Below are 72089 nucleotides of genomic sequence, written 5' to 3' on the forward strand. Positions count from 1 at the left end.
TAATCCTAATGAACCTAAAGTTAGAAACTTTTGTCCTTCAAAACCTCATAAATCGAATGATATTAGATGGGATGCTATTCAATCAGTTAAAGGTAAAGATGGTGATTTAAGTTTATCACATTTTAGGTTATTGAAAAAACTTGGATTTGGGGATATTGGGAGTGTTTATTTAGCTGAGTTAAGGAATATGGGGTGTTTGTTTGCTGTTAAAGTAATGGATAAAGGTATGCTTGTTGGTAGAAAAAAATTAGTTAGAGCTCAAACTGAAAGGGAGATTTTAGGGATGTTGGATCACCCTTTTCTTCCTACACTTTATTCGCATTTCGATACCGATAAGCTTTCGTGTTTGTTAATGGAGTTTTGTAGCGGTGGTGATCTTCATATTCTTCGACAACGACAGCCTGGCAAACATTTCAATGAACAAGCTGCAAGGTTAATTTTTACTACTCTTACTTTGTTATCATCAATTTGATTAATTACTTAACCATAACATTATAATTATAATTATATAATTTAATTGACATTTGAGCTATGAAAATTGCCTTTTTGCTTGTGAATGTTTCATTAGATTTGAGAAAATGATTTTATGTTACCTTCTGTTAACAAGAAAAATGTGCATTAAGTTTACAATTTTTATTTTTTTTTAACAATTTCCCTTCCAAAAAATATGTATGTTAGCTGAGGAAAATAACATTCTTTTAATTAATGTTTCCAGTTTGGTAGATGAAACTACTTGTTTAGCTATACTGTTTTATTGATAAAAAAGTTTATTCTTGTTATATTAGTGTGCATTTGGAGCTTAATTGTGTTGTTTATTTTGATTTGCAGATTTTATGCATCTGAAGTGCTTCTTGCTTTAGAGTATCTACACATGATGGGTGTTGTATACCGAGACTTAAAACCCGAAAATGTTTTAGTTAGAGAAGATGGTCATATTATGTTGTCTGATTTCGATTTGTCATTACGTTGTTGTGTTAGTCCAAGATTAGTCAAGTCAACAAACGAGCCATCTTGCACCGGTACTTCATATTGTATCCAACAATCATGCATCGAACCGTCTTGTAGGCTACCTGCGTGTGTCGAGCCAACTTGTTTTCAACCTTCTTGTTTCAAACCCCGTTTCTTCAATTCATCGAAAACGTCAAAACCCAAAACAGAAAAAAGTAAAACCACTGTAAGCATAGATTCGCGTCCTGTGCTAATAGTAGAACCAACTGCCGCTAGGTCCATGTCGTTTGTTGGGACCCACGAGTATTTAGCACCCGAAATCATTAGAGGTGATGGTCATGGTAGTGCGGTTGATTGGTGGACGTTTGGTATATTTTTGTACGAATTATTACATGGGAAAACGCCTTTTAAAGGCAATGGTAATCGCGAAACGTTGTTTAATGTTGTCGGTCAATCTTTAAAGTTTCCCGAGGGGTCAAACATTAGTTTCGCTGCAAAGGATTTAATTCGGGGTCTACTTGTTAAGGATCCGCAAAAAAGATTAGGGTACAAAAGAGGTGCAACAGAGATTAAACAACATCCGTTTTTCGAAAGCATAAATTGGGCTCTTATTCGGGGTATTCAACCACCCGAGATTCCAAAACCTGTTGATCTTTCGTTCTTGAATCAAACGGTTAAGTCAACATTGCCTCAAAACGACAAGAAAGTTTCTGATTCGGATAGATCATCGGGTCCTTATTTAGATTTTGAATTCTTTTAGTTAGTTTTCATGATAAAAAATGGTGCTTTAATTCATCCTTTACAGATTATGCTCACTTCCTTAATGAAAATTTTTCTTTGTTATTATTGTGCTACTTTATGGTTTTCTTTTTTTCATACTTTTTGTCTTTTTAGCTAACAAAAAGAGTAAAAGCATAATAGGCCCACATGGAAATGGGTTTTGCACTTTTAAAAAATTGTCAACAAGCAAAACATAACTATTTGGTTTGCTTTTTCTTTTATCTTGTGTACTCAAAACTCTCCTTTTCATATGCTTTTTTCCAGCTAGAATCTTGAGGGGCCAATTTTCTTTTAATTGAGAAGATGTAGAAAGTAACTTTGGATTTGACTCATCATGTTAAAATTATACCCCAACATTTGGGTCATGTCTATTTCTTGTTGAATTCTATTGTGTTGGATTGGAGTTCAAATCTTTATTTATTTTTTTATTTTTTTTTATGTTTTTTCCTTGGGGCTAGGGATTTCTGAAATACTTTTTTTATGTGTGCCTTTGATGGTACTTTAAGATGCTTAAATTTGCATTCCTTTTGTGTTTGAAATGTCTCTTTCAATTATTTTTAATCATTAGGTATTCATAATGATTATAAATTTGGTTTTGAGATTAAACTACACTATTCAGAGTATACTTTAAACTGATATAGAGGTACATAAAAGAATGGTTACATCAGTAATATTCTTTTTCATTACTAGTATTTTCTAGTCACATCTTCAAGTATGTATTGTAGGTATATGAATCTCTTTTGTTTTTGACTAGGATACATAGATTAATGCCTTTATAGAGCGAGTCGAATACTTTGATTAATAAAAAAAAATCTTCACATTTCATTCATTATATATATTTTAATATTATTTACAATGGAGGGAAAGGAATATTAATAATACGTGATGTAAATTGTTGGGCCTCAACATGTGTAGGCCTCCTCATAGAAAGTCGTTATGTTGGGCCTCAAAACGACAAAAGGTGTAAACTCTGTGATCTCTCTAACTAGACCTCAATACATATTGGATGCAAATCGTACACACATATATCGATATTAACATTTTCATACACAGATTGATCATACACACACAATATACACGATACATCAAACTATACAATTGCATAGAGAAATCAAGGGAAATTGATGAAAATACACTTTTTTTAAGGCTTCAAACAAAATACACTTTTTTAAAAAAAAATGCCTTTTTACACCATTCGGTAGACGGGATTTCTGTCTACCACCTTTATCTGTCGTCTACTACCATTTTTACAAAGTAGTAGACAGTAACAACAAGGTAGTAGACAGTGAGAACAAAGCAGTAGACAACCAATTTCAAAGTAGCTGACCGTCTACTGCCTTGTTGTTACTGTCTACTACCTTGTTGTAGGTGTCGACTGATATGTATTATTGGTGTCGACACTTACAACAAGGTAGTAGACAATAACAACAAGGCAGTAGACGGTCAGCTACCTTGTAATTGGCTGTCTACTGCTTTGTTCTCACTGTCTACTACCTTGTTGTTACTGTCTACTACTATGAAAAAATAGTAGTAGACGACAGATAAAGGTGGTAGACAGAAATTCCGTCTACCGAATGGTGTAAAAAGACAATTTTTTTAAAAAAATGTATTTTGTTTGAAGTCTTAAAAAAAATGTATTTTGAACAATTTCCCAGAAATCAATAGAGGGGAAGTGGGGGCGTAGGTAAAAATTAAAGTCATGTGAGGCTTTGATATGGTCCAGATGAACAATGGCTCATGGCACCACAATATGGAGCACCACCATTTATTTATTTATATGGGTCATTTAGAATACAAGTTTCATTAATAAGATCAAGTTTATTATTTTAGCATACTGGAATGAAATCAACAATTGGCCATTCCGAATTCTGTCTCTAGAATATTTTAGCCTATTAATTAATTTATGATCAGTTAAATATTAGCCAACTAGAATATCATATCATGTGGAGCCCACTCAACTGCAACCTATCAATTCAATTTACAAATTCTTTGCAAACTTATACACATAAAATATACCATATATGCTTATACAAAATAGCGCAACAATCATCATATGGTCATAGTTTTTGCATCCGTATTTTGAATATCAATAACAAGTTTTTAGCAGGTCTAGACTATCACAAAATAACTTGGAGAATTTGCAAAAAAGACATCATTTTAGAAGATGTATGACTTGTAATTGTAAAACTTTAATTCAATAATAAAAATCGGAGTGAGGATTAATCACTTAACTTGACTAGGTTCAAACCCCCTAAAACATATTGTGTTATTAAGTTACAGTATTTGTTTCGAGAGGGCACCTTTTTAACGACTCGCCTAGAACATTAGATTATGTTGGACCGGTCCTGATTAAAGTTAGGGGGACATGTTAAAAGATATAACGATAATGTTGAACATATTCCAACAAAAAGGCACAAGTGTCAACAACTTACAATAAATATTTGGAACTTAGTATTAACATGGTTTATGTTTAAAAATTAATAAGCTAAAAAAACAAATCATAATAAATTAATAATAGTTCGTGAAAAAAGTTTATATAAAATACAATGATGTTAACTTCTTAAGTGTTCATGTTAAATTATAAAACAAACTTTATAATATCACTTTAAAAAACTCTAATACAACATAATCAAATGATTATCCTGTAATAAGTATTAACCACTCATCATGTTGTTTCTTGAAGCTTAACTACTTTTTTAAATAAACAACTTAAATGGGACAATCCCATGTTGAATAGCAAACTCACACAAATGGGACAATCCCATGTTGAATAGCAAACTCGCACACGTTAGACAAATCTTTCAACGACTATATTATAAATTTATAATGTACATTCTTGGTCTTGAACCCACATCCTCTTGATTGGATTAGTTGCCTCGATACCGCTAGGCCAATTGTTGGTGCATAATCCCGAGTTCTATTATGTAATAAGTTCTATTAGTTTTGTATTTCGTATTTCAGTCATGTATGAACATCGTCATTAATACTTTGTATTTGAATTGCTTAGTATAATGTCGTGAAATGGTTAAGAGCAGTTGGTTGGCTGCTCAGACCATCGACCGATGGTAGGGACCATCGATCGAGGGACTCTCACCATCGGCCGTAGGTCTCAGACCACCGGCCGATGGTCACTGAAGATATATATATATACGGGTTTTGTGGTTCATTGTAAGGTTACACACCACAAACCCTTTAGCCGTCGTATCACTCTGTGTTTATCGTCCCAGACCAATCCCCAACCGAATACAAGGCTCTAGGCATCGATTATATCAACTATTTGTTGGTTAGATTGATCCCGATAGTTAATTAAGTATTCGACTCGCCCTAGTTATCGTTTCCGCCGTTAATCTAGGTTAATATGTTTGATCTAAGGTCCATAGTTAAGTGGTATCAGAGCGTAGAGTTGCTGATCCAAACGTTTTTGAGTCGATTTTATAGTTTTCTTGTTTTAGGGTTTTGGTCAAAACGGGTTTTCAATCAAAAGTTGAAATTTTTACGTTTAAATCTTGTGTTTTCGAGTCTATTTTTGTTCAAGGGTGTTTTTCTGAGGTTTCTATCGGTTTTGTTTAAGTCTAGAACGTCAAATTTGATCAAGATTGAAGTTTTTGTCGAAAAACCCTAGTTTTTTTGCCCAGAATTCGTAAGAACTATCCTCGGCCGATCGTCCTCGACCATCGACCGTTCGTCACGACCCTTGACCGTACGTCAGACACAATCGACCGATCGTCTATCAGTGAACCGGAGGACAGTCTTTCATAACTTAGAACCGTTTGTCTTAACCATCGGCCGTTCGTCTTTTGTCCACCGACCGATCGTCTGTTATCATCGGCCGACTGACTCTTCCATCGACCGAAGGTCCTTACGCTAAGATTGAGCTACTGAGTTTTCACCATCAGCCGTCAGTCTTAGACCTCCGATCGATTGTCACCGTCCTCCGACCTATCGTCTCGTCCTTCGGCCGATCCACTTTTGAGACAGAATCTTTTAATTGCACTTAAGTAATCTTAATCAATCTTAATCAGTCAAAATGTCTGACACTAATGAACAAATGACAAATGAATACAGCGCGTTAGTAATTGTACCTGGACTACAAAAACTGTTACTTAATGAAAGTGAATCTGGATCAGCGAATAAAGTACCTAGACTTGACAACCTTAAGAATTTCTTGGACTGGAAAGTTAGGTTTGTTATTTAAACGGAGTTGACTCTAGACTTTAGGAATGTATTGAGAATCCGTATGTATGGCCATGCGGAACAGATGGTGAACCCAAAGAAACTTCACAGTTTAGTCCCACAGAGCGTGAAGAGTACAATCTTGAGTGTAGATGTTATGCTCAGCTAACCCAAGCGTTGTCTAAGGAGATTTTTCAGCAATTTAAGAACCGAAACAAAACATCGTATACTATCTGGTTGGCTCTTCAATCAGCAACAGAGGGTACATCTACTTATCGTGCGACTAAGGGTAAGGTTTTGAAGGATGAATGGAGGATGTTTGCAGCTCTTCCCTCAGAATCTCTAGGACAGACTTTGGAAAGATATCGATTATTGGTTACAGAGATGGCAGATTATGGGATCGAGGTGCCTAATGAAAAGGCAGTAAGGGTGTTAAAAGATGGTCTTCCAGAAAAGTGGGATCATGAGATTGAAAAGATTCAGAACAGGTACAGCTCATCAGGTCGTCCGTTGACACTAACAGCTTTTACGTCGAAGTTGATGGAGAAGGACATTCAAGATGAAGCAAAGAGAAAGAGACTTGGTTCTGTAGCAGCTGCTGCATCATCTTTAGCTTCGTCTTCTGGTACTCATGCTCCACTACAGACAGCATACATATCAGCCAATGCTTCACAAATGTCTGCACCATCGTCTCAGTCGGGCTACTTTAATGCTAAATTACAAGCTCAAAATTCTACAATTAAGATGATTGAGGATTCTCCGATTCAACAGACTCAGACTCAAACTCCTGTGTTTCACACTGAGAATATCAAGAAGAGATCTCGAGAATCTATTCAGGAAGATATGGCATTAGAAGCTATTGTTGTTAACTCATACAACGATATGATTGGTGGACAGGTGCTTAATAGTCATCTTGAAAATGAAGACTATGATCAGATTGATGAGGACGAGCTTGAGAGAATGGATATACTTTACTGTATGGGTAGCATTGTGAGACGTGCTAGAAAGTACTTGAAGAAAGCAGGACAAAGATCGTTGAGTTTGAATCGAGATTCGAAATTTGGTTTTGATATGTCAAAGGTTAGGTGCTACAATTGTGATGAATATGGTCATTTTAAGAAGACTTGCATGAGACCACCCAAGCCTGGTTTTCATGATCCTTTTCACCAGACAACCATCTCAGTTACACCACAACATGTAATTGTAGAGAAAGAATCTTCGGGTTCTGTTCAATCCAAGGCTTTGACTACAACGTATGCGGATGAAGTATGTGACTGGTCCATCTCGGTAGATACGCAAAAGGCTAATGTTGTGTTTGTAGGTAAAAGCGAAGCAGAAATTGAAGAGGAAAGAATTGTTCGGAAAAATGCAGGTTGTACGGGTAAAGATAATCCGAATTGCACATGTTATGTGTGCAAATGTGATGCTAGGTTGAAGAGAGTAGAAGAGCTGATGAAACTTTGCTTCAGGAAGAGGATTAAGGATAGGTTGTATGATAAGTTTCGCAAAGCTCAGGACTTATCAGATTTTGAGTTTACTACTGACTCGTCTGATGAAGAAGAAGGGATGAGTTATCATGTTGGTACTTGGTTCAGAGAGGAGCTGGAACATTTGCTCAACTGTGATCTTAAGAGTGATGATGAGAAGATTGTTACTGTTCAGAGTCCAGTTTGTGGAGATCAAGGTGAGAGTAGAGGAGGTTATGAGGCTGATTACTCGGATAGTACGAGCTCAGAGTCAGAGTCAGAATCAGATGCAGATTCTCATGTTGGAAGAAATGACTATGCATTCATGGCTAACACGCCTGGAAATGATAAGGTATGTATTGACTCAGTTTCTAATTGTTCTAAATGCATTGGTTATGAACAGGAAATTGAGAGGCTTGAATGTGTTATCACAAAGCTTAATGAGATATCTGTTACATGTGAGACTTGTCCTAAGCTTAGAGTTGACCTTAAGAATTTAAGTTTGGAGAATCAAACTAATAAAAAAAAACTATGATGATGCGCTTTTCTACCTTAATAAACAGAAAGACTATGTTGATGTGATTAAGTCTTTAGAAAATCAGGTGGGTCACTTAAAATCAACGGTTATAGATGATGGAAAAGTGATTACTATGTATTTGTGACAGATAGAGACTCTTAAGGCTGAAAGGGATTCATTTAAGTTGAAATACGAGTCTGAAAAAGCTAGGATCGACAATTGGCAGAGGATGTCTTATGTGAAACAGACTTTGAATCCTCCTAAACAGCAGGGTTTAGGTTACAACCAGGTTGCCCTGCCACTTTTAGGTGAGTATATTAACAAACCAGTTGAGAAAAGTAAGGGTCCTGTTGTAGAACTAGAATATGGTAAGCCTAAAGAAGCACCTGTTGAGAGTACTGTTAAGATAGTTGAGTCGAAGAAGCCTTTAGATGTTGTCTATGAAACAGAGTCAGATACTGATATCGACACTGAGAAAGACAGCAAACCATTTGAGCTTGTCACTAAACCAGTTACCATTCTGAAAAATCCTGTTAATGCTAGTAAGATGACTGAGAGTCAAAAGGCTCAGTCTAAGAAAAATGTGACTCTCAAACAGAATAAGAAGAAGAACACCCAGGGAGTGTCACCTAAGTTTGTCAGTAAGGGCAGGATAGATGAATCAGGTCCTAAGGTAGAACAATCACCAACAGAGGCAAGTTCCAAATCTGGGAGTGTGTCCAAGTATGTTCCGCCTGGTCGTCGACAGACTGTTAAGCAACAAGTCTCGTCATCCCCTACGACTAGACAACATACTGAACCACCTAGGAGACAGTTTTCACCAATTAGACGCAAAGTGTTTAATTCTCATGATTTTGATAATGTTAACTGCTTCAATTGTGGGAGGTTGGGATACAGGGCTATGAATTGCAGACCCATTCGACAGACACCAAGAAGGAAGGTTGATCTTAGTCCAAATCGGTTCTTTAATAGGAGATCACCTTCACCGATGTTTAATTCTTTTTCAGTGCAAACAAATGATAAAAAGGTTTTTCAAACTAATGATTATTATAGAAAACTATTACCGAATAACACAGTTTGGAAACCTAAATCAGAAGTTAAGAGTGTTCAACATCCTGAAGGTCCTTCTGGATCTAAAGGACAATGGGTGGAGTTGCCAATTGTTGGTGTTGATGGGAAACCCACTGCCATTAGGGCATGGGTGGCCCTTTCTAACTAATCCTCTTACTTTAATGTGCAGGTCGCCTACAATCCACACTGCAGTACTTGAATTGTTGATAGTGGGGCGTCCAGGCACATGACAAGGAACTTGTCTTTGATGTCTAATGTGAAAACAGTAGATGGAGGACCAGTTTCTTTTGCAGGTAGTGAAGGAGGATTTATTACTGCTCAGGGTGTTATTTCTAATGAGAACGTCAGCTTTGATAAAGTTAATTATGTAGAGCAGATGTCGAACAATCTGCTTTCAGTTTCACAAGTTGCTGACAAAAAGTATTCAATTGCTTTTGATGATACGTTTTGTTATATTTTGAGAAAAGAGTTTGTAATTCCGGAAGACATGATTCTGATGACGGCTCCAAGGTGCAAGGATCTCTATATCCTTGATATGCGTAAGGTTCATGTTAAAGCAGCTTCAGGCCATCAGGCCTTTGTTTCTAAAGCTACTGAACAGGAGTCGATTATTTGGCACAAGCGTATGGGTCATCTGAGTCTAAGGAAGATGAATAATCTAGTCCACAATGGATTAGTTGATGGTGTGAATGTTAAGAATTTTCATATTCCTGAAGTATGTATTCCGTGTAAACAGGGGAAGCAGACTAGAAAGTCACATACTACCAAAAAGCATCATTCTGTTAATATTCCTTTGGAACTGTTACACATGGATCTCTTTGGTCCAGTTAACTGTAAAACTCTCACCGGAGAGTCTTACTGCTTGGTGGTTACAGATGAGTATTCCCGGTTTTCGTGGGTCGTAATGTTGAAACACAAGTCAGATACTTTCGATCATATTAAAGTTTTGATTCTGAAGCTCGAAAGTTTGTATAAGTTGAAGGTTAGAAAGATTCGTACTGATAACGGTACGGAATTTAAGAACAATTAGATGCTGCTGTTCTGTAATGAGAAGGGGATACAGCAACAGTTCAGTCCTGCTTATACACCTCAATCAAACGGTGTTGCTGAAAGAAAGAACATGACTCTAATTGAGACCGCAAGAACAATGCTAGCAGATTCATGTCTTCCAATTGTTTTCTGGGGTGAAGCCGTGAGTACTGCATGCTACGTGATGAACAGAGTTCTAGTGGTGAAGAGACATGGTAAAACATGTTAAGAACTGTTACACAAGAGAAAGCCAAACATTAAACATTTTGAACCCTTTGGTGCACCTTGTACTATGCTGGTACGAGACGCTGGAGGAAAATTTAATTCAAAGGTGATCTCTGGTATCTTCTTGGGATATGGGAATCCGAACAAACGGGTGTATAATACTGAGTCCAAGTGTGTGGAAGAACGTTATGAGGTTGATATTCAACGCAATGCTCCACCTCGTGTCAGTAAAGGATTCGCATGGCAGTTTGAATATGATAAGTTATTTGATTCCTTCAATCTTCCGCCAGACACTACAGATGAAGAAGTTCTGACTCAGATATTGTTTGATTCTCAAAACACTTCTGAAAATGTTATCCCTACTCCAGTGCAGGTTCAGAATCCAGTTTCTAGCTTGCAACCAAGTCCGCAGAGTGTTAGAGGTGATTTTGATTCAAATGAGGACGGGGTAGTATATACAGATGAAGATAGTGAGCTTAAAGATGACGAGGAAGTTAGTCGAACACAACTGACTGAGGAACATCTTAATCCTCTATATAATCAACCACCAACTGTAACAGTGACTGAACCGCCAACTGAAGCAGGAGGTGTACGTAGATCCAATCGTGTGATTCTGCCACCTAAACGACTTGATGATTATTATGTGGATTCAAGAGGCATTCCTCACATTAGTATTCCTCTAGGTAAGTCTAATGCATCCTCTACATCTGAAGTTCCGACTACATCAGAGGTTCCCGTGACTAGTGTAAGTTCAACAGTAGTGGAAGATGTTCAGACAGAGAGTGCGAATGTGGCAACAGCTTTTTATTCAACGTTGAATAAGACAGGAAGAATATTTGTGCATGCTCACTCATGTTAAGTGTGTTAAATTGAACCTAAAGATGCTTATGAGGCATTGAAGTTTGACGAGTGGGTTAGTGCAATGCAAGAGGAGCTGTTACAATTCAAACACTAAAAGGTTTGGAAGCTAGTCAATCCACCGCATGGTTGTGTACCCTATGGTCTTCAATGGGTTTTGAAGAACAAGAAGGATGAATAGGGTATCGTTATCAGAAACAAAGCTAGATTGGTGGTAAAGGGATATCAACAGATCCCTGAAATTGACTATGATGAGGTTTTTGCTCCGGTTGCACGACTGGAAGCAATCAGGATTTTCTTGGCTTTTGCATCGTTCATGGGGTTTAAAGTTTTTCAGATGGATGTTAAAAGTGCATTTTTATACGGCGAGATCAATGAAAGAGTGTTTGTTGAACAAACACCTGGTTTTGAAGATCCGCATTTTCCAGAAAAGGTTTATCGACTAGAAAAGGCACTGTATGGTCTTCACCAAGCTCCTAGAGCATGGTATGCTACGTTGTCCAATTACATGCTAGAGAATGGTTTTCGAAGAGGTGTCATTGATCAGACACTTTTCATCAAAAAGAAGGGACAACACCTTATGTTAGTGCAGGTCTATTTTGATGATATTATCTTCGGGTCTACAGATCAGAGTATGGTTGATGAATTTGAGAAGGTTATGCAACGAAAGTTTAAAATGAGTTCCATGGGAACTATAAAGTTTTTCTTAGGTTTGCAGGTAGCTCAAATGGATAAAGGCATCTTCTTGCATCAGACTAAGTATGTTGCTGATATCCTAAAGCGCTTTCAGGCAGATAAAGAGAGACCAGCTAAGACTCCGTTGTCGGTTAATCATGGGATCTCACCCGATTGTGAGGGTGCTCCAGTGGATCCTACTTTATACAGGGCGTTCATAGGTTCTCTAATGTACGTTACAGCTTCTCGACCATATATTATGTTTGTGGTTTGCCTGTGTGCTCGTTATCAGGCGAATCCTAATGTTCATCATATGTTCGTGGTTAAGAAGATTCTGAGGTATCTGAAAGATACTCCCAGCTTAGGGTTATGGTATCCGTGTGAGGATGGTTTTGATCTCACAGCATACAGTGATTCAGACTATGGAGGTTGTAAGAAAGATTTCAAATCAACATCAGGAGGGTGTCAATTTCTTGGTAGCAAATTAGTTACTTGGCAGTGTAAGAAGCAGACAGCAGTGGCTCAGTCCACTTGTGAAGCTGAATATATTACCGCGGCCAGCTGTACATCACAGGTTATCTGGATTCAACAACAACTACGTGACTACGGTTTGCAAATCTCTAACACTCCTATTTATGTTGATAATACTGCTGCCATAGCTGTCACTAAAAATCCCGTTAACCATTCTAAAATGAAACATATAGGGATTAAATACCATTTCATTAGAGATTGCTATGAGAAAAAGTTGATAGATGTAGTGCAAATAGACACTTCAGCCCAAAGGGCTGATCTCTTCACAAAAGCTTTTGATAAACCACGCTTTGAATTTCTGTTAAAAGAGATAGGTATTAAGTTGTTTAAAGATGTGGTTCCTGACACAGAGGAACCTAAGCCTGAGACTGAGTTGTGAATTGTTAAGAAACTGCTTGTAGAGTATGTATAGTTTTGCATGGTAGTTTGTAGATCATTTGCATGTTTACTTTTCATTTGCATGATAGATTAGTTTTTCATGATATTTCTGCATGTTTGCTTATGTTTTTAGATAAATTTATGCTTTTGTACAGAGAAAATCAAAAAGCCATAAAAAAAACCAGAAAAACAAATAAAAATTGAAAAATGGAAAATCCATAAAAAATTAAAAAAAACCTGAAAATGAGTTGCTTGTTATGTTTGTGGAAAGTGATTGCAATACTGAACTGACATGTAAGTTATGAAATAAAAGTAATATAGAATGATTGATAATGTGTTAGTAGACTTTATTGGCCTAATTCTAGATAGAGATGATCATACGAACAAAGCGTAAATATCATGATAAGGAAATCATGGAAAGGTTTACAGCGGTTGAGGGTAGTCACCTACTTATCACTGAATATGTACTGAGAAATGGTTGTTCAGAAACTCAACAGACGGTTGAGGTCTCCCCTACTACGATTTATACTCGGTAGCAAAAGGATAATTTTGTGAGTCCCCAAGGTGAGCATACTTTGTCTAGGATGCATACTTGTTTCTATTTACCTTTATTACTTGGACCGAAATCCAACAACGTACATATCGGATACCCAAAGGGAGGTGTTTTCTCTTGAAGGGTTGAGAAGTGCAGTCTTGTATCACAGACACAGAATGATTTGTATATTGCAATGTCACCGGGTTCTAGATTTCAATATCAGAAGATTGGTTTTCCATGCAGTTACTATAAAGTCAAAGACAGTGGTGCATCATCATCATCATGTATAGTTGTATTCACTTATTTACTTTGTTTGTTTTATTTATGGAGAAAAGGCAACATCAGAAAAATTCAAAAAAAATAAAAAAATAAAAAAAATTGCAAGTTATGGTTTGTTTATGTTTATTCATTTAAAGTTGTAAATAATTTGATGCGCCACCTAGCTGCAAGAGAATCATGGATCAAGAATTGAACAAAGCTTCAGAGATTCCTCGGTTTTCTATGTCTGCGACAACATATATTCCAATCGGAGACTTATTATGAACACTTTAGTTATCTACATCCGAGGGGGAGAATTTATCAGATCATCAGATATAGAGAACTTAAATCATTCAGTTCACATCTCAATTAGTGAATTTCACATCTTTTGTCTGTGGTATGGGATTATGCCTATTGACCTGGATAGAGGGAATATCTTCTGGAGGATATCTTAGCGTTCCATCACTCAAATATATATATCACTACCATCAATCCAACATTATACATCATACGATTTCCGTTTAAGTATGGGGTTTATAGCGGCCGGTATGCGTCTTTTCAAAGTATGCAATAAATTTGAGATTCACAAGGTTATCTGAAACGAAAAGTGTAAGTTTAAGGTAGAAGCTCATGGCTGACAGGGTTGCTAGAAACATCGTGAGATGGTTCTGTTCAATCAAATTGAAAGAACATTGATGTGATAAGAGGACAGCGTCAACATGTTGTGCTCAATTGTTCTACCTGAAACATCGTGCGATCTCAAATGAGGACTGACTTCGTGATCAAAGTCTAATATTGAAAAGTGTTAAGGTAATTAATATAACGTGATCATCGAAGTATAGGGTGAAAGTTGATAAATGTTTACTGATATATTAGAAAGTTGTTCTGTATATGCTTTATCAAATAAGTTAATGAATGAACTGTGAATAACTTGTCAATATAGTTCAGTTCTGATCCCCGAATCAAAAGATTTAATCAATTTGATATATCAACTCACAAAAAGATGTGCTATACTCCTTGAAGTGTGATTCATGATAAGCAGTTTTTCTTGTTCTTATGTCGATAACATCATGCATTTGTTAATGTTAATGTTTAATGAAACTGATGTTAGAAGTTAATTCACTACGGATATGAAAGGTTAAATGTTACTGATTACGTCTGTTATAATATTGCTAATCATGACACACTGGGTCTTGTACAGTTATTTGCTTTGTGTTTTTGCATGTGCATGCATATCTGAAATTGTTTGCATTCATAAGATTAGTTGCATGAGCATTTCTGTTTATGGTTTAAGCCAAACAACTCAGTTCTCGAAAAGGTCTACTGCGAAAGGATCCTATGTTTTTCGTTAAATTTGATTAAAGTGTTTGGAGCTTAAAGGAACAAAGCGTGTTTGACTTATACTGTGGAGATCAGTCCCAGGGGGAGTAAATGTGATAAAAGAAGTATAGTTTGAATATGAAAAGGGTTAAGTTTTAAAGTTTTTCAAAAGCCCAGACCACCGGCCGACTGTAATTACATCCGGCCGATGGACAAAGACACTCGACCGAGTGTCAAGACCCTCGGGCCGAAGGATTAGACCATCGGCCGATGGTCTCTGACAGGGTATAAAAGGACCCAGAGTCAAACGGGTCAGTCACTTTGTGCAAGTTTGATTGATTTTACCCTAGTTTTACAAGTTAAGTGAAAGGAGTTTTGGTCCGTGTGAATTGTACATCTTTTTATCGTGATTCCAGCGCCATAATCGAGGTAATCTAATTCGTTTCCATTTGTTCTGAATCGTTTAATTTGTGTTCGAAGGTTAACATGCCAATCTAGTGATTTTTGTTAACTATCTGTTGAAATTGATGATTTATATATGTTTATCGGCCTCTTTAGCTGCTATTGTGACCAAAATCCAAACCAGAAACCACAGATTGGTAGAATTGGGGTTTTTAATCAAACAGATCTGATGAACTACCTCCTGCCGATGGTCTCTGACCATCGACCGATGGTGTCTCACACTCGGCCGGATGACACCTCACTCGGCCGTAGGTCCTAAATTGATCAGTTTGTAGATGTGCTTTAGACCAACTGCCGTAGGTCTAGACCATCGGACCGATGGTCCAGTCCCTCGACCGATGGTCACTTGATTGAACCGATGGTCGATTTTTATGTTATATTTGAATGAATTCTTTTGGTCTCTGGTAATTTCTGTTGTGCTTATCTAATGCTAGTGCTTGTAGTCTGTATTAGGATGTCAGGTGGATCCTTTGTTGGGCAATGGATGTTTAACATTGACCGTAGGAGAATTCTAGCTAGTGGACGACCCATCTTAGTGGAACAAAAGGTCATTGCTACTCGACAGACCTATAGTCTTTGGGAACAAATTGGATGTCAAGCATTTTTAGACATTGGAGATTACTTTTGTCCTGATTTGTTGTGGGAATTTTATGCCAATGTTGCCTTAGAAGATGGGAAGAAGAAGTTTGTGCACTCAGGTCTATTTGACCATCAGTTTAAGTGGACTATGGAGGAATTTTCAAACCTATTGAATGTCCCGCACACTTGGGTTAAAATTTTGTATCCTAGCAAAGATATACGAAATATTCCCAACAGATTCAGACTATCTGACATAGTTGCAAGGTTATGCAAGCCAGGGAAAGTAGTTAATGCATGTAGGGTAGAAATTAGTGATGACGAGGTGTCACAACAACATGAGATACACTTGAGAATCATCAAAAGGAATGTGACCTTTAGGAAAGAAGGAGATAATTTGTTGTCTGGTACTAAAGCTATGCTTTTGTATTGCCTGCTAGAAGGTATTCAAGTGAATATGGGCCATTTTCTCATTCATGTGATGAAAGATCTTCTTGAGATGGAAGAACCATTTCCATACGCAGCTTTACTATATACCTTGTTTGAGAAACTTGGTGTAATTCAACATGAGGAAAAGCTAGTGCCAGAGGATTCCATTATGGGATGAATGATTCTGAATTTATGTTCATGTGTTTGTTAGTTTCAGCATGTTATGTAATTTGATAATGCTAGCTTGTTAGCATTAATACACTATTCTATGTCTGTATTAATTCTACTTCGGACATGTAATCGTGTAACTGAGATCCTGATCTATTAGTCTTTATAATGTAATATCTTCTGTGATGATCATACTGTGATATTGTCTTTATGATGCTAATTTGAATTGTGTTTGCAGTTATTTTCATAATGTCAGGTGTTCAAGCTGATCCAGAAAACATTGCACATGAATCCGATACTGAGTCATCGGGAGGTCCGTTTTCTATTGATCTTCCAGGATTGAAAGCTAACAGTGGCTCTAATCTCACTGCATGTCTAAATGAGAATGGTCCTAATGCTGGTAAGTACAAGGGGGTAATTGAGTTTCTGAAACGTTCAAGAGTATTTGCAGCTATCTCTATGCCCTGTATAGCATATTACTCACATCAGAGAGAGTTCTGGGAACGTGCAAGAGTTGAGACTGTAGATAACAGGAAGGTAATTATAAGTACTGTTTGTGGTCAGGAGATTCAGATTTCTAAAGATACAATTCGAAACACTTTCTTGTTTGAGGATGATGAGAATATGCCGAAGAAGTTGTCAAAGACAAAGATTACTGGATGTGTGTTAAGATGCAAGTATTCTGGTGATATTACGAGAGCAACGATTAAAAGAAGTGGATTCACACCACCGTATAGATATTTGTCACTTGTTGTACTGAGGTGTTTAAGTCCGTTGCAAGGAGGGTTTGATGAACTGAGTGAAATCTATCAATGAATGTTTGCTGCTTTAGTCTTAAAAGCTGATTTTAATTTCTCCGGGGTCATCTTTGATCTACTGGTGGAGAATGTGACGAGCAAGTTATATTTGATCTATCCAAGGTTCTTACAAATTATGATCAACCAGCAAACTGTTGATTTGCCAAGATTGAGGAAAGATGCCATTGATTTGAAACATATGACAGATCTTACGTTCAACCGATTGAATCAGAAGAAAAGTGCTAGTGATGGCAAGCTGGTGTGTCATCTTGCTCGAGAGGATTATCGGTGTCCACCAGGAAAGAAGTGGAGAAACGAAAACAGTTTATCTGATTGAGAGCCTGATTTTGAGGTAGCTAACAGTGATGAAGAAGTTGATCAACCTGTGAATACTCAAGCTGCAGGTGGTTCAGGTGTAGAAGGTTTAGTTGATGAGATTGGTGATATTAATCCTGATGTTGGTGAAGAAGCTTCAAGGGGATCAAAAAGAAGAATGGTTGAAGATGAGAGTTCTCAGGTTTCAACTAAGCTAAAACTGAAAAGAAGGTTCAAGTTGGTTTATAAAGATGCTGGTAGATCTGCTACAAGTGCTACCCAAGGAACACCGCCCACTCAAACTCAAGGACAAAAACAACAACAACCAATACAACAAACCCAATCGACTCATCAATCACCACCTATAGCTCAACAAGTGTCACAGGAGACAGTTTCTACTCCAATTCCTAGTGCTCCACCACGTACAGGGGCAGAAGGAGGTGTTTGTAACATCCCGCATTTTTCCGTTAAATTATTTTAACGCCCGTCTTTTTATTTTAAAAATATCCTTCGTAACTAAATTCGTATCCTCCGTTAGCTAACATTCTTAATATTTTTCCGTTATTGGATTTTAACATCCTCCGTTAATACGCGTTTTAAAATATTCCATTTAGGTAATTTTCGCACCCGACTACAAACTCGAGGGACTAAAATTGATACGGGGCAAACTAGTTGACTAGGTCACCTAGTCCACCCCAATCACCACCATTCAACCATCTCCATCTCTCTCTCTTTCTCTCTAGCAAGAACACACACACAATTTCCAAATTCATTCAATCATCATCTAAATTCGATCTAGGAGGCTTACAACAAAATAAATTACATATTCGTGATCCTCTCTTCATCCTCTTCATTTTGGTACCAACTTCATCTCGTTTGGGTAACATTTCTAAAACTCTAGATTTCTCTAAATTCGTGTTTTTGACTTGAAATGGTGTTAGTTAGTGTCTATGGCTCATTGTGATGTCGTGTATGTAATTTGTATGCTCGATCTCGTTGTTTTAGTATAACTAGCATGAACTTGAATTTTGGTGTGTTGTTCTTGAATTTTGGATGATCATATGTTGTTAGATGTTAAAAGTTCATGTTCTAATTGTGTTCCTAGTATCACTAGCTTCAATTTGATGTGTAGGTTGCTTGAGAAAACTCCATAAACTTGATTAGTGATTTTTGGTGAATTTGGGTTAGGGTTTGATAAGCTTGAAATGAATAGATGATACATTGAATGCCATGAATTATTGTTAGTAAGTAGTTAGTTGTATTGTATGCTCGATTACCTACAAAACGGCGTGTTGTATGTATGCATTAAATGCCCGAATCATAAATGTGCACTTATCAAATTCGAGTATTAAATGTGTGCATTAATCGATCAGTTATTTTGGAAAGCCGTGTAGCGACCCGACCAAATCATGTTTGACGGCGCCGTCTACTTAGGTCCCGTTACGTGGTCATAAGTCTTTAAAACAACGTTGACCAAAAGATATGTCGCATTCATTTCAAATGTAAAGATTGTTCAAAGTTTACGAGAATAGTTCCACCACAAGTTACGATACAAAGTTTTAAGTACAAATGAAACTTATGCGACACAATTTAAAAGTAGTCAAAAGACGCTCCATGTATGCATATATACTCAACATCCAATGCAAGTATCAAAATAATGAGCGGAAGCATGTATCATGTATCGTTCAAGGACCTGAGAAAAACATAGAAATCTGTCAACGAAAACGTTGGTGAAATCATAGGTTTAAGTAAGTAAGTACAAGTGAACCACAAGATTTGCATCAATGAATTAATAGTAATACATTCCAAAAGTTTGTTTCACGAGCACCCAATTATCAATGCTTAACATTTCCTTCCATTGAACCCCATCACTTAGTGCTAGAACATACACTGTTTCTCGAAAATATATTTCATTCGTAAACGGTAGCGAACCGTTTGAATGAGGGTTTGTCAAACCCATATGGATCCATACAACATAAGTTCTCGCTTACACCCGGCAAGTGTAACTAATGATAATCGAATTGAGGATTTTGTTCTAAACTCGTATGTAGAATGTTTGTTTTTCCTGTACTTGTGTTCACTTAGTAAAGAAATGTTTATGTTTTCTCATCCCAAATGTAAGTTCAAAAAGAGTAAAAGTGGGACTATGATCTCACCTTGAGTGCACGAGTAGTAAAGTACTTCAACAAGTAAACGTGTGCAAAGAACAATGCTAGTCTTGACCTAAACAATAGGTTTGTATCAATAACGGTAAACACGATAGGTCAAAGATGTTCAATTAGTCATATGGCTCGTTAAGACTCGATCCTAATAGCATGTGAATCAAATTGTCATGTTTCATGCAAGGTACAAGTATAAAAACATGTTAGAACGATTGCACAATTATTTGGTTAAGTTTGATTAAAAGTCAACTTGGTCGGGTCAAAGTCAACGAAAAAGTCAACATGTTCGGGTCGGGTCCCGAACTATTTTTCTGAGGTTTTTAATCATATATGAGTATGTTAGAACAGGTTTCATGTGAATCGGAGGTCCATAGTATGCCAAACATTTTTCGTAATTTGGACATGGTGGTCAGAACCTGACCACGGCTTATGTCGCGCCGCGACATAGTCTGGCCGCGCCGCGGCATTGGCCGTGCGCTGGTACCTGGTCAGTCTCAATTGTTCAAGTCCCAAATCAAAACTCTTTCAAGCATAAATTACAAACCGCTAACATTTAGAACTCGCACCTTATATCGTTGGAAAGGTAATTTGACAAAGAACGCAACTATGCACTTTTTATCAATCAACTTTCATTTACAACAACCAAAAACCGCAATCAATGCTCCTCATTCAATGCATACAAGTCATAAACGCCATTTAATGATTCGATAGCCAAATTACATGAACAATATGCCGTTTCGAAGGTAATTAAGCATACAACACAACCTAACACTTACAATTAACATTTCATGTCATTAATGCATCAAAAATCCATTCCTAGTTCATGAAACCCTAACCAAAAATCACCAAATTTCATAATCAAGTTTAAGAGGTTTCTTAGATCAATCTTTACATCCAAATGAAGCTAATGATACTAGTAACACTTTTAAAACATGCACATTAACAATCTAATAACATTTGATCATCCAAAATCAAGGATTTAGCAAGTAATTTTCATAATGAACTAGTTACACCAAAAACAACAAATCGAGCATACAAATTACTTACACGACATCACAATGAGCCATAGACACTAATTAACATACTTTTAAGTCAAGAACACAAATTTAAAGAAAACTAGTGTTTTAGAAATGTTACCCAAACGAGATGAAGTTGGTACCAAAACGAAGAGGATGAAGAGAGGATCACGAATATGTAATTTATTTTGTTGTAAGCCTCCTAGATCGGATTTAGATGATGATTGAATGAATTTGGAAATGGTGTGTGTGTTCTTGCTAGAGAGAAAGAGAGAGATGGAGATGATAATGAATGAGTGAAAGGGGTTTGACCCTTTGACCTAGTCAAGGGTTTGATCCCTTGTCAAGTTTAGTCCCTCAACTTTCGTTCGGGTGCGTAAATTACCTAAACGAGATAATTTAAAACGCGTATCAACGGGAGATGTTATAAACATATAACGGACTTTATATTAGTATAACGGAAAAGTAAATGGAAAAAGGCGGGATGTTACATTACCTACTCCTTAAAAGAAATTTCGTCCCGAAATTTAAGTAGGCGTAGTAGTCGTTGTTTCTTCCTCGAGATCTTGCGTTTCCGAATTCACGAATAGATGAGGATACTTCCTTTGCATTTGATCTTGTCTTTCCCAAGTAAACTCGGGTCCCCTTTTGGCGTTCCAACGGACTTTAACAATCGGGATTCGGCTTTGTTTCAATGTCTTGACGGAGGTGTCCACAATTTCAACCGGTTCCTCCACAAAATGAAGTTTGTCATCAATAGTAAGTTCCTCGAGAGGAATGACGATATCGGGTTCGGCAAGACACTTTTTCAAGTTAGATACATGGAAGGTAGGATGAACGGAGTTCAATTGAGGCGGAAGATCTAAACGATACGCAACGGTTCCAATACGCTCCAAGATTTCGAAAGGACCAATATACCTTGGATTCAGCTTCCCGCGTTTCCCAAAACGGATTACACCTTTCCAAGGCGCGACTTTTAACATTACTCGGTCACCGACTTGAAATTCAAGATCGTTGCGTCGTTTGTCGGTATAGCTCTTTTGACGACTTCGGGCCGTCCTAAGCCTATCTCGGATTTGAACGATTTTCTCGGTGGTTTCGTGAATGAGTTCGGGTCCGGTGATTTGCACGTCGCCTACCTCGGCCCAACAAAGAGGTGAACGACATTTGCGGCCATATAGCGCTTCAAAAGGTGCGGCTTTAATACTCGCGTGATAACTATTGTTATAAGAGAACTCGGCGAGAGGTAAGTGCTTGTCCCAAGCTTTTCCGAAATCAACCACGCAAGCTCGTAACATGTCTTCCAAGGTTTGGATTGTACGTTCGCTTTGTCCATCGGTTTGAGGATGATATGCGGTGCTCATGTCTAAACGCGTTCCCAACGCTTCTTGCAATGTACGCCAAAATCTAGAAACGAAACGGCCATCTCGGTCGGAGATAATCGATAAAGGTACACCGTGTCGGGCTACGATCTCCTTAATGTAAAGTTGTGCAAGTTTCTCCATTTTGTCCGTTTCTTTCATGGCAAGGAAGTGTGCGGATTTGGTGAGACGGTCAACAATAATCCAAATGGTATCATAACCGCCCGTCGTTTTTGGTAGTTTGGTGATAAAATCCATCGTTATTCTTTCCCACTTCCATTGCGGGATCTCGGGTTGTTGAAGTAGTCCGGACGGTCTTTGGTGTTCGGCTTTGACTTTGGAACATGTCAAACACTTGGAAACATAAGTAGCTACGTCCCTTTTGATGTTCGGCCACCAATATAGTTGTTTAAGGTCGTGGTACATCTTATTGGCACCGGGGTGAATCGAGTATCGTGACTTATGGGCTTCATCTAAAATAAGGCTTCGTAGATCCCCATAACTAGGCACCCAAATTCTTCCGGCGAAATATCGGAGTCCGGTTTCTTTAACTTCGAATCGAGAGGTGAGGACGTTCAAGTGTTCGAGAGAGATGTTTTCATCCTTGAGAGCCTCATCTTGGGCTACCCGAATTTGGCTATTAAGGTTGGTGTGAATGGTGATGTTTAAAGCTCGGACACGGAGAGGCACCGCTCTTTCTTTTCGACTTAAGGCATCGGCTACTACATTTGCCTTCCCGGGATGGTAACGAAGCTCGCAATCGTAATCGTTTAAGGTTTCAATCCACCTTCGTTGTCTCATGTTTAGTTGCTTTTGATCGAAAATGTGTTGAAGGCTTTTGTGATCGGTGAAGATAGTACTCTTGGTTCCATAAAGATAGTGTCTCCACATTTTAAGTGCAAAGACAACGGCTCCGAGTTCGAGATCATGTGTCGTATAGTTTCGTTCATGAATTTTGAGTTGTCGAGAAGCATAAGCAATGACTTTCGTTCGTTGCATCAATACACACCCAAAACCATGTTTTGAGGCATCGCAATATACAACAAAGTCATCATTGCCTTCGGGAAGTGACAAGATAGGAGCGGTGGTTAGCTTCGTTTTCAAGATTTGAAACGCGGATTCTTGCTCGGTCGCCCAAATGAATTTCTTTCCCTTGTGAGTTAAAGCGGTTAGAGGACGAGCAACCAAAGAAAAATCCTTGATGAATCTACGGTAGTATCCGGCGAGACCCAAGAATTGACGAATGTGAGTAGGAGTAGTAGGAGTCTCCCATTTACTAATGGCTTCGATCTTCGTGGGATCGACTTTAATGCCTTGATCACTTACAACATGACCAAGAAATTGAACTTCCTTCAACCAAAATTCACACTTGGAGAATTTGGCATAAAGTCGTTCTTGTCTCAAGAGTTCAAGCACAAGTCGGAGATGTTGTTCGTGCTCTTCTTCATTTTTAGAATAGATCAATATATCATCGATGAACACAATAACGAATTTATCGAGATACGGTTTGCACACGCGGTTCATAAGATCCATGAACACCGCCGGTGCGTTAGTGAGACCAAATGGCATGACGAGGAATTCATAACTACCATAGCGAGTCCGGAAAGCGGTTTTGGAGACATCTTCCCCCTTAACCCTTAATTGATGATAACCCGAGCGGAGATCGATTTTCGAATATACACAAGACCCTTGTAGTTGATCAAAGAGGTCATCGATGCGAGGAAGAGGATATCGGTTCTTAACCGTCAATTTATTTAGTTCACGATAATCAATGCACATTCGTAGGGATCCGTCTTTCTTTTTAACAAACAAAATCGGAGCGCCCCAAGGTGAATGGCTAGGTTGGATAAAACCACGGTCAAGTAGTTCTTGGATTTGACTTTGCAATTCTTGCATTTCGGATGGAGCGAGTCTATATGGTGCACGTGCTACGGGTGCGGCTCCCGGAATAAGATCGATTTGGAATTCAACCGGTCGATGAGGTGGAAGACCCGGCAATTCGTCGGGAAATACATCGAAAAAGTCACTAACAATTGGCACATCATCGATATGCTTCTCATCGGACTCGACTTTCTTAACGTGGGCAAGGATCGCAAAACAACCCTTACGGAGTAGTTTTCTAACTTTAAGGCACGAAACGAGGTTGAGTCTGGTGCAACTCTTATCGCCATAAACAATCAAAGGTTCACCATTCTCGATAGGAATTCGGATTGCGTTAAGATCACAAAGGATGTGAGATTTCGTTTTGACTAACCAATTCATACCGATTATTACATCAAAGCTTCCTAGTTCCATGGGTATCAAGTCAATTTCAAATTCCTTACCCAAAATGTTTAACGCACACCCCCGGTAATATGTGTCGGCACTTAATAGTTTCCCGTTAGCCACTTCAATGGTATAAGGGGTATCTAATGGAAGAGGTGGAGTGCTAAAAGAATGAGTCAAAGTCTTGGATACAAAGCATTTATCGGCACCCGAATCGAATAAGCAAGAGACATAAGAATTGTTGAGAAGAAACGTACCCGTGACTAGTTCAGTGTCATCCCGAGCTTCCTCGGTGTTGATGTTGAAAGCTCGGCCGCGCGTATTGGGGTTATCTTTCTTCTTTGGGCATGCATTTCTATAATGACCCGTTTGGCCACATTCGTAACAAGTGCCCGTCTTTGGTGCATTGGGCCACTTTCGAGCGACGGGAGTGGCACTTTTACAATCGTTGGCCTTATGACCAATTCCTTGGCACCGATGGCAAATTAGCTTACTACATTCGCCAAAGTGATGTTTGTTGCATTTGTTGCAAAAAGGTAGATTCCCGGCATAACCCTTCTTGCCGTCGAAAGTGAAAGATTTCTTGGCAAAGTTGTTGTTGCTTGATTGGGAGGGTTCCCACTTTCTTTTGTTGCCGCCCGATTTATCCTCGGCCTTAGGTGCCGGAACTACGATTTCGTCAACCGTTTCAATTAGTTGGCGAGCCATGTTCATAGCGGCTTGATGAGTAGTGGGTTTAGATGACATCACCCCTTGTTTGATGCTTTTTGGAAGACCGAGTATGTAGAGCTCAATCCTTTGAGATTCGGGGTTAACAAGATTAGGACACATCAAGGATAGTTCGGCGAAGCATTGATTATAAGCTTTAAGATCGTTTCCGACCGCTTTCAAAGCTCTTAGTTCTTCCTCAAGCTTTCGGGTTTCTTCGCGCGGAAAATATTCAACAATCATCTTTTCCTTTAGATCGGCCCAAGAGAGGGCATGAGCCTCATCGGTACCCACCGATTGAACATAGGTGTTCCACCATGTTAGAGCAATTCCGAAGAAAGTGTGAGTGGAGTATTTGACCTTGTCTTGGTCCCGACAACCGCTTATGCTAAAGACGGCTTCCGTTTGCTCAAACCATCGGGTGAGCACGACCGGTCCCCCGGTTCCATCAAAAGTGTGAGGTTTGCACCCCATGAAAGCTTTATAGGAGCATCCCTCGTTTGAGTTTCCGGATCCATTGTTGTTGTTGTTGTTGTTGTTGTGGTTGTTATTATTATTGTTGTTGGATGAGTGACCGGCCATGGCCGCATCTACGGCGGTGGCTATCATCCGTTCGAGAGCTTGTTCGGGAGTTTCATTGCGGCGTACACGACGAGGAGCCATTGTTCCTTCAAGACACAAGAATATCATTGATTAGTATTCTCAATAATACTAACCGTGATATAGAATAAAGATAAAGAGAAGTTTTTCCTCGACTCGCCTTAAATTCTTTATGTCATAATGTCGGAACGTTCATATGAGTCACCGTAATATAATCCCGGAAATTATATTACCCTGATTCATGTGTGCATTCGACATCATTTCATATAGTCAAGGTGGCGTGTCAATCAAATTAAACAACGTGAGATTAAGATGAACTAAGAGTAGATATGAGTAGAAGCGTTCGAGTATAAATGCACAAGTAGTCAAGTAATTCCTACTTCAAGTCTATATGCCGGTTGTAGTCTAGACTCACCAATGTACCCTATGACTCGGGGTCGACACCAATGAACTCTAAATCCCTACAACCAACGCTCTGATACCATCTGTAGCGACCCGACCAAATCATGTTTGACGGCGCCGTCTACTTAGGTCCCGTTACGTGGTCATAAGTCTTTAAAACAACGTTGACCAAAAGATATGTCGCATTCATTTCAAATGTAAAGATTGTTCAAAGTTTACGAGAATAGTTCCACCACAAGTTACGATACAAAGTTTTAAGTACAAATGAAACTTATGCGACACAATTTAAAAGTAGTCAAAAGACGCTCCATGTATGCATATATACTCGACATCCAATGCAAGTATCAAAATAATGAGCGGAATCATGTATCGTGTATCGTTCAAGGACCTGAGAAAAACATAGAAATCTGTCAACGAAAACGTTGGTGAAATCATAGGTTTAAGTAAGTAAGTACAAGTGAACCACAAGATTTGCATCAATGAATTAATAGTAATACATTCCAAAAGTTTGTTTCACGAGCACCCAATTATCAATGCTTAACATTTCCTTCCATTGAACCCCATCACTTAGTGCTAGAACATACACTGTTTCTCGAAAATATATTTCATTCGTAAACGGTAGCGAACCGTTTGAATGAGGGTTTGTCAAACCCATATGGATCCATACAACATAAGTTCTCGCTTACACCCGGCAAGTGTAACTAATGATAATCGAATTGAGGATTTTGTTCTAAACTCGTATGTAGAATGTTTGTTTTTCCTGTACTTGTGTTCACTTAGTAAAGAAATGTTTATGTTTTCTCATCCCAAATGTAAGTTCAAAAAGAGTAAAAGTGGGACTATGATCTCACCTTGAGTGCACGAGTAGTAAAGTACTTCAACAAGTAAACGTGTGCAAAGAACAATGCTAGTCTTGACCTAAACAATAGGTTTGTATCAATAACGGTAAACACGATAGGTCAAAGATGTTCAATTAGTCCTATGGCTCGTTAAGACTCGATCCTAATAGCATGTGAATCAAATTGTCATGTTTCATGCAAGGTACAAGTATAAAAACATGTTAGAACGATTGCACAATTATTTGGTTAAGTTTGATTAAAAGTCAACTTGGTCGGGTCAAAGTCAACGAAAAAGTCAACATGTTCGGGTCGGGTCCCGAACTATTTTTCTGAGGTTTTTAATCATATATGAGTATGTTAGAACAGGTTTCATGTGAATCGGAGGTCCATAGTATGCCAAACATTTTTCGTAATTTGGACATGGTGGTCAGAACCTGACCACGGCTTATGTCGCGCCGCGACATAGTCTGGCCGCGCCGCGGCATTGGCCGTGCGCTGGTACCTGGTCAGTCTCAATTGTTCAAGTCCCAAATCAAAACTCTTTCAAGCATAAATTACAAACCGCTAACATTTAGAACTCGCACCTTATATCGTTGGAAAGGTAATTTGACAAAGAACGCAACTATGCACTTTTTATCAATCAACTTTCATTTACAACAACCAAAAACCGCAATCAATGCTCCTCATTCAATGCATACAAGTCATAAACGCCATTTAATGATTCGATAGCCAAATTACATGAACAATATGCCGTTTCGAAGGTAATTAAGCATACAACACAACCTAACACTTACAATTAACATTTCATGTCATTAATGCATCAAAAATCCATTCCTAGTTCATGAAACCCTAACCAAAAATCACCAAATTTCATAATCAAGTTTAAGAGGTTTCTTAGATCAATCTTTACATCCAAATGAAGCTAATGATACTAGTAACACTTTTAAAACATGCACATTAACAATCTAATAACATTTGATCATCCAAAATCAAGGATTTAGCAAGTAATTTTCATAATGAACTAGTTACACCAAAAACAACAAATCGAGCATACAAATTACTTACACGACATCACAATGAGCCATAGACACTAATTAACATACTTTTAAGTCAAGAACACAAATTTAAAGAAAACTAGTGTTTTAGAAATGTTACCCAAACGAGATGAAGTTGGTACCAAAACGAAGAGGATGAAGAGAGGATCACGAATATGTAATTTATTTTGTTGTAAGCCTCCTAGATCGGATTTAGATGATGATTGAATGAATTTGGAAATGGTGTGTGTGTTCTTGCTAGAGAGAAAGAGAGAGAGATGGAGATGATAATGAATGAGTGAAAGGGGTTTGACCCTTTGACCTAGTCAAGGGTTTGATCCCTTGTCAAGTTTAGTCCCTCAACTTTCGTTCGGGTGCGTAAATTACCTAAACGAGATAATTTAAAACGCGTATCAACGGGAGATGTTATAAACATATAACGGACTTTATATTAGTATAACGGAAAAGTAAATGGAAAAAGGCGGGATGTTACAAGCCGATTGTTACAAATAATGTTTTTGGTTGGTGAAATATATTTAGTTGTGTTCTTTGTCAAATTACCTTTCCAACGATATAAGGTGCGAGTTCTAAGAGTTAGCGGTTTGTAATTTATGCTTGAAAGAGTTTTGATTTGGGACTTGAACAATTGAGACTGACCAGGTACCAGCGCACGGCCAATGCCGCGGCGCGGCCAGCTTATGTCGCGGCGCGACATAAGCCGTGGTCAGGTTCTGACCTCCATGTCCAAAATACGAAAAATGTTTGGCATACTACGGACCTCCGATTCACATGAAACTTGTTCTAACATGCTCATATATGATTAAAAACCTCAGAAAAATAGTTCGGGACCCCACCCGAACATGTTGACTTTTTCGTTGACTTTAACCCGACCAAGTTGACTTTTAATCAAACTTAACCAAATATTTGTGCAATCGTTCTAACATGTTTTTATACTTGTACCTTGCATGAAACATGACAATTTGATTCACATGCTATTATGATCGAGTCTTAACGAGCCATAGGACTAATTGAACATCTTTGACCTATCGTGTTTACCGTTATTGATACAACCTATTGTTTAGGTCAAGACTAGCATTGTTCTTTGCACACGTTTACTTGTTGAAGTGCTTTACTACTCGTGCACTCAAGGTGAGATCATAGTCCCACTTTTACTCTTTTTGAACTTACATTTGGGATGAGAAAACATAAACATTTCTTTTACTAAGTGAACACAAGTACAGGAAAATAAACATTCTACATACGAGTTTAGAACAAAATCCTCAATTCGATTATCATTAGTTACACTTGCCGGGTGTAAGCGAGAACTTATGTTGTATGGATCCATATGGGTTTGACAAACCCTCATTCAAACGGTTCGCTACCGTTTACGAATGAAATATATTTTCGAGAAACAATGTATGTTCTAGCACTAAGTGATGGGGTTCAATGGGAGAAATGTTAAGCATTGATAATTGGGTGCTCGTGAAACAAATTTTGGAATGGTTAACTATTAATTCGATGTTGCAAATCTTGTGGTTCAATCTACTTATTTACTCACTTACTTACTTAAACCTATGATTTCACCAACGTTTTCATTGATAGATTTCTATGTTTTTCTCAGGTCTTTGAACGATATGTGTTACATGCTTCCGCTCATTATTTTGATACTTGCTTTGGATGTCGAGTATTTATGCATACATGGAGCATCTTTTGGCTACTTTTAAATTGTGTCTCATAGGTTTCATTTGTACTTATAACTTTGTAACGTAACTTTTGGATGAACAATTCTTGTAAACTAGGGAACACTCTTTACTTTTGCAATGAATGCGACATATTTTGGTCAAATGTTATTTTAAAGACTTATGACCACGTAACGGGACCTAAGTAGTCGGCGCCGTCAAATGACAATTTTGTCGGGTCGCTACAGTGTTGGCTCATCTACTCTTCAGAATCTGAATGATTTATATATTCAAGCGATGGCTGACAACTTGAGGTTGAGAAAGGAGATGGATGAGAAGATTGAGAATTTGAAGGAAGAGAATCGTGTGAAGTCCGAGGACGTTACTCGGTTAAGTATGCAAGTTGAATTGCTTCAGAAGAAGGTTGGTGATCAGTCGTTGTTATTGACTGATGCGAAAAGAGAGGCTTCTCAAGCTAGGAAGTTGGCTGAATCTGCTCTAGCAAAGGTTACAGCTTGGGAAGAAAAGTTTGATTTGACTGAATTGCCTGAGGGAGAGATTGATAATCAAATGGTGGAGGCACCTGGTTCCTCCAAAGCTACAGCATTGTCAGTAATTCCTCTTAAAATTGATTATAGTTTTAGTGATTTCTTTTCTAAAGGATGAGCTCAAGCATTCTGTTGTTTATGATGATTTAGAAGAGGGAGAGATCCCTCACAACTTCACTAGAGCTGAGCTGGACGAAATGGTGCGTCTAGAGCAAGAAGAAGCTAAAGCTGCTGACGCACAGTCCGATGATCCTCCATCAGAGGATGATTCTTTTGGGCCTGAGATTTCTGAAGATCTTGATGATCGGGATGTTGATGATTTAGTTGAGGATGTTACTCATGAAGATTTTCCTATATATCAAAATGATAAGAATGAAGATCTTCCGGGTTTTGAGGAGTTTTTTAGAACTGATGATGAGATTTTGAATAGAATGTGTAAAGAGAAGGAAAGGACAGAGGTTTTGCCTGAAGGTTTCTTGCCGGTTAAGTATAATGATGAAGTTGTCGAGAAGTTAGAAGCTGATTGGCGTGGTATATTGAGAATCAGAAAGTACTGTGAGAAACCGAAGCTTGAGCCAAAGTATTTGAAGATGATTAATTTGAGAAAGAGTGCGAAAGGAAGAATTCTTGCCTGGGCGTACATTGAAGAATTCAACATGTTTGCGATTAAGAGAGAGTTTGGTGTTGATTATATTAAACATGGTCACGAATTCAAATCACTGCCGTATTTTGAGCTAATGCGGATTGCCAGGTTAAGAATGTTATATTGTGGATTTGGTGATCGATCTTCGTTGCTGGTGAAGAAGATTCGAATTGCTTTTAATTCAAAGAATTGGGAAGGTTTTAGGCCACAATTTCCTAGGATTAGTTTCAAAGTTAATCCTAGAAATGGTGAATCTCGAAGGATTGTGAAGTATAAGCGAGCAAAGACTATGAAGAAGGTACCTTTAAGGAAGTTGCCGCAGAATTGGAGTCAAAGATTCAGATGGTGGTTTTATGATGATCGTTCTGAAGAAGCTGTGATTGTTTTGGATAAGCTGAAAGAAGATGATATTGATTGCATTCGTGTGTTGGATCCGATTTGGTTAAGAAACTGTACCGAGGCTGATATTTTCACATTGTATTACAATCGTATGCTCTATCGTCGTGAGAACAAGGTACAGGCTGAACAGTATGTGAAAGTAGCTAAGCTGTGCTACTTGAACAACATGGTAATCGATCCGTACGAATGAAGTAAATGATGACTGAAGATTTTTGAAATAGAACTAGGTCTTAGGGGGGAGTTTGTTGGTGCATAATCCCGAGTTCTATTATGTAATAAGTTCTATTAGTTTTGTATTTCGTATTTCAGTCATGTATGAACATCGTCATTAATACTTTGTATTTGAATTGCTTAGTATAATGTCGTGAAATGGTTAAGAGCAGTTGGTTGGCTGCTCAGACCATCGACCGATGGTAGGGACCATCGGTCGAGAGACTCTCACCATCGGCCGTAGGTCTCAGACCACCGGCCGATGGTCACTGAAGATATATATATATATATATATATATATATATATATATATATATATATATATATATATATATATATATATATATATACGGGTTTTGTGGTTCATTGTAAGGTTACACACCACAAACCCTTTAGCCGTCGTATCACTCTGTGTTTATCGTCCCAGACTAATCCCCAACCGAATACAAGGCTCTAGGCATCGATTATATCAACTATTTGTTGGTTAGATTGATCTCGATAGTTAATTAAGTATTCGACTCGCCCTAGTTATCATTTCCGCCGTTAATCTAGGTTAATACGTTTGATCTAAGGTCCATAGTTCTTCTACACCAATAACCCTTTGACTAGTACATATACCAGTTTAATTTTCATCATATTTTTCCATAAGAAAATGTTTATTAAACAAATAGTTAAAATATGGTACTTCCTATAAACTGCAGTTCTATATGGTAAGCCCTTTAAGCAACGACAATAGAAGCCACTTCCATCAAGACAAGCCTAACCATGAACTTTAAGACCATGGCCATTAACACAAATTGGGTACCACTTGCTACAATGGAGAAATATTGATGTGAATTGCAAGCCAAGTATGCAAGGTGAAATAGTAAATGATTCAAGGCAGAAGTTTTGCTCAAGTGTGGTTGTGGTTCTGTTTTTCATATATTTTACCACTCAACAGAATGCCTCTTTCTTCAAGTGTCTGTTTGGGTAGTGCTAAATGGGCCGGATTTAATCTGTTATCCATTTTGGGAATCTTGGCTAATCGACAATACTTTTAACAGCTCAAAGGCGGTAGTTAAATATCAGTATACAAGTATATGTGATGGGTTGTAAACGGCAGCATACTTAAATATGCCACCGCGTAAAAAATTCTCCTACCGATAATAGGAAAATCTTAAAAAGTATATATATATATATATATATATATATATATATATATATATATATATATATATATATATGATAGCTTCATTGCAATTTAATCTTATCATAGCATTAAACCTAATTAAATTTTAACCACATACAAAAGTATTTTCTTTTAAAAGAGCTGTGTACAAACCCATGGCCCTCCTCAATTTCCTCGAACCAAGGAAGTTTCTATTTTTAGTATGCCTCAATGTGATATAAATCCAACATTTTCAACAATACGTTTCTTCATTCACTCGGCCTCAACCATCTCCAAATTCACAATTAGAGGCGGAATATTTTGGTTAAGGTAGCTGGACTGGTTTAAAAACGATCTGATCTTTTAAAGTTTGATCAAATCAAAGATCAGATTTAAAGATCAGATTTTAGGACGGCCAGACTAGCTACCAACAATTAATATCTTCCATTGAAGAAGTTTGACCAAAGATGGAAGGGGCTCGATGTAATCGAGTTCTTGTTTTATGTTTGATTATATTTGCAGCAATTGTCCCGTCGTTAATGGCTCACAATACTGCTATCGCCATCAGAAAGCCGCTAGGTAAGAAAAAAGGTGGATGCAAAGCGTATAACTCTATTGACAAATGTTGGAGGTGCGATCGCAATTGGGCTAAAAACCGAAAAAAGTTGGCTAGTTGTGCCAAAGGGTTCGGCCATGGAACCTTCGGTGGCAAAATGGGCCAAATCTATGTTGTGACTGACTCATCAGACAAAAACGTAATCAACCCAAAACCAGGCACCCTTCGGCATGCAGTCCTCCAACCCGAACCACTCTGGATCACCTTCTCTAATAATATGAACATTAGACTTAGCCAAGAGCTTATCTTTATGTCTGACAAGACCGTTGATGGCCGTGGGTTTGAAGTACATGTAGCAGGTGGGGCTGGTATTATGTTACAATTCGTTCACAACGTGATTATCCACGGCATCCATATGTATGATATTGTCGAGGGATCTGGTGGAATGATCCGATCGAAAACCGATCATGTCGGTAAACGAGGAAGAAGTGATGGTGATGCCATTTCCATCTTTAGCTCCTCGCAGGTGTGGGTTGACCATTGCTCCTTTGCTAGTAGCTACGATGGGCTTATCGATATTGTTGCAGCTTCTACTAATGTCACCATTTCGAATTGTCACTTCGTCAAGCACGATAAGGTATTTTGTTTATTACAAATCAGAATTGATAAATCCACCACAATTGTGCATCAAGTATTTGTACTGTATGTACAGGCTTTGCTATTTGGTGCAAGTGATCACACCCCAGAGGACAAGATAATGAAGGTGACGCTTGCGTATAACCACTTCGGGATAGGGCTAACGCAGAGGCTGCCGGCGGTGCGATTCGGGTTCGTGCACGTGGTTAATAATGATTATATGGAATGGAAGTCGTATGCGATTGGAGGTGCAGATGCCCCTACCATTATTAGTCAGGGAAACAGGTTTAAGGCTGCTGATGGTGCATGCAAGGAGATAACAAAAAGGGAGCAAGTTCCAGAATCCATATGGCGGAAATGGACATGGAGAAGTGAGGGAGACTTAATGCTGAACGGAGCGTATTTCCGGCAATCAGGAAACCCGAAATGGGCTGAAAGATACAAGGGCCCAGCGTTAATTCCGGCCCAACCGGCAGAAAAAGTGGGCAAACTTACCCAATCTGTGGGCGCATCGCTTAACTGTAAGGCGGGGTCCCCTTGTTGACAGTCGTAGCTTTCTTAAAAGAGTAGGATGGATTGCTAGGGTTTAAGAATGTATACGAGTAACAGATCGATGTACAGTTTTCGTGTAAATTCAATTTTGAAATGAATTTTATTAGAAAAAAAGCATTTTTTACCATTGTTGAGATTCTCACAATATCACTTTCGTCTTCCATAAGAGCAATTTTAATGGTTCAAACTTTTAAGATCGATAAAAAAGAATAAAAATATCTAAGGTTACAAACACCGATATATTAGTTATTACCATCTACCAAACATCCATAATATAAGTGAACGACGTCAACCGACCAGATACTTTTTGGGCGCATACTACATTTTTATAACACTAAAGTGAAAACTATTATACCTCAAAGAACATCAAAAGTTCTAATTACTGTCGGATTCATCCATCAAATCCATTTTGGAGGATTGTTGGGGGTGGTTCCTATAGTCACTGATTGCACTTAGGTACCTTTTCTTGTCTGCTTGAGCTTTTGCCTCGTATGGTTCCTTCTCTGCGGCTGTAAACCAACAAAAACAAGATGCATCTTATTATTATTAACTCGGAGAATATAAAGATATTGACCATGGTCAACTTTGTGAGGTGGCTTACGAACCTGATAACTTGTTCCATCGTTCTCCAAGAACCCTGGCAATTTCTTTAAATGAGATTCCTGGAATTTCCTTCTTCACATTCTGAAAGATACACAGTCATCATCAACAGTAATTTCGAAATGCTCTACTAAAAAGGTGTAAAAATCTGTTGGGATATGCACAAATAGCCCAGTTATATTAAGATTGAGAAGTATAATATATTACAGTACATAATGCATAATGGGTAAAAAGTTTAGATAACTCAACTTACTTCCTGAAAATTCTGAATACATGTCCTTAAAATGTTAAAAATACATGAAGACCTATGTATATAGATATTTATACAATTAAGAAAATGAATGACAGAAATAGCATTACCGACATTTAGCCCAATTGTTAACGGATCACGACTACTAACATATCCAAAAGTTGATTAATGTTCTATTCGAGTTATAAGTATTTAATCTACTCAAATATAAGAAGTTCGTTGACAAACCTCTCGTTCAAGCTGTGAGAAGAACATGAAACCACTCAATGCCCTCTTGGGTGCGTTTGGATCCTTTATCTTCTTTTGTTTCCTTTTCTTTGAAGTCCCATCATCATTGCTTCTTTTCTTACTTGAAGATGATGTTTTGGAAGCAACAGGTTCTTTCTTGGACTCCTTTTTTGAAATTCTCTGACATCAAAGGTTAAGCAGCACCGTAAGACTGAATCTAATGTGGAAAAATGATCCTTCAAAATAAATAAATAAATAAATATTTTTTTTACCTCCTTGTCACCTCCACTATCACTACCATCAGAGTCATCATCCCCAGAATCATCACTGGGTGACCCATCATCATCCTTGTCAGCAACAAAATCCTCATCCTGTCGTCAACGTATTACAAAGTTATATCTAGATAAATGTATATAACAAGTATGACAAACACATTTTAGATACACAAGACAATGATTTGGCATCCACTTTATCGTAGAAAAAAACAAATAAGTGTTACCTCCTCATCACTATCCTCTCCACCAGCTTCATTCTTAATTCGCTCAAGATGAGGGTCCACAGCATCATCATCCTCATCTTGTAAAACAGCTGCAACACCATCTGCAGCGTGTACACCAGCTCCCAGGTTCATTATCTTCAGACCCTTTGAACTGCATTAGTTCAATAGTAATGTTAGTACTCCATGCAGATGATCTCCACACTAAACAATACTGGTACTATACTCACCTAATAAAATCGAACAAGTTATGATATTCATTTCTTTGAATGTTACGGAAAAGATGTTCTTGCTCAGTCTTGAGTCTGATAAGAAGATCAAAATAATGCATGTTTGAACCTCCAGCTGCATGTCTCTCAAATTCTACATAGTCAATCTATTAAAAAAAACAAACGAGTCAGTAAAAGTTCAACTAAACAGCATGAACTCATTCTAATTACATTATACCTCGTCATGGAGAATAAGAGTAGGAGGCTTTGGTAAGAAGAAAAAGCTCTTCTCAAGAGGATATAAAACACCGTCTTCAGCTTTTAAAGACGACTTGACAGCATAACCATCCTGACAACTACGAAACTTCCCGGGTCTAGTTAGCTTTGTACCAGACAACCCACGCAAAATCATTGTAAAAACTTCGTGAATAAGACCCTGTTAATTTGAAAGCAATCATGTCATTCAAAAGTGCATACTTCATAAAAACACAGAGGTGGTATCATAGGTGGCCTAGTAAGTCGTGTAATAGGTTGGGAGACTTTCAATCAATTCACCTATTACTTAATTGAATTGTTTCCTTTCAGATATATAATTAAGAACCAAGGAATTTACAAATACACTTGTTACCATCATCAAAACAGGAAGTTGACTGAACAACAATAACAAAAAGTGACGTGTTAGGATCATCACCTTATAAGATGGTTCTAACTTGTCTTTGTATTTGGAAGCGTACAACTCATCATTCATCACCAAACTGCTTTCCACCACAGTATCAGTTTCAAACTGCGTCAAGGTTAATCGATAGAACATCAAATGTAAGTCAAGTGTAGGAACAAGCTCCGAGTGAAATAATTCAAAATAATAGTGTAGATAAGATACCTGCATCACAATATGTGGGTACAAGGTTTGACCTTTACGGATCGGGGGATCCAAAGTAACAACAACAAATGTATGAGGCTGGTTAGACTACACAAGCAGAAATAAACGTGAGTTATTTATTATTTTCCAGTATGTAACTCCAATAAGATAACTTGTAAAGGTAGGGACGATTAAACACCTTGGGTAAGACAAAAACACGAACTATGCTACTGTACTGGATTTTAAAATCAGTAGCTTGCCCTTGAAGCCGCAAGAATGAAAGGTGAAGTTCAACATTGTAACGCCCCCTACAATGATAAATGACTAATATTATTCTTTGAAAACGAAAAAAAAAAAACAACTGCAGAAAAAAAACGTACCTTGGAGTAAGAATTGTAATGGTATCAAAGGTAACGACAGCTTCCTCACCTCCACCACCGACATCAGCCATTGACATTATTTTTTCTCGGAAAACCTAAATAAACATAACACAAAGATTCGTAAAATTTATAACATAACTGTGAATGCAGCAGCAAGTATTTTCAGACAACTTACTTGTGCAGGAGGACGATTTTCATCTCCAACAAACTGAGTGTTTGAACCAGGAATGTGGAAGCTCATTTCCATCAAAGTGTCTTTCTGTATTGACAATGAGCTTAAAAAGTTAAGACTTCAAGCCTCAAACTTTATATGTATTATTATAATATAATCTGACCTCATTAGCACCAGTGGTGTCATCCACGTGAAACTCCAAGATGACATCAGTCTTTCCTTGCAGTTGTGTCTGGGACACATCAGCCAATGATATCTCAAACGCTTGCTTTGAGCCAACAAGAAAAGAAAGCATATTACCTAAGCAATATCAAATACAACATCAAAAAACAACCACCATCACGCAGTATATCAAGACTACATTAATTGTCTAAAGCGTGACTGCTGGTCCAGATAACGATATCAAATAAGTGAACCAGGAAAGATAACAAGTACATACAAGTGATTTAGTTTGGTGCTATAAGATAGCAAACAGAACTTCAAACACATTTTAATGTACAACAAAATAGATAATGACCTGGTGAATTCTCAGTAATGTTTATTCAGTTTTCATGCAGTAGGTATATAGCTGCTTATCCAAAATCATGATTGGAAAGTTTGAAATTGCAAAAAATTACTTGTCAGATATTCTTACCCAAACACAAAAAATAGATTATCGGCATTTTCAAACCTCGATAATCTAATAATCTGCCTCGAAACACAGTCTCAAACACCCTTAATATCAACTAAAATAATTACTAACCATCTATATCGAGTTCTCCCCAATTCTTTCCACTAACTGAAAGTTGCTTTTCTTCTGGAATAATGTTACATGAGTTCTGGAAAAAATTGGTCAGGCTGACTACATCCTGCAAACAGAGTTACATATTCCTTACATTGTGTTTATACATCCCAAACTTGCACAAGTAATTAAATTCAAAATTCCCCATGAGGCAGTATCAAATTCACCAGATGAGAAAACACAAAACCTGATCGCGAAAACCGATAAATTTATACTTGAGACCGTCTTTGATTAGCACGGCAAGTTGATTGCTACGTGGCACCTTCATCCAGGTAATTCGAACAATATCATCCTTATCAACTTCCACAGCCTTACCACCTCCTTGTTTCCTCCACAACAAACCACGTGAATAAACCCTAAGTTGCCCTGGATTCTACATTTTCCAATACAAATACAAAAATTGATGTTTTAAACCCTAAGGTAAAGCAAAAGCATACACGATTCTACAAAAAAAAAAAAAAAAAAAAAAAAAAAAAAAAAAAAAATCGAAAAACGATAAATTACTGTATAAATCTAAACGCCGTGCAGTTATGTAACTGTTACGCAGCAAGCTAGGGTTAGGGTTTTTAACATACGAATAAAAATTAACATGTAAAAAAAGAGGGTAAAAAGGAGACTTACGGCGCCGCCGCGGCCAACGAGGGAAATGTTGTTGAACATGTGGCCGTCCGCCATGGTGATCGATGAAGGTGATGATTACTGATGAGTAGAGGTTAGGGTTTTGATTTTGTACGAATTTATTTATAGAGTTGTAAAGCAGAATATGAATTAAGTGGGAGAGTAATGAAACGGAATGGCGCGAAAAAGGAAAGAAACTGAAAGAGAGAAAAAGAGTCGGAAATCAAATGCGGGAGGGTTCCAGGGGAAGTACGGTGTGTCCTCCCTCTTGTAAAACTTTGCCGTTAAATACATTCAGTCGGCGGTGGGTGGATGAGTTGAAAATGGGCCCCGAAATAAAATGGGCTTTAGGCCCATGTTCTAATAGTGTATATTTACCGTCTATTTCAAAATAAGATATGATATATGATATGATAAAATAAAATTATCATATTAACTATTACACAAAAAAAAAAATGAATAGTATCAGGGATATTTTTGTTTTTTCCACCTTTTTTCCCCTTCCTTTCTTTTAAATAACACCACAAACGCCTCTCACACTTTTTTCAAGATTTAAAATCGGCCCCCTAAAATAGGGGGTTAAAGTGTTAAATCAAAATTTTCATAAAATATCTTAAATAAACTCCACTCAAATATTCAACGTGTCATATCTTCTCGCTCGCAACGAGTTAAATTTTTCCGACACCATCGTTAAACGTGAAATAATTTTACAAACACAATGTCACTAACTATACAGAAAACAGACACTTTTTAAAAAAGCTAAATATTTATGGTACTTTTTATATACTTTGATTTTTGACTCGAAGGCTCCGTAACTAAACACAATAAAATACATTAAAAACTGAACTCCCGGCGCGAAGCGAGGGTTCGACAACTAGTTAAAAGCAAAAAGGAAATAAAATATGAGAAATGACAAAAAAAAACTAGTGAAATGACCCGTAAAACCACGGATTTGTTTTAATGAAATAGTTTAATGATATGTTTTAGGTATTAAGTGAATGTAAATGCTAAAGTCATTTAATGACCCGTGGAACCACAGATTCCGACTAAGAAACTTGTCATTGTTTTTATGAACATATTGATATACTTAACTTACTCAGAAAAAATGAACTACATTTCATTTATTCTCCCACGACCTTCTTCCAATTTTCATCACAATTGCTATTTTCCTTATCATAAAAGTCTACAATACAACATTTTATTGAGACATGTATTTTGTATACATATGTAACGTAATCTCGTAAAAAAAACCACAGTTGCTATTTTGTGTTTAAAAATGTGACGCCCCGTACAAAACCATCGTGTACGGATCATCAAAAACAGGATCATCACAAGGTCAAACACTATATGCTGTTTGAAAACCGATTTGCATTCATTAAAAAGATAACGTTTTACAAAGATAACATGTCATAAGACTTATTACAAACCATTGTTCCAAAATAACATAAGTTTACGAATACAAAACATAAGTTTCATAATTTGAGACATCTCTAGTAATGCAGCGGATAACTAGTACAGTAGGTCCATAACATCAATTCAATAACAGCATGACATCAAGTGTAACAGCGGAAGCAATAAACCTCTAGGCACCTGAGAAATACACGCTTAAAAAGTCAACACGAATGTTGGTGAGCTATAGTTTAAGTTGTAATAGTAACGTAAGATATGCCACGAGATTTCAGTGCTGCAAACAGCATATCTAACAGTATGAAAAGTATATGTATAACCGTGGGCACCCGGTAACTAGACTTAACGCTTATAACCCCCTGAAAGTACACCTGACGAGTGCGTATGTTCACGAAGTATTAAACACCCGTTAAATGTTAGCGCGACTAGCCCGAGTGGGGATGTCAAACCCTATGGATCCATATCTAAGATTCGCGTTCACCGGTTCAAAAACCAATGACCAAACGTTACCGTGCTAAAGGGAATATTTATGCCGTTGTATAACCCACACATATACAAAGTTTAAGTACTTGTGCCTAACATGTAAAATGTAAAAAGCGCATGTATTCTCAGTCCCAAAAATAGTAAAAGTGGTAAAAAGGGATGCTATAACTCACAGTGATAAAAGCGGTAAAGTCGGTAATGAAAGTACGCAAGTAGTAAGTCGGTCCGAAAGGTCGTCAACCTAAATCAAAGGTTACTAGGTCAGTAGGTTGTCTTTATAAATTCTAATAGTGCATAAAATAAGTTTAAGTGTCATCATCATCATCATTCATCATCATAAAAGCTAAGTAAGTTCGACAAGAATAGAGATCGAAACAATAGGCTGACTTCGGTCAGCTGCTACGACCTCTACGTAAATCGAAAAGATGCATAGTCAGTGGCCATGGCTCCGTATATGAGTCCCCTAACCACTGACCAATTTGTAGAACCTAACTCGTCTTCGTTTGACCGTGGCGACGGTTTAAGTGCGAGTAGGTCCGAAATTTTAGCACAACGTTAATAGGGTGTAGTGACTATCGGAGGGCCATAAATCCTAAACCGTAACTCGGATTAAGACGAGGCCTAAACGGAAAATCATCTACTCGAACCGAACTAACTGAAAATCAACTTTACAGTAGCCCAGGTGGTCTGATCAGATACGAAAAACAGTAGGTAAGTGCTCCGGTGGGGTTCTTGGTGCTTGATGCTCATCACGGTTCTCATCCTTGATGCTTGTAGCTTCAAGTGTACAACTCGTTGATGGTTTAGCATCACTTTTGACCAAGATTCACCATCAATACACAATATGTTAAGACCAAGTAAGAACACAACTCATTCATGAGTCTTAGATGGATGATGAACCAAGGTTACATCATATCCTTAGTCTTAACACAATTTCAATTCACAATAACAACTAAAGCTACAAAATTTACATCAATTCAACAAGTATAAGCACAATCCAAGTCAAATGTGGTGATGGAACCCTAAGCTAGAGAGCTTGGATCCATTTCACACAAGTTACAAGGTTGCAAAGCTAGAAAGCTTGAACCTTTAAGTGTTCTTGAAGATCTTGAAGCATAAAGCTTGGATCTTTAAGATATATGAAGATAACAAACACAAGTTTGAATCTTTTTCACAAAACAACATGATCAAAGCAAAAAAAACTTAGATCTAACAAAAAGATATGAAGATTCAAGCTAGAAAGCTTGCATCTTAATTGTTCTTGAAGATCTTGAAGCATAAAGCTTGGATCTTGAAGATGCTTGAAGATTACAAACAAAAGTTTGAATCTTTATCATAAAATAACAAGATTAAAGTATAAAAGACGTAGATCTACAAAAGATATGAAGATTCAAGCTAGAAAGCTTGAATCTTCCATGTTCTTGAAAGATTCATGCTTGAATCAACAAGATATAAGTAAGATCAAAGCTAAAAGGAACTTTGATCTCCATATTATGATGATGATGACCATGAAATTGAAAGGAAAAGAAGAAGGAAAAGAAAACTTACAAGAAGAACTAGAGAGGAAAGAAAGAAAGAACAAGTGTGTGTGAAAACCAAATGATCAAGTGTGAGGTAAATGGCTAGTATTTATAAGCAAATGAAATGGACATGGATTGATGACATGGCAAGGCCATATGGCCGTGAGTTTTAAGGGGAGGGGGAGGGAGATAAAGTTTTGCTTTATGGCTAATGGTGTCTAAAGTGTGTCCTTATGCTAGAATCCTAAGTGACAAAGTTGATAATCCTTATCCATTATGCTAGTATGACTCATTAATTAATTAATTTATTATTTATTTATTATTATGGGCTACTAGTAATAATACTTGGGCTAATTAATTGGGTCACTAGCTAGAGTAGGGTGGGCTTGAGTCCAACAAGGTAGAAAGTCCAACAAGGCTAACTATTGGGCTTTAGCAATTAAATAAATAAAATTAAGCATCCAAAAGCCCAGGTAATTATTATTATAAAATAATAATTAATATTTCGCAGACCAAAAGTTCCGGTTCCTACAAAAGTCAAACGTGTGCGCAGTCCGCGGTTTATTCGTAACGACAAGTAACACTAACGGTTATAAAGCATCCAATGGACAAGTTAAGCATTCCACATACACCAATGCATGTTTTAGGGTAAATATAAATATAAAACACGTGTTCCAAGGTTCCAGAGTAATAAAGTAACACAGTACGCACAAATACGCAGTTTCGCTAAAATACAAGGCATAAAAGCAAGTCGAAAAATTCGGGTCGTTACATTACCCACCTGTTATTGGAAATTTCGTCCCGAAATTTAAGCTGAGGTAGGTGATGGAGTCGGGAAAATGTGAGGATACTTCTGCTTCATTTGATCCTCTCGCTCCCAGGTAAACTCAGGTCCACGCTTGGCATTCCAACGAACTCGGACAATTGGAATCTTATTGTGTTTCAAGGTTTTGACCTCACGGTCCATAATTTCGACAGGCTCTTCCACGAAGTGGAGTTTGTCATCAATCGTAAGTTCTTCCAATGGTATGATAAGTTCCGGTGGGGCAAGGCACTTTTTCAAATTTGATACATGGAAGGTAGGATGAACAGCACTCAACTGAGTCGGAAGATCCAAACGGTAAGTAACCGGTCCGACACGTTCCACAATTTCAAAGGGTCCGATGTATCGCGGATTTAACTTTCCGCGCTTTCCAAAGCAAATTACACCTTTCCAAGGTGCGACCTTCAACATGACATGGTCACCCAAATTGAATTCAAAATCTTTACGTTTACGGTCAGCATAACTCTTTTGGCGATCACGGGCAGTCTTAAATCTCGCTTGAATCTGAGAAATCTTCTCCTTCGTTTCATGGACTATCTCTGGTCCGGTGATTTGCACTTCGCCTAACTCGGCCCAACAAATAGGAGAACGGCACTTGCGATCATACAACGCTTCAAAAGGCGCGGCTTTAATACTCGAATGATAACTGTTATTGTAAGAGAATTCGGCTAGCGGCAGATGCCTTTCCCAAGACTTTCTGATGTCAATAACACAGGCACGTAACATGTCCTCTAAAGTCTGAATCGTTCGTTCGCTCTGACCGTCGGTCTGGGGGTGGTACGCGGTGCTCATGTCGAGACGAGTTCCCAAGGCTTCTTGCAAAGAACGCCAGAATCTGGAAGCAAAACGGGGATCGCGATCTGAGATAATTGATAAGGGTACACCATGATGAGATACAACCTATTTGATGTACAGTTGAGCAAGTCTCTCCATTGTATCTGTTTCTTTCATCGCTAGAAAATGAGCAGATTTGGTAAGACGGTCAACGATAACCCAGATTGTATCGTATCCACCCACCGTCTTTGGTAGCTTCGTGATGAAATCCATTGTAATTGCTTCCCATTTCCATTGTGGGATTTCTGGTTATTGAAGTAATCCAGATGGCCTTTGATGTTCAGCCTTAACCTTCGAACAAGTCAAACACCTTCCAACATAAGTTGCAACATCCTTCTTAAGATTTGGCCACCAATATTGTTCCTTAAGATCGTGGTACATTTTTCCGGCTCCTGGATGAATCGAATATCTCGACTTGTGGGCTTCATCAAGTATAAGGTTCCGTAGATCTCCATAACGAGGTACCCAAATTATTCCGACATAACATCGGAGTCCAGATTCCCTAACCTCGAATTTAGAGACGAGAATGTTCAAGTATTCATAACGTAAGTTCTTCTCGATGAGAGCCTCTTCTTGGGCCGCTCAGATCTGGCTGTGAAGATTAGAATGGATGGTGATGTTCAGGGCCCGAACGCGAAGAGGTACCGTCCTCTCCTTTTGACTTAATGCATCAGCTACAACATTGGCCTTGCCCGGATGGTAGCGAAGTTCACAATCATAGTCGTTTAGCGTCTCAATCCATCGACGCTATCTCATGTTCAGTTGCTTCTGATCGAAGATGTGTTGGAGACTCTTGTGATCGGTAAAGATAGTACTCTTTGTTCCATAAAGATAGTGTCTCCACAGCTTCAATGCGAAGACAACGGCTCCAAGTTCGAGATCATGAGTAGTGTAGTTTCGCTCATGAATCTTCAGCTGACGAGATGCATAAGCAATGACCTTCGTTCTTTGCATCAATACACAACCAAAGCCATTCTTTGAAGCATCGCAGTACACAACGAAGTCGTCACTGCCTTCGGGAAGAGATAAGATAGGTGCGGTGGTTAACTTCTGCTTCAGGGTTTGAAATGCTGCTTCTTGTTCTTTTTCCCAAACAAACTTCTTCCCTTTATGAGTTAACGCAGTCAAAGGACGCGAAATCAAAGAGAAACCTTCAATAAACCTTCTTGTAACACCCTGTTTTTCTCCGTACATGATATATAGGTGTATTGTGTAGGTACGACTAGAGTTTGAAGGATTTGAGACGTGTTCAGGTGTTAAAGTCTTGTACGCGGGAGAAGGGATCAGGTCGAGCTTTGGGTCGCGGCGCGACAAACGAGGCCGCGACACGGCATTCTATTGAAATTTAGATCAGAAGTTAGTTAAAAATGATCCCAGACTTAGTCAAATGTCGCGGCGCGACATTTAAGGCCGCGACGCGGCATACTGCACGAACTGGCACCGGATTCTTGTAATTTTAAATGAAGTTCAAGGGCAATTTGGTCTTTTCGCGTTTAAGCCAGATTTGAGGATTTAACCTCATCCATTCATTTCATTTCTTATTTTCTTTTCCTTTTTCTTTCATTTTCTCCCAAGAAACTCAAATACCCCAAGTGATTCAAGTGGGATTTTGGAAAGGAAGAAGCGGATTTTGATCTTTGGCGTAGTTGACAAGTTTGTTCTCCTCATTCTTAGCTACACGGTGATACTAGTGGTAAGCTCTAACTCCGAATTTCATTTTCTTGTTCATCATTCAAATTTAGGGCTTTTGATTGTATGATTCATAGGTGAAACCCATTTAGTTGTTAATCGGAGATTAACGCCAATATTCGGGTTTATTGTTGTTATTGGTGGGTTTTGGGTTTGGTGTGCAAGTTTATGCTTGTAAGACTTGCAAATGGGTGTAATCACTAGTATTTAGTGATTATTGAGGTGTTGGAAAATTAGGGTTTATGGGCGATTTTGAGAACGATAAGTGTTTAACACTTGTGATTGGGTTTAATGGGCATATTAGGACCATTCTCACTTGTGTTAGTAATTATTGGATAGTTTGGGCGCGGTTTGTACTTGGAAGTGCATTTGGGTCGAAATTGCACTAAGTGTCAAATTTGGTTGGTTTGTAAATCCAATCTAAGTGTGTTGTTAAATTTGTGATGATGGAATAGGTACTTTCCATTGACGAGTTGCGGATTACTTGGAAGCATTCATCGAGGCGACAAGGTGAGTGTTAATATCCTATATGCATATGTATGTATAGGATGGGTGTGGGTCGGGTGAAGGGGTTCTCGGTTATAGAGCTCACTTCTCATATAGGTGGAATTGTTGGACTTGTGTATAGGTCCAATTGGCACGGTTGTGCGTTTTGGTTGACTACCTTGGCGAGGTGCACACTTTGTGTGTACGTTATCACATGGGTGTGTGATGTGGATTATATAACCCCAATGGCGAAGGGTTAATATTGTGAGTGGAATGATTATGCATATGTGTATATAATGTATTTACTTGTACGAGATTCGATGTAGGTTTAAGTTCGGGCGGTCGATACCACATCGGGTCAATATATGATATGGGTTTAAGTTCGGGTGTTCGATGCCATGTCATATATGTGTGTGGGCATGTAGTGTGGGTTTAAAGTTTGGGCGTTCGATACCACAATACACGTGACGGGTGGGTTTAAAGTTCGGGCGATCGATACCACTCCGGGGTTAGTATTATAATTTGTTGTGCACTAATGGTTGTTAGGAACACCAATGGGAAATTCGAGGTACCATTCCTTGTACTATTGGTTAACCATGGTTATTGTGTTGTAAGCGTAAGCAAATTTATGTTATTCGAGATATAGATATATATATATATTGTATACGTATAATGTTGTATTGTCGTGATGTAGCTAACCCTCTGGGTGTAGCTTATTGGCATTGTTCACATCATCGTTGGTGAACTTATATTTTGTTGATGTATCTTTAGCTCGTTGCTTAGTGATCTTACGGTATGCTTAGACTAGCTTGCCTTTATGCTTGGATGCTCTGGTATGCGGTATTTGGCTATTTGTGTGGCGTGTCCATTTTATGCATATATATGTATGTAGTATATTCTCACTCACTAAGCATTAGCTTACCCTCTCGTTGTTGATATTTTTATAGGTTCGCATGCTTGGCGGCTCGGGTAAGCTTGGGGATTAGAGATCTTGGCTAGGTTGCTTAGAAGATCTTGCCTTTGTATTCGATTAGGATTTGGGTAGCGTAGTCCCAAATCACCATGCTCGGTTTTGGTTGGAAACTAAACTAATCGGGTTGTGTATGTCCGTTTGGACATTTAATCAATGTATTAAATGTTTTAAGGTTTATTAAACCTTCTATTGTATTAAAGATGTTTATGGAAACACAATTGGGGCCTAAAGTGTTATTTAAAGCGTATTAAAAGGAAAAAAATTTATGGGCCGGTATTAATACGGGTTGGGTTGTTACAAGTGGTATCAGGGCATGGTCTAAGGGATTTAGGTGACTTGAGATAGGTGCCTAGACTTAGATTTTTGTGTGTGCTTAATTGTTGCGGGACTTGTAGGATTACGGGTCATAATGGGAATTTGGTTAGTGACCTAGATTATAGGTGGACTAACGTTTATATTAATATGCGGATGTTATTAATATACTAATGAGTTGTTTCGTGTTTATGTTTGTGTTTGCGAAAATTATCGAGCAAGATGGTCGTGGTACTAACGAGTGAATGCGACGTGTTCGCGTATTAGTGACTAGCTATCATTAATACGGGTGCAAATCGCATCTAACGAGTGATGTAAGACGATTATTGAGCAAGATGGGGCGAGGTTGCATGTATGGTTCTATACGTTCATGATCTAATCTTTGCATTCCTTAAAATGGCGACGGGAATTGAGATTGAGACGAACGACATTGAGCTTAATGCTATAGTTGCGGCCGCTGTTGCGGAGCAATTGGGTAGGATGTATTCCGATTTTCAAAGTAGTGGTGAAATGGAACGTTGTCGTAAGAGCTTCATGAGGACTAAACCTACGATGAATGACGGGAACCCGGATCCTATGATAAGCACAACATGGATCTCGGATGTCGAAGGGTGTTTTCGTACTATTGATTGCCCTCCCGAGAAGAGGACGAGGCTCGCTACTAGTTTGTTGCGGGGTAGGGCAAGAGATTGGTTGGATGGTAAGATCGACATTGTGGGTGGTGAAGCATTTATGGGGTTATCGTGGGACGATATTAAGAAGGAATTCTTCGAGGAATTTCGGACTCGAGCCGATTTGTCAGATTTGCATAATGAGTTGCGAAATATGCAACAAGGTTATATGGATTTGAATACTCTCAAGACGACCTTTATGGCGAAGGCTCGTTTTTGCCCAGAGTATTTGGGGAATGATCGGTTGTTGATGGGGGATTTCTATCGGACCTTGAATGATGACTTGAAGGGTAAAATTAGCCGGGGTCAAGCGAAATCATTTGCGAAATTATTCGACTTGGCTAGAGGTTTTGAGTCATATACACGATCAAAGATGTGCGAACCTTCAAGTAAGAGAAGGGTTGTGTTGTATGGTGCTCCAAGTAAGAAAAATAAGAGTGCGAGTACGAGTGCGAGTATGAGTAATGTGGTAAAAGGCGCGATGGATTCTCGTGCGCCTAGATGTTTCAATTGTGGTGTTAGGGGCCACAAGTTGTGGGAATGCACAATGCCGAGAAGTGATGACGAAATGTGCTACTATTGTCATAAAGAGGGACATCGCAAGCCAGATTGTCCTGAGTTAGCGGCGGCGAATACGGCAAGGAGATGTTAAGGTACGTTTCATTTTAGTAAATATGTCCTTTGATTATTTATTAAAGTGCCATTTGAATTTGAGTTGATTAAATGACTTGTGTTGTGCATGTTGTTGTTATGGGTGACGTTCCTAATGGAAGTACTCTAAGGTGACGTTTGATTGTTGGGCGAAGGGCGTAAGACTTGGTGCAACCAAGCATTCCTTAGTATTTGGGTAATGTTTCTACCAAACCATGGAAATGGGTTTTGGTGTTAGATTGTTAAGCGCGTGTTCGCTTTTGTGTTGAAGTTGATGAACCATGAGGTTCGTCGGGTGGATTGGAACCCGAAAAAGATCGAGTGTTTGATCTCGATGTATGTTGTAAAAGGAGTCTACGTGACGCGATATTAGGTGCCTCTTTCATACCTACTAGCGTGGTGTCGACTCCGATTGTGTTGTGGTTACATTGTACTTAGGGTACCGGAGTGAAACCCTTAGATACATGAGTGATTAGGTGCAAATTGACAAACTAGATCAATTGGATGATTGCGAGGGTGTGGTTTGTGTAATCGTGGTACACTTTTTGTTCGAAGTGTTTAAGGATTGATTGAAATCCTTCATGTGCTTAAGGCCGGAGCAAGATATGGTGATGGGTCGTGTGAGATTTCGGATGATGCTTTTGGGTAGATCCGGAAAAATGTTGTCGAGACCTGGTTTTGGTCGATTAGTGGTAGATTACAATTTCGGATAAATTGTACTTATGGTTTGGATTTGAATTATCACCGATGTGGTAATGTGGTAAATCTCGTTGAGAGATAATGGACGTGTTTGGTGAGCAAGGTGAAATCCTTCGGTTAAGGGAGGTGTGTGTCGGATTCTCTTCTAGAGAATTATTGTTTTGTGCCTATGTTTGATATAGGTGGTTCTTGCTCGAGTGTGTGAATGGTTAGTGGTATCCGTTAGGATTCACTATGGCGTAGCAGAGCGCGATGTTACGCTACTCGTCATTCGAGGCCAAAAGGGCATTGATTGATGAAGCATGACCTTTAGGGTCCGCTGACTTCATCATGGGAGTATGCGATTGGTGGAGCATGACCTTCGGGGTCCGCTGACTTCATCATGAGTGAGGTGTTATATCGGTGAAGCATGACCGTTGACGGGGTCCGCTGACTTCATTCGGTGTTGAGATTGGTGAAGCATGATCTTCGGGTCCGCTGACTTCATCATGGTAGTGGATCGCGTGTAGTTCGGCCAATCCCGAGTGTTGTTGTGGTGAAGGTAGTGAGTCGCGTGTAGTTCGGATTCACTAAGGCGCGTATGTTTTCGGCCAGCCTTCGTGTCGTGTGATCTATTGGTTGTTTTATACACCAATGGTGGGGTCGTGAGGACCATGTTATATGATTAGTGATGCGATAGCCGTGTTTCGCTCACATGTTGTTACGGGTGTGACAATAGTCGATTTGGTACACCTTGAGATTTGCGTTTCCATAGTCGTTTTGGGCGCTATCGGTTTTAGCCGTTGGATTATGATGTTACGGTAGTTGCGTATTGGTCGTATTGCGCACTACAAGGGATGTTTAGTGATTGGTGTTATCCGTAAAGATTCGCTTCTATTCGGTCTTCGTCGGTTTAGATGGTTGACTTTATTTGGATGTGCGGTTGTTACTAGCGAGGTACTTGGTATGGTATGCTAAGGGTTGATATCTCGGTTAGAGATTGGATGAGTTTTCCCGATGCGAGGGAATTGAGTAGGGTTTTAGTGCTCGGATTATGGTTTTGATAAATCGCGGGTGACGATTTAGTTGTTAAGGGTAACTCTTTGAGGAGAATTGTCTAAGGGATCATTGTAGACTTCGGTTGTTGCGGGTATTGTACGTCTCGGGATGCGAGCAAGTGTGTGATATGTCATTGGATTAACCTTCGGGTTAGTGAAATTGTGGTAGAAGTCGGTTTGAAATGCATGTTCGAGGACCATTGAGTGTGGGTCCGTTTGGGTTCGTGACTAGGATCACGAGGACGTGATCGAATTTAAGTGGGAGAGAGTTGTAACACCCCGTTTTTCTCCGTACATGATATATAGGTGTATTGTGTAGGTACGACTAGAGTTTGAAGGATTTGAGACGTGTTCGGGTGTTAAAGTCTTGTACGCGGGAGAAGGGATCAGGTCGAGCTTTAGGTCGCGGCACGATAAATGAGGCCGCGACGCGGCATTCTATTGAAATTTAGATCAGAAGTTAGTTATAAAATGATCCCAGACTTAGTCAAATGTCGCGGCGCGACATTTAAGGCCGCGGCGCGGCATACTGCACGAACTGGCACCAGATTCTTGTAATTTTAAATGAAGTTCCAGGGTAATTTGGTCTTTTTGCGTTTGAGCCAGATTTGAGGATTTAACCTCATCCATTCATTTCATTTCTTATTTTCTTTTCCTTTTTCTTTCATTTTCTCCCAAGAAACTCAAATACCCCAAGTGATTCAAGTGGGATTTTGGAAAGGAAGAAGCGGGTTTTGATCTTTGGCGTAGTTGACAAGTTTGTTCTCCTCGTTCTTAGCTACACAGTGATACTATTGGTAAGCTCTAACTCCGAATTTCATTTTCGTGTTCATCATTCAAATTTAGGGCTTTTGATTGTATGATTCATAGGTGAAACCCATTTAGTTGTTAATTGGAGATTAACACCAATATTCGGGTTTATTGTTGTTATTGACGGGTTTTGGGTTTGGTGTGCAAGTTTATGCTTGTAAGACTTGCAAATGGGTGTAATCACTAGTATTTAGTGATTATTGAGGTGTTGGAAAATTAGGGTTTATGGGCGATTTTGAGAACGATAAGTGTTTAACACTCGTGATTGGGTTTAATGGGCATATTAGGACCATTCACACTTGTGTTAGTAATTATTGGATAGTTTGGGCGCGGTTTGTACTTGGAAGTGCATTTGGGTCGAAATTGCACTAAGTGTCAAATTGGGTTGGTTTGTAAATCCAATCTAAGTGTGTTGTTAAATTTGTGATGATGGAATAGGTACTTTCCATTGACGAGTTGCGGATTACTTGGAAGCATTCATCGAGGCGACAAGGTGAGTGTTAATATCCTATATGCATATGTATGTGTAGGATGGGTGCGGGTCGGGTGAAGGGGTTTTCGGTTATAGAGCTCACTTCTCATATAGGTGGAATTGTTGGACTTGTGTATAGGTCCAATTGGCACGGTTGTGCGTTTTGGTTGACTACCTTGGCGAGGTGCACACTTTGTGTGTACGTTATCACATGGGTGTGTGATGTGGATTATATAACCCCAATGGCGAAGGGTTAATATTGTGAGTGGAATGATTATGCATATGTGTATATAATGTATTTACTTGTACGAGATTCGATGTGGGTTTAAGTTCGGGAGGTCGATACCACATCGGGTCAATATATGATATGGGTTTAAGTTCGGGCATTCGATGCCATGTCATATATGTGTGTGGGCATGTAGTGTGGGTTTAAAGTTCGGGCGTTCAATACCACATTACACGTGACTGGTGGGTTTAAAGTTCGGGCGATCGATAGCACTCCGGGGTTAGTGTTATAATTTGTTGTGCACTAACGGTTGTTGGGAACACCAATGGGAAATTCGAAGTACCATTCCTTGTACTATTGGTTAACCATGGTTATTGTGTTGTAAGCGTAAGCAAATTTATGTTATTCGAGATATAGATATATATATATATATATATATATATATATATATATATATATATATATATTGTATACGTATAATGTTGTATTGTCGTGATGTAGCTAATCCTCTGGGTTTAGCTTATTGGCATTGTTCACATCGTCGTTGGTGAACTTATATTTTGTTGATGTATCTTTAGCTCGTTGCTTAGTGATCTTACGGTATGCTTAGACTAGCTTGCCTTTATGCTTGGATGCTTCGGTATGCGGTATTTGGCTATTTGTGTGGCGTGTCCATTTTATGCATATATATGTATGTAGTATATTCTCACTCACTAAGCGTTAGCTTACCCTCTCGTTGTTGATATTTTTATAGGTTCGCATGCTTGGCGGCTCGGGTAAGCTTGGGGATTAGAGATCTTGGCTAGGTTGCTTAGAAGATCTTGCCTTTGTATTCGATTAGGATTTGGGTAGCGTAGTCCCAAATCACCATGCTCGGTTTTGGTTGGAAACTAAACTAGTCGGGTCGTGTATGTCCGTTTGGATAATTAATCAATGTATTAAATGTTTTAAGGTTTATTAAACCTTCTATTGTATTAAAGATGTTTATGGAAACAAAATTGGGACCTAAAGTGTTATTTAAAGCGTATTAAAAAGAAAAAATTTTATGGGCCGGTTTTAATACGGGTTGGGTTGTTACACTTCTGTAGTAACCGGCAAGACCTAGAAATTGGCGGATGTGAGTCGGAGTAGTGGGGGTTCCCCACATGCTGATAGCCTTGATCTTGGCGGGATCAACTTTGATACCTTGATCACTCACAATATGACCCAGAAATTGGACTTCCTTCAGCCAAAATTCACACTTGGAGAATTTGGCATAATGCTGCTCTTGTCTCAAGAGTTCGAGCACTAACCGAAGATGTTGTTCATGTTCTTCTGCACTTCGGGAATAGATGAGGATATCATCTATGAAAACGATAACGAACTTATCCAGGTATGGCTTGCAGACACGATTCATGAGGTCCATGAACACGGCTGGTGCGTTGGTTAATCCGAACGGCATCACGAGAAACTCATAATGACCATAGCGGGTTCTAAACGCAGTCTTCATCACATCACTCTCCTTCACCCTCAACTGGTGATAACCAGATCGCAAATCGATCTTAGAGTAAATGCTTGATCCTTGCAGCTGATCAAAAAGATCGTCAATTCAGGGAAGAGGATATTGATTCTTGATCGTCAATTTATTGAGTTCGCGGTAGTAGATATACATGCGGAAAGATCCATCCTTCTTCTTCACGAATAAAACTGGTGCGCCCCAAGGCGACGAGCTCGGTTGGATAAACCCTCGGTCGAGCAATTCCTGTAGTTGACTCTGCAATTCTTGCAGTTCTGAAGGTGCCAGATGATAAGGCGCACGAGCTACGGGTGCAGCTCCCGGCACTAGATCGATCTGGAACTCTACGGCTCTCGGTGGCGGTAATCCAGGCAGTTCTTCTGGAAAGAAGTCGGGGAATTCATTCACAATTCGCACATCATTCACACTCTTCTCTTCTGTTTCTAAAACCTTCACGTGTGCTAAAACAGCAAGACGTCCTTTCTTCATGATCTTCTGCGCTTTCATACAACTAATGAGGTTCAGTTTCGAACTACATCTCTCTCCGTATATAACCAGTGGCTCACCATCTCCTTGTGGTATACGAAGAGCTTTATCTCCACAGATAACATCGGCCCTTACTTTAGTCAACCAGTCCATTTTGAAATCCACGCCAGCTATGTTAATAATAGCTCCTCGGCCAATTTGGTCAACTTTCTCAAGTTTCCCATTGGCTACCTCAACTAGCATACTTTCTTTTAAAGGAACTAATGACCAATCTATCTTAGAGCAAAAGTTTCTACAGACATAGCTTCTATCGGCACCAGTATCAAATAGGACAGAGGCTAATAGATTGTTGATAGTGAATATACCTGTAACCAAGTCGGGGTTCTCACGTGCATCCCTTGCATTAACATTAAAAGCTCTACCTCGCAGTGGTCCGCCATCCTTCTTCTTATTGGGGCAATCATTCCTAAAGTGGCCCTGATGTCCACACTCGTAACATTTCCTTGGCCCATTTTGGTTTGTCCCATTTTGGTTTGTCCTTGCAGCTGGGACGAGAATCTTGCAGTTCTTGCCAACGTGCCCGATCCTGTTGCACTTTTCACAGACCGTATTACAATACCCAGTGTGGTGTTTGTAACACCTCTTGCATTGCGGTAGGGTACCTTTGTAGTTCGGGTTGGAGCTTATGCCGGGGTTGGGGTTTCCACCGTTGTTGTGTCTCTTAGCGGGGGTTTGATCATAGGTCCTCCCCTTACTGTTATCCCACTTTCGCTTGTCACTACTACCCGCTTCAGACTTGGACTTCTCTGGTTCATCGATGAGAATCTGATTCATGAGTGTATGCGCCATGGGCATTGCTTCGGGAACATTCCGTGGCTTGGACGAGGTGACATTACCCTTGATGGACTTAGGGAGTCCCCAAAAGTATCTCTCCATGCGCTTGAATTCCGGGGTGACCATGGTAGAACACATAAGAGCTAACTCAAGAAACCTCCGATTGTAACCATCGAGATCGTTGCCAACAGCCTTCAATTGCATAAACTCCATTTCCATCTTTTGTATCTCGGTTCTCGAACAATACTCATCAATCATAGCCGCTTTGAACTCCTCCCATGGCGTAGCATACGCCTCATCAATACCTTGTGCCTGTGCCATGGTGTTCCACCACGTGAGGGCGCCATCAGATAGCGTGCAGGAAGCAAATTTGGTTTTGTTAGACTCGGAACAGTTGCTGACTCAGAATACTGATTCAAGCTTTTCAAACCATCTTGTGAGACCAACATGCCCCTCAGTTCCGCTGAAGTTATGTGGTTTACAGCTCTGGAATTCCTTGTAGGTGCACCCGTTTCGAACGGGTTGGATAATCGTCGGTGGTTCAGCTTGAGGGTTCATTTCCGCCAAGGCTGCGGTGACTCGTTCATTAATCATCTCTTCGATTTGAGCTGCTGTGGGTGTTGTTCGTGTGTTTGTCATTGTCCTTCGAAACAAAAGTTTTGACTTAAGTCAAAATCCAGCATATAATATACAATAATACAGTATATAGTAAACAGGAAAACAACACAACGCATGCCAATATAGTAACGCAACCAGGTATAAATACCGCAAAACCAATATACAGTAATGTAGATAGAACACTGTGCAAGAATTTAACAATACAAAGTTCCATTAATTAATAAAGAGTTGCATACATTCGCATAAGTTCGCACATTACATAAGGAAAACATGGAACTACAAACGAGATTACAAAATGAAACCTACTACAAAGCTCTATGGTGACGGTGGGCAAAGGATGTCCAGCACATGGGACATCTGCTCCTCGAGCTCAGTTACCCAAGCACAGAGGATCTCCACCTCCCTCGTCAGTTCCTCGACAGAAGGAGGGGCTGGCAGAGCAGGCGGTGCTGCTGGTGCAGATGGTGCTGGTGGTGCAGATGGTCCGGCTCCAGAGGTAGATGCTGCACGGCGGTAAGGCTTACCCGCTTATGGGCGGTAACCCTACAACGCTGGCCATGTGCGTCAGTGAATGCTCGACCTCTGTTAATCCCCGGAATAACGGTGCCATCGAAACGGTACCGCTTCTTCGGCGGGGTGGAGGGTGGCTGCACAGGTGCATCATCAAGGTCCTCCTTGTCAGAGTCATCATCGCTAGAGTCGTCTGTGGATGAGCCGTCGGATGATGAATCAGCTGGGAGTGGTTGCACGGGTGGCTGTACTGGCTGTCCTCGGGCGACCATCATCTGTCGGTATCTGCCGGGCGGAATTGGCACAAGACGTCCATCAGGAGCGCGTCGGCACCACATGCGTAAATGGTTACAGAATGGACCTTCCCCGAATTCTGCGGGAATCACAACACCACCGGGGCGGGGCTGTGGCTCCGTGAGGTACCGGGGCAACTGGAGCTGGAATCTCTGGAGGGTCCTGGGCTCTGACTGCGGTAACCACTGGTACATGTGTATGGCCGCTGGTTCCGGAGGATTAAGCACAGGGGTCACTGGTTAACGGGATCTGTGTGTCGGTAGCAGCAGTAGGTGAGGTGGCTGACGAGTCTAAATCGCTGTCCAAAATGATGATAGGTGGAATATCCGACATCTGAACAAGAAAAATAACTTTTCCATATCAATAAGTCATAAGCAAGCATGTATTAGGCACTATAGCAACCTAGCATGGCAATAACAACAGTGCTAAACAGAAATAACATGTGAAAGCAGATAATAATCATGCATTAGCGGAAGTAAGCATACAACAAGTTCGCATGCCAGTGAAGATAAGCAATAGCATGCAGTAAGATCATACAGCTGAGAATAGTAGACAAAAGCATGCAGTAAGTTTTGCAGAAACAAGTAAACTAGCAAGTTGTAGATTAGTCCTATTAGTGAATCCTACTCGGGTCAGTCTAGACTCACTAATGCAACCTAATTCCCTACAACCAATGCTCTGATAACAACTGTGACGCCCCGTACAAAACCATCGTGTACGGATCATCAAAAACAGGATCATCACAAGGTCAAACACTATATGCTGTTTGAAAACCGATTTGCATTCATTAAAAAGATAACGTTTTACAAAGATAACATGTCATAAGACTTATTACAAACCATTGTTTCAAAATAACATAAGTTTACGAATGCAAAACATAAGTTTCATAATTTGAGACATCTCTAGTAATGCAGCGGATAACTAGTACAGTAGGTCTATAACAGCAATTCAATAATAGCATGACAGCAAGTGTAACAGCGGAAGCAATAAACCTCTAGGCACCTGAGAAATACACGCTTAAAAAGTCAACACGAATGTTGGTGAGCTATAGTTTAAGTGGTAATAGTAACGTAAGATAGGCCACGAGATTTCAGTGCTGCAAACAGCGTATCAAACAGTATGAAAAGTATATGTATAACCGTGGACACCCGGTAACTAGACTTAACGTTTATAATGCCCTGAAAGTACACCTGGCGAGTGCGTATGTTCACGAATTATTAAACACCCGTTAAATGCTAGCGCGACTAGCCCGAGTGGGGATGTCAAACCCTATGGATCCATATCTAAGATTCGCGTTCACCGGTTCAAAAACCAATGACTAAACGTTACCGTGCTAAAGGGAATATTAATGCCGTTGTATAACCCATACACATACAAAGTTTAAGTACTCGTTCCTAACATGTAAAACATAAAAAGCGCATGTATTCTCAGTCCCAAAAATAGTAAAAGTGGTAAAAAGGGATGCTATAACTCACAGTGATAAAAGTGGTAAAGTCGGTAATGAAAGTACGCAAGTAGTAAGTCGGTCCGAAAGGTCGTAAACCTAAATCAAAGGTTACTAGGTCAGTAGGTTGTCTTTATAAATTCTAATAGTGCATAAAATAAGTTTAAGTGTCATCATCATCATCATTCATCATCATAAAAACTAAGTAAGTTCGACAAGAATAGAGATCGAAACAATAGGCTGACTTCGGTCAGCTGCTACGACCTCTACGTAAATCAAAAAGATGCATAGTCAGTGGCCATTGCTCTGTATATGAGTCCCCTAACCACTGACCAATTTCCAGAACCTAACTCGTCTTCATTTGACCGTGGCAATGGTTTAAGTGCGAGTAGGTCCGAAATTTCAGCACAACGTTAATAGGGTGTAGTGACTATCGGAGGGCCATAAATCCTAAACCGTAATTCGGATTAAGACGAGGCCTAAACGGAAAATCATCTACTCGAACCGAGCTAACCAAAAATCAACTTTCCAGTAGCCCAGGTGGTCTGATCAGATACGAAAAACAGTAGGTAAGTGCTCCAGTGGGGTTCTTGGTGCTTGATGCTCATCACGGTTCTCATCCTTGATGCTTGTAGCTTCAAGTGTACAACTTGTTGATGGTTTAGCATCACTTTTGACCAAGATTCACCATCAATACACAATATGTTAAGACCAAGTATGAACACAACTCATTCATGAGTCTTAGATGGATGATGAACCAAGGTTACATCATATCCTTAGTCTTAACACAATTTCAATTCACAATAATAACTAAAGCTACAAACTTTACATCAATTCAACAAGTATAAGCACAATCCAAGTCAAATGTGGTGATGGAACCCTAAGCTAGAGAGCTTGGATCCATTTCACACAAGTTACAAGGTTGCAAAGCTAGAAAGCTTGAACCTTTAAGTGTTCTTGAAGATCTTGAAGCATAAAGCTTGGATCTTTAAGATATATGAAGATAACAAACACAAGTTTGAATCTTTTTCACAAAACAACATGATCAAAGCAAAAAGAACTTAGATCTAACAAAAAGATATGAAGATTCAAGCTAGAAAGCTTGCATCTTAATTGTTCTTGAAGATCTTGAAGCATAAGGCTTGGATCTTGAAGATGCATGAAGATTACAAATAAAAGTTTGAATCTTTATCATAAAATAACAAGATTAAAGTATAAAAGAAGTAGATCTACAAAAGATATGAAGATTCAAGCTAGAAAGCTTGAATCTTCCATGTTCTTGAAAGATTCATGCTTGAATCAACAAGATATAAGTAAGATCAAAGCTAAAAGAAACTTTAATCTCCATATTATGATGATGATGACCATGAAATTGAAAGGAAAAAAAGAAGGAAAAGAAAACTTACAAGAAGAACTAGAGAGGAAAGAAAGAAAGAACAAGTGTGTGTGAAAACCAAATGATCAAGTGTGAGGTAAATGGCTAGTATTTATTAGCAAATGAAATGGATATGGATTGATAACATGGCAAGGCCATATGGCCGTGAGTTTTGAGGGGAGGGGGAGGGAGACAAAGTTTTGCTTTATGGCTAATGGTGTCTAAAGTGTGTCCTTATGCTAGAATCCTAAGTGACAAAGTTGATAATCCTTATCCATTATTCTAGTATGACTCATTAATTAATTAATTTATTATTTATTTATTATTATGGGCTACTAGTAATAATACTTGGGCTAATTAATTGGGTCACTAGCTAGAGTAGGGTGGGCTTGAGTCCAACAAGGCTAACTATTGGGCTTTAGCAATTAAATAAATAAAATTAAGTATCCAAAAGCCCAGGTAATTATTATTATAAAATAATAATTAATATTTCGCAGACCAAAAGTTCCGGTTCCGACAAAAGTCAAACGTGCGCGCAGTCCGCGGTTTATTCGTAACGGCAAGTAACACTAACGGTTATAAAGCATCCAATGGACAAGTTAAGCATTCCACATATACCAAGGCATGTTTTAGGGTAAATATGAATATAAAACACGTGTGCCAAGGTTCCGGAGTAATAAAGTATCACAGTACGCACAAATATGCAGTTTCGCAAAAATACAAGGCATAAAAGCAAGTCGAAAAATTCGGGTCGTTACAAAAAGGTTGACTAATGAATGATATTTTGTTGTGTTTAAGAAATTTTATTTTAAGTATGTTCTAAGAGATTTGATATTCCCACACAAATATATCACACAATATCAGTCACACTCTGACTTGACATTTTAGCCACACAAATTATTTAGTTGTTATGATTGAAGAAAAGAAAAGAAAAGATATGATGTAGAAGATAATCACGTTCGTTATATAATAATATGGAATAATTATTTAGATGTTATTATGAAAAGGAAAAAATAATTTATTAAAAAGTAGAAGATAAATAATTACTCTTTTTTTATTAATTTATTTTAATTAATGTTTATGACATCATCTAGATGTCTTCTAATTTTTTTTTTAATTTATTATTATAAAAGATAATTATTTTTTTATGACATCATAAGGTTAAAGATTTAATATTAACTATAGACAATAGATAAGAAATTGTACAACTTTACAAAATTTAAGGTGAACTAATAAATTCCAAATTGCATAACTACACATATAGAGGTAAACATAAAGTTTTCAACCATTTGGTAACTTTTATTAATTATTTTCATTTTAGTTAGTAAATTAATAATGAAAAAAATTTTCTATGAAAAATTAATAACAGAATAGTATTTTTGAATGAGGATTGTCTGCCGCTTTGTTTACGAAAAATCGAATAACATGCAAAAAAAGTTTAAAATTACATATTGCCCGTTATAAACAGTACCATCTGATGCACAAAATGTCAATTGTTGTGTGGATTACTAACCATGAAAGGACATCCGAACCAGCGGGCAATTACATTACATATTACATATAGTATATAGTATAATAATAATAATAATAATAATAATAATAATATAAGTTAAAGCTTACTATCGTACTTAAAATAGTATTTCTAATTGTTTACTAACTTACCATTATGAGTATTTTTTATTATTATTATTAATTTTTTTTTGCCGAAAACAAGTCCCGCTTACCTCCTCTTATTAAACTAGTACAAGTCATTTGGTGAATGTCTCTTTGTAAAAATTTGGTGGGTATAACATTTTCGAATTTTAAACATCCGACTACCTCTCAAAAAAAAAAAAAAAAAAAAAAAATCCAACGAGGCCAAATCGTACCTGTTAGGAATTAGGACTCTAAACAAGACCGGTGATTTAAAACAATCACCAAACCCACAACGAAAAACGATAAAATAAAGCATGAAACGATAAATAAACGACATATGAATTTAACGTGGTTATATCCCAACTCCAAACACGGAGGAGAGTTTAGTCCACGGGCGCAAACCAGAGATCTTTCTTTATTATTTTTTGTGTGCACACATTTACATGTTACAATGAGATGTTTATATAGGCAAGGAAACAACTTAGGGAACAAGAAAACTTGATTTTGGAAACTTCCTCGTCAGGCACTAGCCGCGCCGCGCCCAAGAAGGGCAGCACCGCGCCTCCACGACAAAATTCAAATCAGCCTTTTTTTCTTCTTCTTTTCCTTGTTGTTTTGATATCCTTCACATATCCAACAATCTCCCACTTGAAGGATGATCTAAACACAACCTTCGCCAACCCGTCACTGTGTTTCTTCAACAAAACCTACAATAACTTCAGATTAGCCGATTACCAACTCCTTTTGATACCGCCGGATGAGACACCCGAATCACGCCGCACTTCACTCGTTATCCTACGAGCAAGTGAAGTCTTTCGACACCAAAAAATACCGCTGAGCGATAATCCAATCTCTTAGTTACTAGCTTGAGCCATCTCGGTTTCTATCGCCACCATCTTCTAACACGAAGATCATCTTCTTACACTAGAAGACCAATCGAAGTATGCGACACTTCAAATATAGGATTCTTCATGAGACAACCATGGCTCACACGTCTATCTAGACACGTCCAATCCTGAACACACATGTCAACGACCACCCTCGTACAGGATTTTCTGTCCATAAATGATTTCCTTCACCAACAAAAAAGGAACTCCAACAGACGCCTTTGTAGACTCTTCTTCAAGATACCCTAGTGAGAACGTCACCACCACCTTGAAGTCTACTAACTTTTCAACTTCGCGCTTCCTCGTTGGTACACTGACTTCCTCATAACTATGAATTTTTAATAACCCGTCCTAATCCACCTGGACGAAGTCATCAACATCTGGTCCCATTGCGAGGTTCTGACCTAAATATGCCATGAATGACTCCAAGTAATATCTCTAAAATGAGCAAGTGCACAGCGGAAGGTTTCTTTCATACCTGAGAATAAACATGCTTAAAGTGTCAACCAAAAGGTTGGTGAGTTCATAGGTTTATCATATACAATCATAAAATTCAGTAATTTTGATAGACCACAAGATTTCAGTTTCATAAATATATGTAGACTCGCAAGTGTATAAAAGTATTCTATAAGTTGTTGAGCGCTTCGGTAACCATACTTAACAATTAATGTGGCATATTCCCTTTATTATGAAATCTCCCTACACTGTACCAAGTGTAGTAAAAATGAAGTACTATGCAACCGTTTACGATACTAGAGCAACTAGCTCGGTTGGGGTTGTCAAACCCGATAGATCTATCAACAGAATTCGCGCTTACATGTTCTTCCAACATGTAAATATTAGTTACCAAGCTATTAGGGAAGATATGCAAGGTGGTACAACTCAACGTAGAATATATTTTAATTACTTGTGTCTATTTCGTCAAACATAAAAGCAGCGCATGTATTCTCAGCCCAAAAATATATATTGCAAAAGCAATTAAAAAGAGAGCAAATGAAACTCACTATACGATATTTTGTAGTAAAAATATTGATGTGCAAAACGTGGTATATGAATTAATGTATGAAATAATATGGAAAAATACCAATTAAAGATTGTTACACACTAACGGGCAGTGTACCCGATCGTGTAGTAGTATAAATAATGGTTTAGTTCCGTGTATCGTTCCAAGGACAATTGGATCAGTCAAACTAGAATTAAGAACTATATTATGATTAACTAAGTAAATAAAACTTAAAGGTACAAGATATTATGTTTTTGTGGCTATTTAACGATTTAGCCAAATCAGAGAAGATTAAAAGTAAAACCAATATTTTTGGTCTTTTAAGTTTATATAATGAAAACAAGTGCAAAGAAAGCAAATAAGATAGTTTGATTAAAATCAAAGATACGAAATGTTTATCTAGATATTTTACCCTCGGTATTGGATGTAGTATTATTGTTGAGACCCGATTGAATGACTATGTGTGTGAGTTACCTAATAGATTTACCAAGAGTTCTCTTTAGTAAACACGTAAACTCGATTACAAGATCAAGGGTTCCCTTTTCTCTATAGTTCTCGTGTTTGTAACCAAATAACTATGATATATATGCTAATCACCCAAATCGACTTGCCAAGAGTTCTCTTTAGCAAGTACTCAAACTAGAATTACTAAGTGGAGGGTTCCCTATCACCTAGACCTTTTCGTTTGTGACTAGTTGATTAGCTAGATCAAAGACTTGAATAACAATTGTCTTTTGCGTTCGCTCTACACAATTCATTCCTATATCGTCTAATCATTTTGATCTAATTTACCCCTTGGTCCGGTTTAGTAAACAATCAATCTAAGACAAGTTGATTGTAAATCAATATGATACATCAACAAGAGTTCTCTTTATCAACAACATATCAATTAACTAGATACAAATCATTTGACATCAATAAGCATGGTTCTTTGATTCAAGCTCTAATCTAATCACACATAATACATTCAATCCATAAGATTACATCCAATACCTCAGTTATTAATCTAGACAAACATTATAGAGTTTAGCCAAAAATCATATTACCCAACAAAATAACAATCAATTGATAAGTAGAATTCATTGTGAAGAACAAGAAATCAACCTAATAGAGAATGAATCTTGAATGGAGAAGGTGTTGAATCTTGATTCTTGGATGTTTAAGCCTCTTCCAAGAGCTTGGAATTCTCCAATTTTGCTCCTAAAATCGTCTTGGAACTGCTCTGTATCGTAACTCTCCGTATCTCTCTCAATAATATACTTTTAAAGTGGTGAAAGTTGGTCAAAAGCAAAAAGTAGCTGAAACCTACTTCTGGACGGCGTCCAGATTTCTGGACGGCATCCAGTTGTAAAGGCCTGGACGGCGTCCAGATTTCTGGACGACGTCCAGTTATGAAGGGCTGGACGGCGTCCAGAAATCTGGACAGCGTCCAGTTGTGCTGAATTATTCTGTAACGTTTTTTTCCAAATCTCCCTTTATTTGGACGGCGTCCCAATCATTTTGGACGGCGTCCAACATACCTGAAGCCTTGTTTTATCATTTTAGAGCGCTAATTTGACCATAACTTGTATCGGGATCAACTATGATGAAATCACAACTTATAGAATGGTCATAATTCACCAAAACTCTTTATAAATCACTTTCCGATACACTTTTCATACCTTTATGTATTACTTGTAGAAACCGCCTTAACTATCCTTGATTCGAGAGTATTTTACACGATATTGCGAGATATATATATGATGTAATTGAGCAATATCAAAACACCCCACACTTAAACCTTGCTTGTCCTCAAGCAATTCATTCTTACAAAGTAGAAAACTATCAAACGCACTTACACAATATAGAGTACACACATCACACCAGTAACGCAAAACACATGAAACACACACGTTTATTTGAAATGCAAACTCACGCTATATGAAACACACGCTTTAAGTATAACACACACATTTATTGTAATCACACTCACGCTATATACACAATGACAACACACGCACACATTTTTGGGAGTTTTAGAGCCAAGTATCCGAAAAAATTTGATCCTACGGAAATCAGGACCTTATGAAAAACGTTTTATGTTTTTGAAAATATAATGCTAGTTTTTACACTAGGCACGTTTTTCGATTTTTTTGTCGGATTTTCTGAATTTTTGGAAAATGAGTGCGGGTTTCCCGCTATTGGTCAAGCCAATCCCTCCCACAGTACCTAACATCGTTAGATGTTGGTAAGAAAATAATGCGCTTAGGAGGATACACATTACGTCCAGATATCATCGATAATCATGAGGTAATCATCTAATCCGTTAAGTCAACCATAAAGATTGAGGTTCATCATGCTTAAAAGCTGATATCTTACCTTTTCGGAGGTTATCCACTGGGAATCTGATCAATTCACTGACATTTCGTGTATCATGGTGCGCTTCCCATTTGGCTAGCAAATCTCCCTCATTGAGATAAGCTTTGACTACCAGTTTCCCTATTTGACGTTGAGGCCTGGTAGATTTCCAGTCGGTTTTAGCAATGACTTTTCAAGATTTTTCGTCACCCTACAACTGGTCTGGACTACAACTTCTGAAACAAATCAGCAAGTGTGTCGTTCAGAAGACTTTACTTCCTTAAGGATGGAATGGATACATCCTATGGGTAATAATAAAGTGGTCGGACGCAACATTGTCCTTGTTAGGAGAAACAATGAGGATCGTCCAGTTTTAGTTTTCGATCTGGCGTGAGGTCCGGTTTCCGACCACGCTATGCAATCACCGCTCTCTCACGGTTTACACTCGTTTTGGTACAAGTGACCTACAAGTTAGTTTTACTAAACTAGTAGGATTTTCATTCAAATAATTGAATGATAGTACAACTTCAAAGACTATTAATAATTTAAAACATAACTCAACATTTCTTTTCTAGTTTTAGAGCACAATGTATGTAAAATGGTTTTGGACAATTTTCGTTTCTAAGGCTACCTGAAAATTTTAAAATTTTGATCATAAACGCCTTAATTTTTGTAAAACGAATTCCCGATAAATTTCTATCTCCCACCCCACACTTAAGATCATGCAAGGCCCTCATTACATAAAATCAGAAAAATGATTAAATTTAGAGGGCAAAGTGATAGGGTGATTGTAGAAATTTTCAAATTTTTAACCTGTAAATCGTGGAACATGTAGACGAATGCCGCTGAACTTACTGCCAGCATAAGTGCATTGTCCATTCCTCGATTATCAACATACATACATCATAATATCAAATATTGAGGAACTTAATGCCAGTCTTTGAAGTTCGACCATGCTGCACAAATTAACAAACCACACAAATAATAATAAAAATAACGGTGTTTTTACAATCACATCCATTATCAAACCTTACAATTAGTTTAAAAATGCAAACCAATATTGTTTTAATACACACCATAACAAATAAATAGATTGTTTGAAAATGTAACAAGATGATCATTGGCTCGCAGGCCTTCAGTTATCGTAAGGCCAAAAGTAGTTTTCTGAGCCATCTATGCTTCGGCGTCCTTGCGGGTATTCCTGCTCAAATCGGTTCCTGGCATCCTGTATCGCAACGTTAGTATTATAAATTGGGTAAGGCAGAGGTGGGTTGTCAGGATCAGTGTAGTATTGGGGTGTCATACGTGTTGCTCCATAGTACTGATCGGGGTTGGAATAATATAACTCGGTGTTATGGTTATTCCAATCAATACCATAACTGTTCCATCCCTGATTATATACTTGAGCAATCTGGCGTTGCTCCATTCCTTGCTGACTCACCCTCATGTTGTTCATATTATTGACCAAATCATCCCAACCAGATTGAGACGGATACCAAGGACCTTGACCTTGAACATTTGTCTGGGCTTCCATTTCTGCTTCCTCTTCCTCTTGTTGTTCCTGTTGTACATTCGCGCCACTACCACTCGCGCCACCTGCCACAAAAGGTACCAAACGCCTATTTCCATCGTACATCAAAATCTCGGCGTTAACATAAGAAACCTTTTTCAGGGGTTTCATTGCATGGTCACATTCTATGAGGCGATTAAGATCAATATTAAAGTGACGGGCAATCCGCGTAATGTAGTGGCCCCCTAGAAGCGGTTTGTCTCTTCGTGCATCCGTAGCTATACCCAGCAAATAGTTCCCAATTAACCCCGGTATATCAGTGTGACAACCTCTTTTTATTTGATCCATTATCCATAGATCCAGAGATTTAACCTTTTCATGTCCTTCGACTCTCGCATTAAAGGTACATGCGATAAGTCGATGGAGTAGCTTATCGTCAGGGGTTGCTATTTCAGTATACCTGTGTCTGCTTGATTTGAACGGGGTAGATGAATTTGACCCTCTAATCCTTCTCCAAAAGGATTGTTCATTAAAACTTACTCCCCCATGATACTCCGAGCTTACCAAATATTGCCTTAATTGTGCGTCAGTAAGTTCGTGAAAAATACCCAAAACTCTGCATAACCCAAAACTACTCAAACTTCTTTCATCACCCCCTAGCCGGAATCTAAAGAAAGCTTCCGAGAGTGGATCGCGAACATTGTTGAATCGGAAAGTTGAGTAAAATTCTTTACATAGCACGGGAAACACTTGATCGTGTAGACTGAAAATTTGTTCCCATGCGTATTGTGATGACCCGGAAATTTCCGATCAAATTTAAACCTTAATCTTTATATGATTCCACCACGATAAGTAAAATCTGTAATGTTGAGTCTCGAAAGTGTTGAAATCTATATTTATGTCATCAATTGACCCTTGACTATTTCCGATGATTCACGAACTATTGTTTATAAATAAATATATAAATAAATATAAATGTAAGTATTGTAAATAATAAAAATGTTATTGAATCAGTAGAATTAAAAACGTAAAATAATAATCAAAATAATTAAGTTATTATGAATAAATAGATATATGATATTATTATGAATCAATATGGTAACATATATAAAAGGTTTCTATTGATAACTATTATATTGTAACATTTATAAAATATAAAAATATTAAATATTCAATAGAGGTACTCACATAATATATGATATAAATTGTAATATAAATATATTAAAATTAATTACAAGTTCAATTATAATTAGTATATGATTATTATTACATTCATTATCATTATTAATATTAATATTAGTGTGAATATCATTAAAAGTTATAATACTAAAATTGTTATAATTGATTTGTTAATATCATTATTATTGTCACTAGTAGAAAAATTGTAATTTTAGTTATATGATTAATATTAGTAATATTATTAAATATTATCAGTACCATTTTCATTAAGGATTATTAATATTATTATAAATATAAATTATTATATATTATCATTAACATTATTATCATAAAAATAACACAATCTATTAATATTATCATTAATAATATCATATCTAATATTGTTATTAAAATTTTTATTATAATTATTATTATTATGATTGTTTACTATTATTATTATTATTATTATTATTATTATTATTATTATTATTATTTTTATCAATGTTAATATTATTAATATCATTAATATTGTATTAGTTATAATTAGGAAATAATACAATTATCATGAATAATATTGATATCTCTATTATTAATATTAGTAGTATTTCTACTATTAATTCTGTATTATTAATATAATTATTGATTAGTATTAATATTATTAATATATTTATAAAATTAATTGAAATTATTATACAAACTAATAAAACAAGAAGAATTAAGTACGAATCAGTTCAACATAGCTTTCCTTCTACAGTTCAAATTGATTCTTATCTTCAAAATCGTACTAATCAAAATCAAATCACTGGATGAAGCCAAATTCTGTTTAAGGTCGTTATCCCTTATTTTTATTTCCTTCTTTGATTTGATTCTTTCTGTCGAGGGCTCAGGTATAAAGCAAAGGATTCACTTATGATATTAGACAGAAACCGTTCAATTACTTCACCATTATTATTAAATATCAATTAATATTGTTGTGTGATCGAATTTTAAACAGAAAATGGTTAGAACAACCGTCGTCCCATGTTCCTGCTTTCATTGTCAAAAAGATCGATTTTAAAATCAATTCAAAATTGTGTTAATACAGTATCATTAAAAATCTTCCATTAAAACTTTCTGCAAAGTTTCAATTGCTAATTTTTAGTATCGATTAAGAATTTCAAAGTCAAAGTTTCGAAAATAAAAAGTCAAACTGTCTGTTCTTGCGAAATTCGAATTGGTCTTTATGTTTTAAGTTAAATTGAAGATTTAGAAAGTTCCTAGGCGGGTTGTACGATCAAATTCGAAATCAAAGTTGGAGTTCTTCACGGGCTGCTGCTGATGTTTTCTTTATTTTAAAATTCGTTTCTGTTAATTTTAAATCACATCATAAGTTGTTTTCATCTTTATTATACGTATTAAAAACAATAATTAAGTTAATGAAGATTAATAAACTGGTTTCTGATGGAATTGCAAATGAAGAAGATGAGTCACAGTTTACGGGTTATAAGTAATTCGGTTGGGTTAAAAACAGAAAGACAGAAACGGTTCATTGGTTCATGGTGTTGTCGGGTTAGCTAGTGATCGAGGGTTCGAGCCAGGACTATAGCATTTTTTTTAGGAATTGTTCTTTTAAAGGTAGCCCTATTATTTCTTTTAATATTATTATTATTATTATTATTATTATTATTATTATTATTATTATTATTATTATTATTATTGTTATTATTATTATTATTATTATTATTATTATTATCTTTATTATTATAATGGTTAATTGTTACTAATATTATTATTATTAAAAATATTATAATTAGTATTGATAACAATAGATAAAAGTATTATTATTATTATTATTATTATTATTATTATTATTATTATTATTATTATTATTATTATTATTATTATTATTATTATTAAACTTATCATCTGGATTAAACTTACATTTTCTGTATTTAAAATTATTATTAGTATCAAAAATATCATTATTGTTATTATTAGTATTATAACACTTATTATTATTATTATTATTATTATTATTATCATAGTTATAAATATTAAAAACCATTATTATTATTATTATTATTATTATTATTATTATTATTATTATTATTATTATTATTATTATTATTAACATTACTAATGTATTTATTATTATAAATTTTATCATGAAAGTATTATATTATTATTATGATTATAGTTAAAAATAAGAATATTATTATTATTAGTAAATAAGTAGTATTATAAAAATTATCATTTTTATTATTATTATAATCATTAGTATTATTATTATTAAACTTATTATCATTATTATCATTCTTATAAAATTATTACTTTGTTATCACTAAAACTATCAATATTATCATAAATAGATACTTTTATATAAAAAAAATACATTTCGTTATACTTTTATTATCAAAAAGATATTAGTTTAACTGTATCAATTTATATATAGATATAAACCAAACCTTAATATATAGTTATATAAAACATATAAACTAAATATATTAAATTTATATAAATAACATATATTATAACAAATATATTATTAATAACAAGAGTATATAAATAACTGATCGATTACGATTACGTGTGTTAATATATCAACAAATGATATAGGTTCGTGAATCCAAGGTCAACCCTACATTTTTTAAATGACGTCATATGTATTTTTACTACAAAATACATTAGGTGAGTTTCATTTGCTCCCTTTTTAAGTGCTTTTGCAATATACATTTTTAGGACTGAGAATACATGCGCTTTTATAAATGTTTGACGCAATAGACACAAGTACCTTAACTGCATTCTATGATAGAATTATCTGGGATTGGGGTTGATTATTATGACACGCATTAGCCGCCGGTTTTCGTTAGAGCGTATGAGCTCCCGAGCCGGGTGGATGGTTTATTATTTATGACATTTTGGCACCGGTTGTCCTATATTTTATAAACATGTGTTCAGCCGTGGGGTGTAAAGACCGACACAGAGGTTCTATATTTTGAAGGCACATGTATTCAGCCGTGGGGTGAAAGACCGACACAGATGGTTACTATTATATTTTGAATCCTCACCAGGTGTTCTTCATATGAAAGATATTTTTTGTGCAGTTGGAATGGGACTTCTGCACATTTTATAATATTTAAAATCTTGTGGTCTATTAAAATGATGAAAATGAAATGATTACTATAAACTAATGAACTCACCAACCTTTTGGTTGACACTTGAAAGCATGTTTATTCTCAGGTTTGAAAGAAATCTTCCGCTGTGCATTAGCTCATTTTAAGGATATTACTTGGAGTCATTCATGATATATTTCAAAAGACGTTGCATTCGAGTCATTGAAGTTCATTAGAGATTATTAAGTAAATGACGAATTAGGTCATTTATAGTTGGATATTATGAAATGGTATGCATACCTGTCAACTTTCGATGTAATGAAAGTTTGTCTTTTAAAAACGAATGCAATGTTTATAAAATGTATCATTTAGAGGTCAAGTACCTCGCGATGTAATCAACTATTATGAATCGTTTATAATCAATATGGACTTCGTCCGGATGGATTAGGACGGGGCGTTTCACGTATGTCAATCTGTTACTATATGGTATAGCTAAAAAACGAGTAACATGGGCATGCATACCTGCCTCAATCAAAGGAGCCCAGTCCAAATACCATGTAGCATTAATTGGTCGACGGGTAATTCGAGCAAAAGTTTCCCCGTAATCATCATTGTCCCGAAGATGTTCTAACCAAACTATTGGATTATTTTGAGCGTCTTCTTCTTCGCCGGATGATGATGATGAATGTTGTTGAACCGGTGGTGGTGGTGGAACGTTTCTTGATGTTCTGCCCCTTTTCGGTTGTCCACCCCTGCTAGATTGTCCCTGCAAAACATAATAACACCAAAACAAAGAACATTGAAACCGTTGTGTTAATGTTAGCTAAAAACATAACCGAGTAGCAAGGGGAATTAGTCATGCCATTCAAAGTTCATAAGCATTGTGATTCATATAAGTAAAAGCGTATGTTCAGAATAATTAATCACAGTCAACCAAAGTCAACATAGACTAGCAAATACACTCTCACAAAAATGTGGTTCATAAAATTCACAATTAGGCATCAACTTAGGACTCAAGCATGTTGCGTTCATAGGTCATGACATTTAAACTTGCATTCTAATGATATTCATTACAATCATAGCACTAGTTATCAAAATTTAGTTCAAAATGACCATTATAACGCCACTACATCATAGCATTCCATACCATCAATCCACTTCAATAGGCTAAAACATGTGAGAAACTAGCATACATCTTTCATAAGAACATCACAATTCAAAGCATGCTAGAAATTCACTTAAATTCAATTTATGACCCAGCCAAATTAACATCTATATCATCAACAACAATTAAACACTTCACAAGCTTCATAAACATCACAAACAAACTCAATAATCTTGAATTAATTACCCTAATTTCGGATTTAATCACTACAAATAATAGAATCATGAACATACCCATCAAACATATAATTATTGCAAAATCAAGACATAATGGGTAATTAAACAACTAAGGT

At 37.6% G+C, this 72089-nt stretch overlaps 3 protein-coding genes across 5 annotated transcripts in view; 2 read left to right on the forward strand and 1 right to left on the reverse strand.

The window, feature by feature from the left end:
• The window catches only part of LOC139863720 (serine/threonine-protein kinase D6PKL2), a 1986-nt gene extending 278 nt beyond the window's left edge, over nucleotides 1-1708 (forward strand). For 2 of the 3 annotated variants that reach the window (XM_071852324.1, XM_071852326.1), the window contains 2 exons: nucleotides 1-432; nucleotides 829-1708. The exon at nucleotides 1-432 is cut by the window's left edge. In XM_071852324.1, the coding sequence (XP_071708425.1) occupies nucleotides 1-432; nucleotides 829-1708 (1312 nt within the window). The remainder of the gene's footprint in view (nucleotides 433-828) is intronic. The other variant, XM_071852325.1, reaches the window with a different exon arrangement.
• Nucleotides 1709-32840: 31132 nt separating this feature from the next.
• On the forward strand, nucleotides 32841-34260 carry LOC139862386 (probable pectate lyase P59). Its single transcript, XM_071850982.1, has 2 exons — nucleotides 32841-33717; nucleotides 33793-34260. Exons 1-2 carry the CDS (start codon nucleotides 32992-32994, stop codon nucleotides 34258-34260), a joined length of 1194 nt encoding a protein of 397 aa, XP_071707083.1. The 5' UTR covers nucleotides 32841-32991.
• Nucleotides 34261-34456: 196 nt separating this feature from the next.
• On the reverse strand, nucleotides 34457-39099 carry LOC139861997 (FACT complex subunit SSRP1-like). Its single transcript, XM_071850534.1, has 16 exons — nucleotides 38865-39099; nucleotides 38431-38616; nucleotides 38205-38310; nucleotides 37626-37762; nucleotides 37466-37549; nucleotides 37291-37385; nucleotides 37110-37218; nucleotides 36932-37018; nucleotides 36743-36835; nucleotides 36290-36487; nucleotides 36073-36218; nucleotides 35846-35996; nucleotides 35619-35717; nucleotides 35347-35526; nucleotides 34874-34952; nucleotides 34457-34777 (listed from the first exon to the last, which is right to left on the reverse strand). Exons 1-16 carry the CDS (start codon nucleotides 38916-38918, stop codon nucleotides 34644-34646), a joined length of 1938 nt encoding a protein of 645 aa, XP_071706635.1. The 5' UTR covers nucleotides 38919-39099; the 3' UTR covers nucleotides 34457-34643.
• Nucleotides 39100-72089: the final 32990 nt, after the last annotated feature.

This window comes from Rutidosis leptorrhynchoides, chromosome 8 (assembly GCF_046630445.1).
Source record: "Rutidosis leptorrhynchoides isolate AG116_Rl617_1_P2 chromosome 8, CSIRO_AGI_Rlap_v1, whole genome shotgun sequence".
In the NCBI taxonomy this organism is placed as follows: Eukaryota; Viridiplantae; Streptophyta; class Magnoliopsida; order Asterales; family Asteraceae; genus Rutidosis; species Rutidosis leptorrhynchoides.

Bases quoted from the DNA above. Each gene is read 5' to 3' on its own strand.
- LOC139862386 (XM_071850982.1), top strand. From the start codon at position 32,992: ATGGAAGGGGCTCGATGTAATCGAGTTCTTGTTTTATGTTTGATTATA. The intron at 33,718-33,792 runs GTATTTTGTTTA...CTGTATGTACAG, and splicing joins ACTTCGTCAAGCACGATAAG to GCTTTGCTATTTGGTGCAAG.
- LOC139861997 (XM_071850534.1), bottom strand. From the start codon at position 38,918: ATGGCGGACGGCCACATGTTCAACAACATTTCCCTCGTTGGCCGCGGC. The intron at 37,386-37,465 runs GTAAGTTGTCTG...ATGTTTATTTAG, and splicing joins AAAATCGTCCTCCTGCACAA to GTTTTCCGAGAAAAAATAAT. The intron at 36,219-36,289 runs GTATAATGTAAT...TTTTTTTAATAG, and splicing joins CTCTTATTCTCCATGACGAG to ATTGACTATGTAGAATTTGA.